Source organism: Grammomys surdaster, unplaced genomic scaffold (assembly GCF_004785775.1).
Source record: "Grammomys surdaster isolate TR1022 unplaced genomic scaffold, NIH_TR_1.0 125946, whole genome shotgun sequence".
NCBI lineage: Eukaryota > Metazoa > Chordata > Mammalia > Rodentia > Muridae > Grammomys > Grammomys surdaster.
In genome coordinates, this window is record NW_021620768.1 from 4104111 (window position 1) to 4155893 (window position 51783).

A 51783-nucleotide genomic window follows, 5' to 3' on the forward strand; every position below is an offset into this window, starting at 1 on the left:
ATCTATCTATCTATCTATCTATCTATCTATCTATCTATCTATCTATCATCTATAGATTAGATATAGATTAAATAGATATAGATATAGATATTTATATAGATATCATATAGGCTGTGGTCCAGCTACTCCAGTGATGGCTGCCTATGAACACAAGGTTCAAGAATGGAGTAGTTGCTTGGTCAATGATTCTGAATGCCTCAGATAGTCTTCAGTATATGCCAGAGACATAAAGAAGTAGGCTTTAATTCCAGTGAAGGAATCAATGAACTTGCTAGTGAAGGTGAGAGAAAGCAGACAAAAAGGGAGAGTTTGTTTCATCTATGTCTTTAATATAAGATGCCAGCAAAAGATGTAATCCAGCTAAATGTAAATCATCCCACATCAATAGATCTGGAGTAAAGGTTTACTTTCACACTGCAAAGATCTGGATTAGAAGTTGGTCTTCTCAATTACTGGAGGTCAGGCCTCTATCACGGCCTTCACAAGATTAGATTCACCACAGCCTGTCTATACTTAGAGAAGGGAGGAGATGTCAGGGGCATCCCTGCTTATACATTGAAGGCCTAAAATCAGCCATAGGCCTAAAATCAGCAATAGGCTTGTCATACATGTATACTAACACCAAGTCTTGGGTCTCTGTGGATAAACACTGAAACAGATGGCTATAGGCTATTGTAAACAGGCAGTTTTTGCAACAATTTACCAGCCTGAGTAGTCATAGACCTTGTAAATAGGTAGCCTTGGCAGATAATACCAACTTAGATAAAGACAAGTGAATCATAGGCAGAGTCATAGTGACCTATTCTCTGAATCCTCACCCAGCCCATACCCTGTTCTGAAAGGTATCTCCATTCCTCCTGAACACCCACGCTCCAGTGTCATCCCCTTCCTTACGTCCTGCCTTTTTGTGTTTATAACCCCTGTGTGAATGAGTATAAATTGCAATTTGAAAAAAAATAAATTATATATATATATATGTATGTATATATATGAAGTTGATCTTCCTACTTCAAATGCTTTAATTAAGAAAAATCTCCCTCAGTGTGCCCAGTAATTTAGGATTTAGTTACTGTAAGATGTAGTCAAGTTGGTAACCAAGAATAGCCATTACAATAATCAGTATAAATTATCAATATGAACATTGGCCATTAACTATAATAGACAATGAACTTCCCATACTGCTATTATATTGCAGGCAGCAATTTCATCATTGTAATGTGGGAGAGGTGGTCACAGTACATGTAAAGGGTTGAGTGATTTCTCTTATGCAATTTCCATCCTTATCTTTTTTTGGTAACTTTTGGTTGAAAATAGATTTTATTTGATATTAGAATGGCTACTCCAGCTTGTTTCTTGGGACCATTTGCTTGGAAAATTGTTTTCCAGTCCTTTACTCTGAGGTAATGTCTGTCTTTGTCACTGAAGCCGTTTCATGTATGCAGCAAAGTGCTGGGTCCTGTTTACATATCTAGTCTGTTAGTCTATGTCTTTATTTGGGTAGCTGAGTCCATTGATGTTAAAAGATATTAAGGAACAGTGATTGCAGCTTCCTGCTATTTTTGTTGTTACAGGTGGAATTATGTTTGTGTGGCTATTTTCTTTTAGGTTTGTTGAAAGATTACTTTCTTGCTTTTTCTAGGTTGTAGTTTCCCTCCTTGTGTTGGGTTTTTCTGTCTATTATTCTTTGTAGGGATGAATTTGTGGAAAGATATTGTGTAAATTTGTTTTTGTTATGGAATATCTTGGTTTCTCCATCTATGTTAATTGAGAGTTTTGCTGGGTATAGTAGCCTGGGCTGGCATTTGTATTTTTTTGGGTTCTGCATGACATCTTCCAGGATCTTCTTGCTTTCATAGTCTTTGGTGAGAAGTCTCGTATAATTCTCATCTGTCTGCCTTTATATGTTACTTGACCTTTTCCCCTTACTGCTTTTAATATTCTTTCTTTGTTTTGTGCGCTTGGTGTTTTCACTTTTATATGATGGGAGGAGTTTCTTTTCCAGTCTAGTCTATTTGGAATTCTGTAGGCTTCTTGTATGTTTATGGGCATCTTGTTCTTTAGATTAGGGAAGTTTTCTTCTACAATTTTGTTGAAGATATTTATTGGCCTTTTAAGTTTGGAATCTTCATTCTCTTCTATACCTCTTATCTTTAGTTTTAGTGTTCTCATTGTGCCCTGGATTTCTTGGATGTTTTGGGTTAAGAGCTTTTTGCATTTTGAATTTTCTTTGATTGTTGTGTCAATGTTTTCTATGATATCTTCTGCTCTTGAGATTCTCTCTTCCATCTCTTGTATTCTGTTGGTGATGCTTGTGTCTATGACTCCTGATCTCTTTCCTAGGTTTTCTATCTCCAGGGTTGTCCCCCTTTGTCATTTCTTTATTGATTCCATTTCCATTCTTATGTCCTGGATGGTTTTGTTTAATTCCTTAACCTGTTTGATTTTGTTTTCCTATAATTCTGTAAGGGATTTTTGTGTTTCCTCTTTAAGGGTTTCTAGCTGTTTACGTGTGCTCAACTCTTTAAGGAGTTTCCTTCTTAAAGTCCTTTGTCATCATCATGAGATGTGATTTTAAATCCAAATCTTGCTTTTCTGGTGTATTGGCGGTATCCATGGTTTGCTTTGGTTGAAGAACTGGGCCCTGATGATGCCAAGTAGCCATGGATTCTGTTGCTTATGTTCTTGCCCTTTCCTGTCAACATCTGGATAGCTCTGGTGTTAGATGGTCTTGCTTTTTTTGACTGTGGCTGTCCCTCCTGTAAGGCTGTGCATGAGTACTCTTGGGAGACCCATTCTGTATGTGATGAATTTGACTATGGAGAGTTCTGACACAGGGTCAGCTCTGGGGTGTAGATGGAGACCTGATGGATTCTGTCCCTGGTTGCTTCTTAGTTCCTGTGTCCTGAGTTCTTTATGTGGGTCCCTCGGAGCAGAAGTGGTGGTCTTTCCTGTGCTCACAGGTGTTCCAGCACTCTTGGGACACCAGCTCTCTCCTAGCAGTAGTTGTGTATGGAGCACAGTGGCACAGGATCAGCTCTAGGCACAGACAGAAACCAGAAGCCAAGAAACACACTTAAGCAACAAAGACAGACAGTACCTCAGAGTAAAGGACCAGCTAGAAAAATTTTTATGAGCGAATAGTCACAAGTGTCAAGCTGAATTTGTCATTCTAATATGTGGTAAAATAGACTTTCAACCAAAAGTAAGCAAAAGAGATGAGGAAGGACACTTCATACCTATCAAAGGAAAAATCCACCAAGATGAAGTTTCAATTCTGAATATCTATGTCCCCAAAGCAAGGGAAACCACATTTGTAAAAGGAACTTTACCAAAGTTCCATCTTCACACAGTAATAGCAGGGTGACTTCAATATCCCACTCTCACCAATGGACAGTTCATTGAAATATAAAATAAACAGAAACACAGTGAAACTAATAGATGTTAAGAACCAAAAGTATAGCTGGGCGGTGTTGGCGCATGCCTTTAATCCCAGCAGTTGTGAGGCAGAGGCAGGCGGATTTCTGAGTTTGAGGCCAGCCTGGTCTACAGAGTGAGTTCCAGGACAGCCAGGGCTACACAGAGAAACCCTGTCTCAAAAAACCAAAAAAAAAAAAAAAGTATTTAACAGATATCTACAGGACGTTTCACCCTAAGACAAAAGGATATACCTTCTTCTCAGCACATTATAAAACTTTTCCAGAACTGATCTTATAATAGGACACAAAACATGCCTCAAAAGATACAAGAATATTGAAATAATCCAATACGTTCTATGAGTTCATCACAAACTAAGGATGGGCTTCAATAACAACAAAACCAACACAAACTCAATATACTTATAGAAATTGACCAACTCCACTCAGTGATAACTTGGTGAGGCAAGGAATAATTAAAAAAAAAGACTTTCAAGAATTCAATGAAAATGAAGGCACAGCATATCTGAATATGGGACACAATGAAAGCAGTATAAAGAGAAAAATTCATAGCACTAATTTCCTTCATAAAGAAATTGGAGAGATCCCATTCAAGCAACTTAACAGCACACCTGAAAGCTCTATAACAGAAAGAAGCAAACACACCCAAGAGGAGGAGATGGCAGGAAATACCCAAACTGCAGAATTAAATCAACCAATTAAAAAGAAAAGAATGGAAAGAATTAGTAAAACCAAGAGCTGGTTCTTTGTGAAAATCAGCAAGATAGATAAACCCTTAGTGAAACTAACTTAAGGACACAGAGAGAGTATCCAAATTAACAAAATCAGAAGTGAAAAAGGAAATTTTACAAGGGGGAATGAAGCAATTCATGAGCATACATGGGGCAGTCTGAGACTTCTGCCACATAAATAGCAGAGATCTGCCTGGTCTGGCCTGAGTGGGAGAAGTTGCACTTAATCCTGAGGCTCCAGGGAATGAGGAGTTCTGATGAGGGGCACACTTTCAGAGGCAAAGGGGAAGAGAAATGGGATGAGGAATTGTGACATAGGCAACTCCTGGAATGCAAATAAATAAAATAATTAAAAAATAAAATCAGAAATAAAAAGGAAGATGTATCAGAAACTGAGGAAATTCAAAGAAATCATCAGATCTTACTACAAGAGTCTATACTCAAGAAAACTGGTAAATCTAGATGAAATGGCTAATTTTCTAGACATACATCATGTACCAAAGTTAAATCAGGATCAAGGAAACTATCTAAGCAGTCCCATAACCCCTAAGAAAATAGAAGCAGTCATTACAAACCTCCTATCTTAGTTAGGATTTTACTGCTGTGAACAGACACCATGGCCAAGTCTTATAAAGGACAACATATATTTGGGACTGGCTTACAGGTTCAGAGGTTCAGTCCAGTATCATTAAGGTGGGAGCATGGCAGCATCTAGGCAGGCATGGTGTAGGCAGAGTTTAGAGGACCTTAATCAGAAGTCAGCTAGTGGAAGACTGACTTCCAGGCAGTTAGGATGAAGGACTTAAAGCCCACATCCACAGTGACACACTTACTGTAACAAGCCCACACCTTCAAATAGTGCAACTTTCTGGGACAAGCATAATCAAACCATGATACCTGTCTACCTAAAAATGTTCAGGGCAAGATGGTTTTAGAGAAGAATTCTACTATACCTTCAACGACAAGCTAATACCAATACTCCTCAAAGTATTCCACAAAACAGAAACAGAAGGAGCACTACCTAATGCATTCTACAAAGCCATAGTCACTCTGAAACTTAAACCGCACAGAGACCCAACAAGGAGAGGCTGCCTGAAGACCATTCCACCTGAGTATCCATCCCATGTGCAGTCACCTAAGGTAGATGCTGATGTGGAAGTCAGGAAGTGCATGCTGATAAGAGCCTGATATAGATGTCTTCTCAGAGGTCTTCAAGAGTCTGACATATTCAGAGGCAGATGCTCACAACTAGCCATTGAACTGATCATGGGGTTCCCAATGGAGGAGTTAGAGTGAAGTCCATTGGAGCTGAAAGGGTTTGTGGCCCCATGAGGAAAGAAAAATACCAACAAACCACAGCTCCCAGGGTCTAAACCACCAGCCTGGGAGCACTTAGGGAGGGATCCAGGGCTTCAGCTGTATATATAAGAGTGGAGGGCCCTGCTGGGCATAGGTGGAAGAAGAGATCCTTGACCTCATGAAGGCTGGACGCCCCAGGGGGTGGGAATTTTGAGGGTGGGGAGGTGGGAGTAGGGGGGCTAGGTAGGGGTTACATCCACAGAGAAGAAGGAGGAGGGGTGAGGGGATAGGGGGTTCCTGGGTGGGTGGGGGATGGGGTAAGGGGACAACATATGAAATGTAAATAAAACATCCAATAAAAAAAAGAAAAAAAGAGAAAACTTCTGACTAGTTTTGTTTATGATTGTAAATACAAATACATTCAATAAAATTCTCAAAAACAGAATCCAAGGACACATCAAAACAAAAATTCACCATGATCAAATAGGCTTCATCCAAGGGATGCAGGGATGTTTCAATATACAAAAATCTATTCAACTTAATCCAGTATATAAACCAACAGAACCAAAAAAAAAAAAACAGGCCACATGATCGTATCATTAGTTGCTGAATGAGTCTTTTACAAAATAACACTCCTTCAGGTTAAAAGTTTTGGAGAGATCAGGAATTCATGGTACATACCTAAACATAATAGAAGCAATAGATAGCAAACAACAGCCATCATCAAATTAAATAGACAGAAACTTGAAGCAATCCCACTAAAATCCTGGATACAATATAGTTGTCCACTCTCCCAATATATTCAATACATTACTTTAAGCTCTAGCTAGAGTTATTAGACAACAAATGACATCAAGTGTTACAAATTGGAAAGGAAGAAATAAAGGTATTACTGTTTTTAGATGATAGGATGATAGTATACGTAAACGATCCCAAAATTCTACCAGAAATCTTCACCAACTGCATAACAACTTCAGCAAAGTGTCTGGATATAAAATTAGCTCAAATCAGTATCCTTCTTCTATACAAAGGATAAATGGGTTGAGAAAAAAATTAGGGAAACAGTACCCTTCACAATAGCTACAAACAATATAAAATATCTTGGTGTGACTCTACACAAGGAATTGAAATTTCTCTATGACAAGAACTTCAAGTCCTTGAAGAAAGAAATCGAAGACAACCTCAAAAATGGAAAGAAAATGTGGTTCATTTACACAATGGAATACGATTCAGATACTAAGAATGAGGACATCATGAGATTTGCAAGCAAATGGATAGAACTAGAAAATATCATCCTGAGTGAGATAACTCAGTTCCCAAACTACAGGCATGGTATGCCCTCACTAATAAGTGGATATTAGCCAAAAATATAGAGAATACCTAGGATAAATCCACAGGACTCAAGAAGGTAAACAAGCCTGATTGTATTTGATAGTGATTCTGCATGTGAGTTCTGTGAAGTTGGCTCTCTATACCTTGGTTTCTGCATTTCTACCCTAGGCCCTCAAATCTACTCTAAGTCCTTAGATGAGATTTTGTCTTTCATTGTCTTGTTAAGGGCTGTTCTCAAGTGTATCCATTACCAGGGATGAAGTCTCAACTCAAATGTCACTACCTCAAAATGGTGGCCCTCTAGTCTGCTCATCTCTGCTGCACCCAGTACAGATCATCCACAGGATTCTATCTCATCTTCCCCTACACTCCCACATATTTGGATTTATCTGTGTTCTTAGTGTTGTGTGTCCACACCAGGATAGTCAGTTGCAGATTCGCCTCTACATGTATCTGCCCAGAACATAACATTACACATTACAGATATTCAACTCCTAACTGACAGTATCTAACCTGGCATACCACCAGTGACTGTGACTTTAGTCTGACTCTATGGAAAGTTATAGAATTTCATCCCTAACTATTGTAGACAAGATTCTCCTCTCAAATTAATCAAGCCTTACCTTGAAAGAGTTTGGCATCTCCTTATTCACCAGCTCTTTGACTTCTTCCTTACTCAGGGTGTCAGGCTCTCCCTGTATCACAGAGTACCTGTGGTAGACATTGATGATGGTGTCTAAGGATTGTTCCATCTGTGACTTTTGAGGCTGTTCTTTTTTCTTTCTTGTTTTTCTTCACTCTATTTCAATCCTGGAGAAGCAAATGTGTAATAAAGGAATGTTGTATAAAGCATACCTGCTCTTGTCTCTGGACTCTATCAGACTAGAAAGGGAGGGGGATTCACAATAAAAGAAAGGACAGGGTGACACTTAGGAACTATCCTGTCACATATATATAAGATATGAAATTTAGACAATTTAGAGAATGCCAAAGTAAAATGATTTTACAGTAAGAAACTTTCAGAAATTTGAAGGAAACTACAAAGTTGCAAGGGCCAGGAAGGAGGGACCAGTCGAATGGTTTGGGAAAGTCATGAAGACAAGGGAAAGAAAGCAGTAGAAGGCAGGCTCTTAACTAGGAAAGCTGTGCTCACTTACCAAAGCTGAGGAGTCACACAGTGTTTGGCATAGTAGAGGAGGCCCAGCATTTAAAGGCAACTCATGGCTGACACATATTTCCATGATCCCAAAAATGAATGAATCAGAGATGAACAATATGGTATCCATATATGAGTGTGGAGAATTGTGGCAAAACAGGAGGTGTTCACATACCTCTGTGTTTGGAAGGCTATTAATAAGAGACTACATAATGGAGGCTGATCCCTTTCAGGAATTTTCATCAACATGGTCCATAAATTCATCTATGAGGCACAGAATATTGTAACCTGATTGACTTCACTGAGCAACTGACTGGCTTCCAGTGAATCAAGCCTTTGAACTTGACTCCATTTTGGTCAACTAGGACTAACTTCTTGTCCCTGGTTTCCTGGAACAATCTTGCAAGGTAGAGATTGCATAAATAGAATTTACATTCATAATACTAATGCTAGCCACAGAAATTGTGTATCAATCAGTATTGTCTCCTTTTCATGTGTGAATTAGATGGTGGCCAACTCAAGAGAAGACATACATCCTTCTCTTTAAAGGACTTCTCTCAATTGGACACCCCATTAACACATTGTTTTAGCTTGTGTACCATTTTCTAATTCCTTTCTACCCTGTAGCTTTCTTGTAAGAAGTCCAGTATTTTTATGTTTTATTTTCTCTAATGCGTTTATTCAATATTCATTCCATTATTAGTCTGCCTCCTCCCAATCCCTTTTCACACAACTACTGCTCCTATTCCTCCTTTCCCTTCTCCTTTGAGAAGGTAGAGCTCTCCTGGGTGTCACTCTAGTTTAGCACATCAAGTTACTTCAGGACTAGGTACAGCCTCTCTCAGTGAGGCCAGACACTAAGAGGATTCAATTCCACACACAGACCACAGATTCATGGCCAGCCTCAGCTCCAGTTATTGGGGGATCAGCATGAAGACAAAACTGCACATCTGAAACATATGTGCAGGGGGCCTAGGTCTAGCTGAAGTATGTATGCCCTTTGGTTTGTGGTTCACTCTCTGGGAGCCCAAAGTATCCAGGCCACTTGACTCTGTGGATCTTTTTGTGGAGTTCCCATTTTCTTTGGTTCTCTCAATTTTTCCACAGGACTCTAGAGCTCCATATAATATTTGGCTGTGGGTCTTTCCATCTCTTTCCATTGGCTGTTGGGTGGAGTTTCTCAGAGGACAATTGTACTAGGATCCTGTCTGAAAATATAAAATTGTTGTTAATAGTGTCGGTCATTAATAGTCTCATTTCTATATATGCCTCTGAAAATGTCCAGAAGCAGACTTCCAAATGAAGACTTTTATTTCCAATATTGGGTTGATTTCTAGACCACTCCATGATTGAGTCTGAATAACTGGTCACATTTAATAACAGCACAAGAGGCATTATAACTTTTCTTTTTGAATCTCTGTTCTAGAAGGTCTAAGAACTTGGGCCAAGACAGCTTGTCCCATCAGGGGTAAGCAATGGTGGGTTGGGAATTATGTCCAATACAGCTTCCCAGTCACCATTGTCAGGGTTCTCAGCAAGCTCACAGGTCAGCATCATTCTTTGTCCTGGCATCAGCATGTCTCACCCATTGCTCTGGTGGCCACCATGCTTCTTTAGCATCCTGAAGAAAAATCACAAACATGTCCTCTTCCATATATTTAATACCTGATTGGGATCATGCCTTATGCCAGTAAGTGGATCCTTCCCTTTCACCTATGTATAAGTATGCCTATTTGTACAGCACCATAGACAGTCAGAAGAAAGTTCCTTGGCATCCAAATTTTTTTAAAAATTAAAATAAAAAATAAAAGAACATGATTTAAATAAATTTGTGATGTAAGGGGTATATGTACCCCCTCTTTTTTTTATTTCATGAAGACATTGTTTTAATGTTTCATGGGCTCATTCCACAGTTTCTTGTCCTTTATAATTATAAGGAATCCCCATAATATGGATAATGTTAAATTTTGCTAAAAAGTCTCAAATGTTTGACTGCCATAGCCAGTTCCATTATCTGTTTTGTTTTTTTGTTTGTTTGCTTGTCTTTCTTTTCTTTTTTTTTATTATTAAGAAATTTATTTATCTACATTTCAGATGTTATTCCCTTTTCCCATTCCTCACCCCGAGAAAGCCCTTAACCCATCCTCCCTCCTCCTATTTCTATGAGGGTGTGCCCCACCCATGCACCCACTCCCACCTCCCCTCTCTTGATTTCCCCCTCACTGTGCATCCAGCCTTCAAGGGTCAAAGGCTCTCCTCTCCCACTGATGCCCAACAAGTCCGTCCTTCTCTACAACTACTGCTAGAGACATGGGTCCCTCCATGTGTGTTCCCAGGCTAGCTGTTTAAACCCTGGGAGCTCTGGGTGGTTGGTATTGTCACTCTCTCCAGGTGGTCAGAAGCCTCTTCAACTCCTTCAGTCTTCTCTCTAACTCCTTCACTGGGAACCCTGTGATCAGTCTGATGGTTAGCTGTGAGCATCTGCCTCTGTATAAGTCAGTCTCTGGTAGTGCCTCTAAGGAGAAAGGTATATAAGGCTCCTGTCAGCATGCACTTCCAGACTTCTACAACAGTGTTTTCATATGGTGATTGCATTTGGGAGGGAACCCCAAGTGGGGCAGTCTCTGGATCTCTGGATGGTCTCTCCTCACGTTTTTGCCTCACAGATTGTCTCATATTGTTCCTCTGAGTATTTTGTTATTCCTTCTAAGAAGGACTGAAGCACCAACACTTTGGTCTTTCCTTTTCTTGGGCTTCATGTGGTCTGTGAGGTATGTCTTGGGTATTGTGAGATTTTGGGCTAATATCCACTTGTCAATGAGTGGATACCATGTGTGTTCTTTTGTTTTTGGGTTACCTCACTCAGGATGATATTTTCTAGTTCCATCTATTTGCCTAAGAATTTCATGAATTCATTGTTTTTAATAGCTGAGTAGTACTCCATTGTGTAAATGTACCACATTTTCTGTATCCATTCCCCTGTTGAAGGGCATCTGGGTTCTTTCCAGCTTCTGGATATTATAAATAAGGCTCCTTATTCCTTAACTATTTGCATCTATTGTATTGCTAGACACTAAAACTATAACTGACCTTATTAATGCTTGTAATTAAAATATTATAAAAATATAAAGGAGGAGGGGGTATGGGATAGGGGGTCCTTAGGTAGGGGAAAAGAGATGACATTTTGTATTGTAAACAAATAAAATAATTGAAAAATTAATTTCTGTTTACTCTCTGCTTAAGGACTTTCCAAGTATCTTACCAAGTCTGTTGACTGCTCAGCATTTCCTATATCTTCCATGAATCTCTAGCTGGCCTCTGCCAAGTCTCTTTAACGCTCAGCTAGTAAGGTTGTGTTGGCTGTTGCCTTCCGGTCTTACCTTCTCTAGTTGGACTAACAGGCTACTTTTGCTGATTCTGGCTGAGCTAGAGCTACTGTTTCATGCTTGCTCTGGGAAGGTATGTTCACAAGGAAATGACTCTGAGTCTGAGTTATTATTAATAATTGCATAGGTCAAAAGATTTGGCTCATTTGCTGACTAGCTCATAAATCTGTTATCCTGTTTTTTCTACTCTAAGTCTCATCACAAGGTTTGTTGCTTCATGAAGTCATTGTTTTTAATAGCCAAGTAGTACTCCATTATTATTGAATTCATGGTTTTATGTAACCATCTTCCTCAGAGATTATGCCAAATCTCTTTTCCTGTGCCTGTCTCTATTTCAGAATTCAGCCCCTCTCTCTTTGTGAAGGATGCTCCACCTTCTAATCCTACCTCAGCTTATTGGCCATAGGCTGTTTATTGACAGATGATGATGAAGAGAGTCTCTCTACAGTCGTGTTTCACATTCTGCCTCTTTGCAGTCTCCAGTTCTTTTCCTCTTCTTTGGCTAGGAAACAAAGAGACAGAGTATGAATCTCATTCTTGACAAATGTAAGATATGGTAAATTCTACCTGTACTCTCTTTACTTATGTGGCAAGATGAGCAATGGCAACAGGAGAATTTCTTAAGAGTTTCCAGGCCAGGTTGGTCTGCTCCTGTCCTATGGAGATAATGATTCCTGAGTCATCCTAGAGGAGCCACTGCACTCAGAGCAGCTGGTAAGAACTTCATCTCACTCCCTAAGCCCCAGAGACACATCTGGGAGCCAGGGACATTCAGGGCACAGCAGCTACCCAAACCCCGCCCCTCCGGAATTCCACTTCCCTTTCTCCCCTGCCTGGTCCTGTGGGCTGGGGCAGACACAGAGTTGGTCGGCTCCTGTCCTGTGGAGATAATGACTCCTGAGTCATCCTAGAGGAGCCACTGCACTCAGAGCAGCCGGTAAGAATTCCATCTCACTCCCTAAGCCCCAGAGATACATCTGGGAGCCAGGGACATTCAGGACACAGCAGCTACCCAAAACCCGCCCCTCCGGAATTCCACTTCCCTTCCTCCCCTGCCTGGTCCTGTGGGCTGGGGCAGACACAGAGTTGGTCTGCTCCTGTCCTGTGGAGATACTGACTCCTGAGTCATCCTAGAGGAGCCACTGCACTCAGAGCAGCCGAGGAGCCACTGTACTCAGAGCAGCTGACACTGAGTTGATCTACTTCTGTCCTGTGGAGATACTGACTCCTGAGTCATCCTAGAGGAGCCACTGTACTCAGAGCAGCTGAGGAGCCACTGCACTCAGAGCAGCAGACACCAAGATTAGGATCATAAGACTACAGAGACATCTGGACTCTGAGGAGCTCTGCATCAAGCAAGATAACTGGAAATACAGACTCCAGTCTTACACAGTGAGGGCAGGCAACACTAGAGTTAACCAGATGGTGAAAGGCAAGAACAAGAACATAAGCAACATAAACCAAAGTTTCTTGGCATCATCAGTACCCAGTTCTCCCAATATAGCAAGCCCTGAACACCCCATCACACCTGAAAAGCAGGATTCAGAATTAAAATCACTTCTCATGATGATGATAGAGGATTATAAGAAGGAATTAAGTAACTCCCTTAAAGAAATACAGGAGAGTACAAGTAAACAGATAGAAGCCCTTAAAGAGGAATCACAGAAATCCCTTAAGGAAATGCAAGAAAACACAAAGAAGGAATTAAACAAAAACATTCAGGATCTGAAACTGGAAATAGAAACAATAAAGAAAGCTCAAAGGGAGACAACCATGGAAATAGAAAACCTAAGAAAGAGATCAGGAGTCATAGACGCAAGCATCACCAACCGAATACAAGAGATAGAAGAGAGAATCTCAAATGCAGAAGATACGGTAGAAAATATTGACACAGTTGTCAAAGAAAGTGCAAAATGCAAAAAACTTCTAACTCAAAACATCCAGGAAATCCAGGACACAATGAGAAGACCAAGCCTAAGGATAATAGGTATAGATGAGAATGAAGATTCCCAACTTAAAGGGACAGTAAATATCTTCAACAAAATTATTGAGAAGAACTTCCCTAACCTAAAGAACAAGATGCCCATAAACATACAAGAAGCCTACAGAACACCAAATAGACTAGACCAGAAAAGAAATACCTCCTGTCACATAATCAAAACATCAGATGCACAAAACAAAGAAAAAATACTAAAAGCAGTAAGGGAAAAAGGTCAAGTAACATACAAAGGCAGACCTATAAGAATTACACCAGACTTCTCACCAGAGACTATAAAAGCCAGAAGAGCCTGGATGGACATCATACAGACCCTAAGAGAACACAATTGCCAGCCCAGATTACTATACCCAGCAAAACTCTCAATCACTATAGATGGTGAAACCAAGATATTCCATGACAAAACCAAATTTGCACAATATCTTCCCACAAACCCAGCACTTCAAAGGATAATTGATGGAAAACGCCAACACAAGGAGGGAAACTACAACCTAGAAAAAGCAAGTAAGTAATCTTCCAACAACCCCAAAAGAAGATAACTATACAAACATAACTTTACCTCTAATAGCAAAAATAACAGGAAGCCACAATCATTTTTCCTTAATATCTCTTAACATCAATGGTCTCAATTCCCCAATAAAAAGATGCAGACTATCAGACTGGATACACAAACAAGACCCAGAATTTTGCTGCATACAAGAAACGCACCTCAGTGACAAAGACAGACACTACCTCAGAATAAAAGGGTGGAAAACAATTTTCCAAGCCAATAGTCCCAAGAAACAAGCTGGAGTAGCCATTCTAATATCAAATAAAATCGACTTTCATCCAAAATTAATCAAAAAAGATAAGGAAGGACACTTCATACTCAGCAAAGGAAAAATCTACCAAGGTGAACTCTCAATTCTGAACATCTACGCTCCAAATGCAAGGGCACCTACATACATAAAAGAAACTTTACTAAAGCTCAAAACACACATTACACCTCATACAATAATAGTGGGGGATTTCAACACCCCACTCTCAGCAATGGACAGACAGATCATGGAAACAGAAACTAAACCGAGACACTTTGACATTAACAGAAGTTATGAACCAAATGGACTTAACAGACATCTATAGAACATTTCATCCTAAAACAAAAGAATATACCTTTTTCTCAGCACCTCATGGTACCTTCTCCAAAATAGACCATATAACTGGTCACAAAGCAGGCCTCTACAGATACAAAAAGATTGAAATAATTCCTTGCATCTTATCAGATCACCACGGAATAAGACTGGTCTTTAATAATGACAAAACCAATGGAAAACCCACGTGCACATGGAAACTGAACAACTCTCTACTCAATGATGACTTGCTCAAGGAAGAAATAAAGAAAGAAATTAAAGACTTTTTAGAATTCAATGAAAATGAGGACACATCATACCAAAACTTGTGGGACTCCATGAAGGCAGTGCTAAGAGGAAAACTCATAGCTCTGAGTGCCTACAAAAAGAAACTGGAAAGAGCACACACTAACAAGTTGACTGCACAACTAAAAGCTCTAGAACAAAAAGAAGCAAATACACCCAAGAGGAGTAGAAGGCAGGAAATAATCAAACTCAGGGCTGAAATCAACCAAATAGAAACAGAAAGAACAATACAAAATATCAATAAAACCAGGAGTTGGTTCTTTGAGAAAATCAATAAGATAGATAAACCGTTAGCCAGATTAACCAGAGGGCACAGAGACAGTATCCAAATTAATAAAATCAGAACTGAAAAGGGAGACATAACAACAGAAACGGAAGAAATTCAAAAAATCATCAGATCTTACTACAAAGGCCTATACTCAACAAAACTGGAAAACCTGGAAGAAATGGACAATTTCCTAGACAGATACCAGGTCCCAAAGTTAAACCAGGAGCAGATAAACCATCTAAATAGTCCCATAACCCCTAGAGAAATAGCAGCAGTCATTAAAAGTCTCCCCACTAAAAAAAGCCCAGGACCAGATGGTTTTAGTGCTGAATTTTATCAGACCTTCAAGGAAGACCTAATACCAATTCTCTTCAAACTATTCCACAAAATAGAAACAGAAGGAACACTACCCATTTCGTTCTATGAAGCTACAATTACACTCATACCCAAACCCCACAAAGACCCGACAAAGAAAGAGAACTTCAGACCAATCTCCCTTATGAACATCGATGCAAAAATACTCAATAAAATTCTAGCAAACCGAATCCAAGAACACATCAAAACAATCATCCATCATGATCAAGTAGGTTTTATCCCAGGAATGCAGGGATGGTTCAATATTCGGAAATCCATCAATGTAATCCACTATATAAACAAACTCAAAGAAAAAAACCACATGATCATCTCACTAGATGCTGAGAAAGCATTTGATAAAATTCAACATCCGTTCATGATAAAAGTCTTGGAAAGATCAGGAATTCAAGGCCCCTAACTAAACATAGTAAAAGCAATTTACAGCAAACCAGTAGCCAACATCAAGCTAAATGGAGAGAAACTTGAAGCAATCCCACTAAGATCAGGGACTAGACAAGGCTGCCCACTCTCCCCCTACCTATTCAATATAGTACTGCAAGTCCTAGCCAGAGCAATTAGACAACAAAAAGAAGTCAAAGGGATACAAATAGGAAAGGAAGAAGTCAAAATATCGCTATTTGCAGATGATATGATAGTATACTTAAGTGACCCCCAAACTTCCACCAGAGAACTCCTAAACCTGATAAACAACTTCAGCAAAGTGGCTGGTTATAAAATCAACTCAAACAAATCAGTAGCCTTCCTCTACATGAAAGATAAACAGACTGAAAAAGAAATTAGGGAAATGACACCCTTCACAATAGTTGCAAATAATATGAAATACCTTGGTGTGAATTTAACCAAGCAAGTGAAAGACCTGTAGGACAAGAACTTCAAGTCCCTGAAGAAAGAAATCGAAGAAGATCTCAGAAGATGGAAAGATCTCCCATGCTCATGGATTGGCAGGATTAATATAATAAAAATGGCCATCTTGCCAAAAGCAATCTACAGATTCAGTGCAATCCTCATTAAAATCCCAACTCAATTCTTCACAGAGTTAGAAAAGGAAATTCTCAAATTCATATGGAATAACAAAAAACCCAGGATAGTGAAAACTATTCTCAACAATAAAAGAACTTCTGGAGGAATCACCATTCCTGACCTCAAGCTGTACTACAGAGCAATAGTGATAAAAACTACCTGGTATTGGTACAGAGACAGGCAGGAAGATCAATGGAATAGAATTGAAGACCCAGAAATGAACCCACACTCCTATGGTCACTTGATCTTTGACAAAGGAGCTAAAACTGTCCAGTGGAAAAAGGACAGCATTTTCAACAAATGGTGCTGGTTCAACTGGAAGACAACATGTAGAAGAATGAAAATTGATCCATTCTTATCTCCATGTACAAAGCTCAAGTCTAAGTGGATAAAGGACCTCCACATAAAACCAGATACACTGAAACTAATAGAAGAGAAGGTGGGGAAGAGCCTCGAATACTTGGGCACAAGGGAAAAGTTCCTGAACAGAACACCAATGGCATATGCTCTAAGATCGAGAATTGACAAATGGGACTTCATAAAATTGCAAAGATTCTGTAAGGCAAAGGACACTGTCAATAGGACAAAATGACAACCAACAAATTGGGAAAAGATCTTTACCAATCCTACATCTGATAGAGGGCTAATATCCAATATATACAAAGAACTCAAGAAATTAGACTCCAGACAACCAAATTACCTATTAAAAAATGGGGTATAGAGCTTAACAAAGAATTTTCAATGCAAGAAACTCGAATGGCCGAGAAGCATCTAAAGAAATGTTCAGCATCCTTAGTCATCAGGGAAATGCAAATCAAAACAACTCTGAGATTCCATCTCACACCAGTCAGAATGGCTAAGATTAAGAACTCAGGTGATAGTAGATGCTGGTGAGGGTGTGGAGAAAGAGGAACACTCCTCCATTGTTGGTGGGACTGCAAGATGGTGCAACCACTTTGGAAATCAGTCTGGCGGTTCCTCAGAAAATTGGACATAGCATTACCTGAGGATCCAGCTATACCACTCCTAGCCATATACCCAGAAGATGCTTGAACATATAACAAGGACATATGCTCAACTATGTTCATAGCAGCCTTATTTATAATAGCCAGGAGCTGGAAAGAACCCAGATGTCCTTCAATTGAGGAATGGATTCAAAAAATGTGGTATATTTACACAATGGAGTATTACTCAGCTATTAAAAACAATGAATTTGAGAGGTTCCTAGGTAAATGGATGGAACTAGAAGTTATCATCCTGAGTGAAGTAAGCCAATCACAAAAGAACACACATGGTATTCACTCACTGATTATTGGATATTAGCCCAGAACCTTGAAATGCCCAAGATGCAACTCACAGGCCACATGAAGCTCATAAAGAAGGAAGACCAAGTGGGGGTGACTCAGTTCTTCTTAGAAGGAGCAACAAAATACTCAAGGGAGCAAATATGGAGACAAAGTGAGGGACAGAAACTGAAGGAGGGGCCATTTGAAGACCTTTCCAGCTGAGTATCCATCCCATGTGCAGTCACCAAAGGTAGATGCTGATGTGGAATTCAGGAAGTGCATGCCGATAAGGGCCTGATATGGATGTCTCCTCAGAGGCCTTTGAGAGTCTGACATATTCAGAGGCAGATGCTCACAACTAGCCATTGAACTGATCATGAGGTTCTCAATGGAGGAGTTAGAGTGAGGACTGAAGGAGCTGAAAGGGTTTGTGGCACCATGAGGAGAGCAACAATACCAACCAACCACAGCTCCCAGGGTCCTAACCACCAGCCTGGGTGCACTTATGGAGGGATCCAGGGCTTCAGCTGAATATGTAAGAGTGGAGGGCCCTGCCGGGCACAGGTGGAAGAAGAGATCCTTGACCTCATGAAGGCTGGACGCCCCAGGGGGTGGGAATTTTGAGGGTGGGGAAGTGGGAGTGTGGGGGGGTAGGTGGGGGTTACATCCACGGAGAAGAAGGAGGAGGGGTAAGGGGATGGGGGGTTCCCAGGTGGGTGGGGGATGGGGTAAGGGGATAACATATGAAATATAAATAAAATATCTAATAAAAAAATGTTTAAAAAAAAACAAAACAAAAAAAACAAAAGAGGGGGAATGGTACCCCCTCAGAAGGAGTCCCCCTGAAGTACTCTCCATCATGCCTTGTTCACTTTTATCTCTCTAAAGCTGAAAGCTCATGGCAAATCTGTTGCTGACTGCCTCTGGCACCACCAAGACCAACAAAACTTTGCCACAGATATGGGGAAGGACCCCCTTACCCTTAAAGGGAAGAGCCCATACCCAGCTCTCTTATGGAGCCGAGGACTGATATGCCTGTCCGATACCACAGAAGGCACAGCTAACCGGCTACCAAAAAGATTAATGAAAAAAATAGATACCCCCACAAAGCCAGGCCCAATCATAAATACGAGGAATAACAATTTACATCCAGGGAAGAGAAATCTCCCTGAGAAGCCCCTTCCTTTTCCTTTCCAGGTAAAAATGAATCACCCGTGATGTCTGCTGTTAGAAGTTCTAATCCAGATGCTGGCCTCCGAACTTATACTACTCAGACTTTTGAAGGGCCACTGACCAGAAAATCAAACAGCTAGAGATTGACATCACTAATCTGAAGAAATCCCTCGTTTTGCCGTCTGAAGAGACCTCCTAAAATTGCAAAGATCCTTATTAGACTTGATTTACTCTAGTACAATAGAAAAGGCTGTATACAACTCTTGACTGTGTACAACCCTGAAAGAAGAAGGTTGCCTTTACATAGACAAGACAAGGAGGGTTAAAGAGAGCATGAAATAGGTAGTGAAGGCCGTAAGAAAAACAAGTGAGGGAAAGAGACAGATGAATGGTGGTACAAGAATTGGTTTGCAGCCTCTCTAAGGTTGTCAACCCTATTTCCTTCCATCTTGGGACCATTATTTGGGTTCTTTTTGCTTTTTTCTGCTGGTCCCTGGGCCTCAAATAGGCTGACTAACTCTGTGAAACAACAGATAAATAATTTGGTAGCAAAACCTATTCAGTAACACTATCATAAGTTAGCTATGGAGGACCACGAGACTCAAGATGAGGTTGTTACTTTATACAGGGTGCTTCCAAAAGCCATCTCTACCCAACTCAAAAGGAGGGACTTCTGCCCCTAGACCAAGCAGAGAGGGGCCACCCAGAACCCCCTCTGACAGGTGATCTGAATTCTTGCTTAGGTTGCCAGGCTAAGCACTGCAAGGGAATCTAAATAAAAGATAAAAATATCTATCTGGGTTCCCTGAGGGACAAGCCTGACTGCATAGGGGTTGATGTCAAAAGTATTCCCTCTCTAGGAAAAAGACATCGAGACGGGTATGACCCTCATGCCTCACTGGACAACGACAGGGGGACTGGAACCATTACAAGGTGCCCTTCAAATACTGGAGGTCAGGCCTCTATCTCCACCTTCGCAAGTTTAGAATTGCCACAGCCCTTCTATACTTTGAGAAGGGAGGAGATGTCAGGGGCAGCCATGCTTACACATTGTAGGCCTAAAATCAGCCATAGGCCTAAAATCAGCAATAGGCTTGTCATGCATGTATACTAACACCAAGTCTTGGGTCTCAGTGGAAAAACATTGAAACAGATGGCTATAAGCTAATGTCAACAGGCAGCTTTTGTGGAAATTTATAAGCCTGAGTAGTCATAGACCTTGTAAATAGGTAGCCTTGGCAGACAATACCAACTTAGATAAGGACAAGTGAGTCATAGGCAGAGTCATAGTGAATTGTCCCCTGAACGTTCACCTAGCCGATACCTGGTTCTGAAGATATCTTCCCCCTGAACACCCACACTCTAGTGTCATTCCCTTCCCCACATCCTGCCTTTATGTGTTTATAACCCCTGTGTGAATTAATTACGATTTGGGAAAAAAAAAAAGAAAACTTCATGCCTTTTCAAAAAAAAAAAATAAAGACTGAACTCAAAAAAGAGAATAAATTAAAAAAAATTAAAAAAAAAACAAAAATTGAGGACAAATAAAAAAAATAAAGAAAACATGTTCCATCTTTAGGCTGAGGAAAGAATTCCATAGCTGCTTGCACTGCTTTTTTAAATTCTATCATTATGATATATTGCTGGACTGGTGACATTAGCTGTATTAAGATTCAGATCAGGCATAATACTTTAATTGCTAACTTTAATTGCTGACTCTATGGTTCATATAAGGGGACAGCAGTTCTGGAGTTAAATATCAGGGCTAACATATGTGTCATTACACTCAAACACTGAGGTACTAATTAGGTAAAAGTGAAAGAATACTTTTACGTCTCAGTTATAGGGACTGCTTCTCAAATAAGGCAGAGGATAACTGGGACTGGAAAAATTAACATGTAAGAGGGGGACAAGAGGCCTATTGAAAAAGCACAGAGCTCACAAACCCAGGTGCACTGTGGGCATATACTACATTTCCTGTAAAGGCAACCCACCAACTGGCAGAGGCATCAAAGGTAACATGTGAAGCAAAGTTTCTAGCAAAGAAGTCACTGGGGTCATGTCTCTCATTAAATTCAAGAGCAGTTGTCAATCAACAAAAGCATTCCTGACAAGAGTTAAGGAAACTTACTCCCCATGTCTGAAGGCCCAGAGCAGTTAATGCAAGGAACCTGGTCAGTATTTTCATGAGTCACCAGGGCATCAACAGGAAAGAAAATCAGCATCCCTTCTAGGCACTGAAAACATGATTTTGCTAACTCTGTACAAGCGATACCTAGAACTTCATTGTACCCAATCTACATCCCAAGGGACAGTCATGGCTCATAAATCTCAAGAAAAACTACACATTCCAAGTCATATATATTTGTGTATAGCCAGTCAACTCCACAGCTACCTTCTACAATCCAGAGGAATTTCTGGTCCCTTTTAAAAGCTCTGGATTTGTTGTTGGCCTTCAACAGTGGCCAAATGGAACAATTTCTGAAATTCATGTGAAACAATTTTGAAAAAATCTCTTTAGTCATTCTCATTCTAGTACTATAGTTTCATGGGTAGTATTTATATAACATTGGAAGAAAACTATCCTGTACCTCATTTTTATAGCTGAGAGTACAGAGTCTTCGACAGACTTTGTGACAAGTTGATTCAGGTTGGTCATCATCCCCTTCACTGTAGTGCAGTTGGAAGTAGGTGACACATCTAAATCAGTTTCTTATACTCCAACGATCCTCAAAGAATGCTGTGACTACATATTCTCAAACAAAAATGTGTAAACCTACCATCTTTTCCACTAATTGATCACATCTTCTTTCCAAGTCTTTTGTGAGGACTCCTGAGACCTTTTTAAAGGCTCATAGAGGATTTTTCTAAAAATATGGCCAAAATCTTAAGCCATATCCATGCAATTCCTTAAAGAATAGAGACTGAAATTATTCATCATACATACTGAACCTGTCAGATCAAAGATACTCCACCTTGAATCCTATTTCTAACTTAGTTTCTACTGAGTGGTGGAGACTCTTCACATGGAGCCAAGGCATAAATAAAGTACAGAATCATCCAAGATCCCCATATCCATATTTTTCTCTGCTTGCATAGGCTAGGTAGAAATGAATTGCTCATTAGTAGTATGAAATATGAACTCCCAGTGGTGACAAGCAAGTCATTAGTATTATCCAATTAAGAAAATCTGCAGGGCTGGAGAGATGGCTCAGCAGTTAAGAGCACTAGAGCACTGACTGATTTTTCAGAGGTCCTGAGTTCAATTTCCGGCAACTACATGGTGGCTCACAACTATCTGTAATAGGATCCAATGCCTTCTTCTTGTGTGTGTGAAGAGACCTACAGTGTACTCATTGCATGAAATAAATGAATAAATGTTATCTTTAAAAGTAAGAAAGAAAATCTACAAGGGTTATTGATGTATTGTCACGTCGTAGATGCTACCTCTTGGTTTTAATATATAGTCATTGCCAGATGGAGTATTTTGGTCCCACAGCTTAAAATTTAATTCTATGGAAATGTCCTGGATCAGTATAAGACACTAATTAACAAATAACATTGTAGATCACGTAAATTCAAGAAAACTGTGCCATCCACACCCAACAAAGTAAGGACTTCATAATGAGGCAGTCACCTAGTAAAACAAGTGTGCATATTCAATTGCTTAATAAAAGAAATAAAATTATGGACATTTACCCAAGACAGAAGCCTTGCCAAGTGACCTCCTTTAGTCAAAGCCAACAAATAAATTAAACTTAATAAGTCAAGCTGCCTGCTGAAGACTACTGCAATCCATTTAGGTCCTGGATAACAAGGTGTTTGCATCTTGATCAACTAATGATGATGCTTCCTGACCAGTGTATGTTTGTAATGCAAGACATGCCCCAGTCCTTATAAACCATCTATCTAAGCTTTGAAAGATGAAAACAGTTCTGCCTTTGCAGACTGCTGAGATGATGGCATCTGCCTTTCTCCTCAACTTCAAACAGTGGACTTCCTGGACAGCCTAAGGCCTAGATTATAATAGATTTTCATTTTGTACAAAGGCAGCTAGAAAATGTCTTCTTTCATTACAGAAAGAAAATGTGTAACATGTACCTTAGCATACCCTTTTGCCCAATCTTGAGAATTCAGAGCATATTATCAAATAGGCATTAGCAATGACATCAGGTTCTTTGAGTTATGAGATTAGCAATTCTATTTTGAAAAAAGGTCATTACTTTGTAACAATTCAAAATTTTGTGTGGATAATCCCCTTGTTTATCACAGTGACCATTATTGTTTTAGTAAAGAGAGTGTCATGCTGTCCTCTACAATGAGTTTTCCTGTAGAGTTACATAGCATTCCAGGTTTATGTGCAACATGAAAGCACTTAAAAAATGTTGGACCTGGATCATGTCCACTGCCATATGGTGCAGGTAGACATAAAACACTATGACAATCAAGAATGTGGTAGACAAATGGAAAAGAGAGAGAGAGAGAGAGAGAGAGAGAGAGAGAGAGAGAGAGAGAGAGAGAACTAGAAATATTTCTTACATGATGAAGAGAGGCAAAACTGGATACAAAGGCTGGTGAGAAGGCCTGATGCATGTAGTCTGTGTTGCTCCCTTAAGACCATGGTTATGTCTTGGCCTATGGTCCATTGCCATGAAACATCAAAGGTCTGTGTAAATGTGCATCACTAATGTTATCATTAAAGTCCATCTGGATGTCCCTGGTCTGGGTCACCAACCTGTGGCCAAGCTAATTTCAGAAGGATACATAGAGCAATCCCCACTCTTCACAGGCTGAGGCACTATAAAGATCTGATCTTGCCTCTCCCCTTTGCACCTTGGGGATCTGGCCTTGGGGACATGAAAGAGGGAATTTTGAAAATTGACTTTATATAGGGTTCTTAAATGCTTCAACCTCACTCTGAGCCTAATGACCAGAGATAGAGACGATTCAAAGTTAATATAAAAAGTAGGTTGTGGACACACTTAGAAGTAGTTTTTTGGGGAAATTCTGTACTTCATTGTCAGGATACCAGCAGTCAAATTCAATAGCAAACACTACACAGGAATCAGTGGTGGCAGCAGGATATAGCAGAAACAGCAATGCTCTGCCCATTGGGCACAAGACTTCCAAAGTGGCCTGAAACAGCCAGAATACCACAAAAAGTGCATTGTTGCATTTCTCTCTATGAAATGAAGATGCAGCTTTGGAACTATACCAATACACAGCCTTGTTTTCCATTTTTGAATTTGACTCAAGAAATATTTTAAGTACCTGGAATTTTTTATATTGACTTTCCATTCAAAATGCACTGATGGTATGTTAGTGTAAACATGTCACATCTCTGAGCTCAGAACTTTTTCCATGAATTAAATATAACATGCTAAAAAACCAGCTAATTCTCCATCCAAGGCATCTGTGGTAATTTTAATATGCTTGGCCCAGGGAGTGGCACCATTTGGAGATATGGCCTTGTTGGAGTAGATGTTGCCTTGTTGGAGGAAGTGTGTCACTGTGAGCATAGGCTTTAGAGACCCTCATTCTAATTGGCTGGAAGCCAGTCTTCTCCTAGCTGCCTTCACAAGACATGAAACTCTGAGCTACTCCAGCCCATCTTCTTCGATGATGCCATGTTCCCACCTTGCTGATAATGGACTGATTCTCTGAACCTGTAAGCTAGTCCTAATTAAATGTTGTAATTTATAAGACTTGCCTTGGTCATGGTGTCTGTTCAGAGCAGTAAAACCCAAAGACAGAAGTTGGTACCAGGGACTATGATATTGCTGTGATATGCTTAACCATATTTTTGTTTGGAAGAATGTGTGTGGATTTGGGGACTTTTGATTTGGAAATCAGTAGAATGTTTAAGTGGTGAGTAATGGACTATCAGAGTAGGAATATGAAAGACTGTTGCTGAGGGTGATTTGAATTATGGAACCCTGGCTCTGGTGGTTTAAAAGAAGAATTTTAATGTGTGGCCAAGTGATTGTTCTTGTAATATTTTATTGAATAATGTGGCTCATTTTTCCCCTTGTCTGAAGAGTTTACCTGAGGCTAAGGTAAAGAGATTTGTATTATTTGTGTTGACAAAGGAAGTCTCAAAAAAGGCCAAAAGTGACTTTGTTCTCTGGTTAAGTCTCATAAAGGACATTTTATACAAGCATAGCAAGCATAGAAAGGAAAATATATAAACTGTATGGTTCAAGTAATAAAGGGCCTCCAGAAAGTGAAATGGAGCTGAGTGTTGTGTTTAAGGAGATAAGCACATTAAAGCAGTGGTGACTTCGTTCCAGGAACCAACCAAGCTAAGCTTATTCTTTATGCATTTGTAATTAAACAAGGAAGAGTTATAACATATTAGGCCTTAATACTTGTTTATTGTTTTCATTTGGATTTTTAATCTGGAATGAACTGCAATCTAGAAATGAAATATGCAAGCTTTTGATCTGGATCTTGAGGAACAATGGCCATGGAAAACTTAGGCCCAGGCAAGGTAGTGTAGAACTTTAATCTCAGGAAACTGTGATAAGAAGATCTCAAAGTTCAAGACCATGCTGAGACAGAGCAAGTTCTGGATAGATTAAAGCTTAAGTCTAGGCATGGTGGTACACACCTTGAATCCCAGCATTCAGGAGACAGCCATGCAGTTCTCTGAGTTCAAGGTCAATCTACAGAGAAAGTTTCAGGAGAGTCATGCTTAGGTATTAAAGGAGTTGGAAAACAGAAATCAGGTAATAGAATAAGAAGAGGCATTGTTCTAGCCCCAGTAAGCAGCAGAACTTTGCAGCTTCAGATGTGTGCCTCTGGCTTTAGAGTCAAGAATAGAAGGGACTACACAGACAATTAATGCTAGTTAGCTAGAGATATTAATAGTAAAAAGGAGAGACCAGCATCACTGAGGTATAATCATCTGGGAAGTGTTTTCTGAGAGCACAAAGAAGTTGTTTTTCAGATTTAGACAAGCTTGTACCTTCTGATGTAGCTGTATTTAGTAACATATTAAAATCATCCAGGTAGTACTGGTTTTCAAGGCATGAAGGTGACATGGAAGGAAGCTGAGCCTTGGCACAGTGAGAGGCTAGGGATGGTCATTAGTGGAAGTGAAACATCAGTTGCAGTTGATGGCCCAGGATTGAATGTGTCATGCAAGGAAGTTGAGGCTTGGCACCATGAAGAGAGCCTTTAGAAAGATATTGATGAAGCCTAGTTGCAGTGTAAGTCCCCAGTGTATGGGAGATGCTAGTACCATAGCTTGATCACCAAGAACAGCAGCAGCATTAGAATAGAGTCAAAGAGGGGATTCTAGAGTTCTAGAGAAGATAGAGCTGGAGATGTGACCCAAGCTCTTTGGAGGAGCACAGAAGACTGTGTGTGGGTCTGAGATGTTGGAAAAAGAAGCTGCAATGTTGAAGTTGTCTTGGAAGCCTGAAGATATTCAAGATGCCAGAGTCTTGGCCTATCTGCTGAGGCAATCTGCTAACAGAGAGTGGAACCTGCCTAGGAGAAAGAAGCTTGTTGCAGTCAACAAATATTAAAAGGGAGTTGGAGACCTGAAGACTGCTTTGACATCAGACATGGAGATGTGGAGTTCAGAGTTTGCAGAACTGGTTTCCTGTCTTGCTTTGGGAATTACAGTTAAGTGATTGGAGGAATCCAAGAAGAGATTTTGAACTTTGTTCTTTTAACATTGTTAAGACTGCTATGGACTATGGAGACTTTTGAAGTTGGACTAAATGCACTTTACATTATGTTATGGCTAGATATGGTCGCCATAGACTCTTACAAGCTTATGGTAGTCATGGTGTGGAATATGTTGGTTTGAGTATGCTTTGCTCTGGGAGTGGCACTTTTTGGAGGTGTGGCCTTGTTGGAGTTGATATGGCCTGGTTAGAGAAAACGTGTCACTGTGGGCCTTGGTTTTAAGACCCTTGTCCTATCTGCCTGTAAGCCAGACTTCTCCTATCTGCCTTCAGAAGAAGAGGTAGAATGCTCAGCAGTTCCAGCCCTACATCTGCCAGGATGCTGCCTTGCTGCTTCCTTGATGGTAATGGACCTGTAAGCCAGCCCCAGTTAAATGTACTTTATAAGATGTGCTTGAGTCATGGAGTCTGTTCACAGCAATAAAAACCCTAACTAAGACAGCATCTAAGAGTTTCTGTCATCTGCAGTATTGGAGAAGCAGTCCCTTAATCAGGAAACTGATTGGCAGACTTGACTTTGACTCAATTAGTAGCCCAGTGTTTCAAGGCAATGACAAACATGTCAGCACCAGTATTCAGTAAATACCAGAACTGACACACTCTATCTACAACATACTGTCCAACTTCTCTTAAGCAATCAAACTATCATACCTGTCCTGTGGGTTAGTACTGCCAAAGTCCAGAAGTATCAATAGTGTACAGAAGGCAATGGAAACAGTGGTGAAATTCTCCAGGCTGAAGATAGAACATGTTTCCTACTGATCCCATGACGAATAGTGGATCTATCTGTATAATTTACATAATCAGCATTTCACCCTTTAAGAGTCCATCTGCTTCTTCCCAATAGGTGCCACATGAATCTTGCTGAGAAAGACCAAAACATCCCAGTCTGTAATATTTGGGAATTTTTATTCCCAAATACTATTGGGATGGTTTTTTTTTTTGAGTTTTAAAATGACCTTGTTTCACCTTTATATCAGCAGCCACATTGCCCAGAGTAGCACCAATGTATCCTCATTTGGATTTTTTTGATTTCCAAGCAAGGCCTAGGGGAGAAGATATTGATATAATGTTCAAAGAAAATTCAGATTATAAAAAAAGTCCAAACTAAAAACATCAAGGAAATCCAGGATACAATGAAAAGATCAAATCTAAGAATAATAGGAATAGAAGAGGGCAAAGATTACCAACACAAAGGACCCAAAAACATCTTCAACAAAATCATAAAAGAAAACTTTCCCAACCTAAAAACAAAGATAGCCATAATTGTACAATAAGCCTATAGAACAACAAACAGATTGGACTAGAAAAAGAATCATCTTGTCACATAATAATCAAATCACTAAATACACAGAACAAAAAAAGAGTATTAAAAGCTATAAGGGGAAAAGGCCAAGTAATATATTAAGATAGACCTATCAGAAATACATCAGACTTCACAACAGAGAACCTAAAAGTCAGGAGAGCGTGGAAAGAGGTCATTCAGACCCAAAGAGAACACAGATGCCAGCCCAGGCTAATATACCCTGCAAAACTCTCAATCATCACAGATGTAGAAACCAAAATATTCCAGGAAAGATTAACATTTAAATAATATCTATATACCAATCCAGTAATATAAAAGATTCTAGATGGAAAATTCAAACATGAGGAGGATAGCTACACCAAGTAATGAACAAGATATTAATAATCTCACAACAAAACCAAAAGGAGAGAATAGCATGCACCCAATGCCAAGTAAAACAACAAACATCATAGGAACTAACAATCATCTGTCTTTAATATCTCCCAACATCAATGGACTCAATTCCCCAATATAAACACATAAGCAAAGAGATTGAAGAAGCAAACACGATCAGCATGTTGATGCATATAAGAAACACACCTAAATAACAAAGACAGACACTACCTCAGAGTAAAAGGCTGGAAAAAAGTCTTCTAAGGAAATGGTCTCAGAAATCAAGCAGGAATTGACATACTAATATCCAATAAAATAGACTTTCAATCAAAAGTTATCAAGCTAGATGGGGAAAGACATTTCATATTAATCAAAAGAAAAATCCACCAAGAGAAAGTTTTAATTCTGAACATCTATGTCCCAAATGCAAAGGCAACCAAGTTCATAAAAGTTTACTAAAAAGTTTACTAAAGCTTAAAACACACATTTAATTCCACACAATAATAGTGGGAGACTTCAAGACTCAACTCCCACCAATGGGCAGGTCATTGAAACAGAAACTAAACAGAGACACAGTGAAACTAATAGAGGTTATGAACCAAATGAATATAACTGATATATAAAGAACATTTCGCCCTAAAACAAAAGAATATATCTTCTTATCAGCACCCTATGGAACCTTCTTCAAAATTGGATATATAATTGGTCACACCCAAGCTTCAACAGATACATAAGATTGAAATAATCACATGCATCCTATCAGATCACCATGGACTAAGACTAGACTTCAATAGTAACAAAACCAACAGAAAACCCACATACCATGAAAACAGAACAACTCGCTACTTAGTAACTTGGTCAGATAGATATAAAGGAAGAAAGAAAGACAGACAGGAAGGAAGGAAGGGAGGAAGGAAGGAAGGAAGGAAGAAAGGAAGAAAGAATGAAAGAAAGAAAGAAAGAAAGAAAGAAAGAAAGAAAGAAAGAAAAGAAAGACTTTCTGGAATTCAATCAAAATGATCTCACAGCATACCCAAACTTCTGTGATACAATGAAAGCAGTGCTAAGAGAAAAAAATCATAGCAATAAGTTCTCTTGTAAAGAAATTGGAGAGATCCTACACTAGCAACTTAGCAGCACACCTAAAAGTCCTACAACAAACAGAAACAAAACATCCATGAGGAGTAGGAGGCCGAAAATAGTTAAACTCGAGGCTGAAATCAACCAAATGGAAACAAAGAGAAAGAAAGAAAATCAAAAGCTGGTTCTCTGAGAAAATCAACAAGATAGATAAACCCTTAGCCAAACTAACTAAAGGGCACAGAGACGGTATCCAAATTAATGAAATTAGAAATGAAAAGGGAGAGATATGGCTCTCTGTTCCTCCCTGTTGCAGAGACAGCTAGATCTCCTCCTACAGTGCCAGCCTCATCCTGTAGATAAGGTGGTGAAAGTTGGTGTGAATGGATTTGTGCACCTGACTACCAGGGTTGCCTTCTGCTCTGCACTTGGCAAAGTGGAGATTATTGCCATCAATGACTCCTTCCTTGACCTCAACTTCATGGTCTACATATTCCAGTATGACTCTACCCATGGCAAATTCTATGGCACAGTCAAGGCTGAGAATGGGAAGCTTGTCATCAACGGGAGGCCCATCACCATCTTCTAGGAGTGAGATCCAACTAACATAAAATGGTGTGATGCTGGTGCTGAGTATGCTGTGGAGTCTACCAACATCTTCACCACCATGGGGAAGGCCAAAGCCCATTGAAGAGTGGGGTCAAAAGGTTGTCATTTCTGCCCTTTCTGCCGATGTCCCCATGTTTGTGATGTGTTTGAACCATGAGAAATGTAACAACTCACTCAAAATTGTCATGACTGCATCCTGCACCTCCAACTGCTTAGCCCTCCTGGCCAAGGTCATTCATAACAACTTTGGCATCTTGGAAAGGCTCATGACCACAGTCCATGCCATCACTGCCACTCAGGAGACCCTGACACCTAAACCACACAAGGACCCAACAAAGAAAGAGAACTTCAGACCAATTTCACTTATGAATATTGATGCAAAAATACTCAACAAAATTGTAGCAAACTGAATTCAAGGACACATCAAAACCATCACTCACCATGAACAAGTAGGATTCATCCAAGGGACATAAGGTTGGTTCAATATATGAAATTCCGTTAATGTAATCCACTATATAAGCAATCTCAAAGGAAAAAAATCATCTAATTAGATGCTGGAAAAGCATTTGACAAAATATAATACCCATTCATGTTTAAAAGTATTAGAGAGATCAGGAATTCAATGCATCTGCCTAAACATAACAAAAGCAATATACAGCAAACCAACAACCAATATCAAATTAAATGGTGAGATACTTAAAGAACTACAACTAAAATCAGGGACAAGGCGAGGCTCCTCACTATTCAATATAGTACTCAAAGTTCTGGCTAGAGCAATAAGACAAAAGATAAATAAATAAATAAATAAATAAATAAGTGATCAAGGGGATACCAACTGACAAAAAAGAAATCAAGTTATCACTATTTGAAGATGATTTGATAGTATGCATAAGTGACTCCAAAAATTCTACAAGAAAACCTCTACGGCTGATAAACAACTTTAGCAAAGTGGCCAGAAATAAAATTAACTCAAACAAATCAGTAGCCTTTGTTTATATAAATGATAAATGAGCTGAGAAAGAAAATAGAAAAAAGACACCCTTCAGAAAAGCCACAAGTAATATGAAATATATTGGGTATCTCTAACCAAACAATTGACAAGAAGTTCAAGTCTCTCAAGAAATAAAAATCGAGGAAGACCTCAGAAAATGGAAAGATCTCTCAAGCTCATGGATTTGTAGGGTTAACATAATAAAAATGGCCATTCTACCAAAAGCAATCTACAGATGCAATGCAATCCCCATCAAAATTCCAACACAATTCTTGAAAGATATGGAAAGAGCAATTCTCAATTTCATCTGGAAAAAAAATCTAGGATAGTGAAAGCAATTCTTAACAATAGACAAAATTCTAGGAGAATCACCATCCCTGACCTCAAGCTATACTACAAAGCAATGGTGATTAAAACTGCATGGTATTGATACAGAGACAGCCAGATTGATCAATGGGATAGAATTGAAGACTCAGAAATAAAACCATATACTTATGGAGACTTGATTTTTGACAAAGAAGCTACACATAGGCAATGGGGAAAAAAAAGCATCTTCAATAAATGATGCTGGTCTAACTTGAAGTCTGTAGGTATAAAAATGAAAATAGATCCATATTTGTCACCTTGCACAAAGCTCAAGTACAAATGGATCAAGGACCTCAATGTAAAACCAGATACACTGAATCTAATAGAAGAGAAAGTGGGAAAGAGCCTTGAACTCATTGGCACAGGGAGAATTTCCTAAATAGAACTCCAATGGCTCAGGCACTAGTATCATGAATTGGTAAATGGGAACTCATGAAACTGAAAAGCTTCTGGACATAGTCAACAGGACAAAATGCCAACTTACAGATTGAGAAAAGATCTTCAGTAACCCCACATCCCATAGTGGGTGAATATTCAAAATATATAAAGAACTCAAGAAGCTAACAACCTCCAAAAACCAAACAATCCAATAAAAAATGGGGTACAGAACTAAACATAATTCATATCTAGGAACCTTGAATGGCTAAGAATCAGTTAAAGAAATGTTCACTGTCCTTAGCCATCAGGGAAATTCAAACTTACATTAATTAGAATGGCTAAGGTCAAAACCTCAGGTGACAGCATATGTTAACAAGAATGTGGAGAAAGAGGAACACTCTTCCATTGTTGGTAGGATTAAAAACTGATACAACCACTCTGGAAATGAATCTGGGGATTCCTCAGAAAACTAGAAATAGATCTATACGAAGACCCATCTATATCATTCCTGGAAATATACCCAAAAGATGTCTCAACATGCCACAGGGGGCACATGCTGCACCACAATCATAGCAGCCTTATTTTTGATAGCCAGAAGTTGGAAATAATCCAGATATCTCACAAGTGATGAATAGATACAGAAAATGTGGTTCATTTACACAATGGAATACCATTCAGCTTTTAAGAATGAGGCAATCATGAGTATTGCAGGAAAATGGATGGAATTAGAAAATGTCATCCTGAGTGAGGTAGCTCAGACCCAAAAAGAAATGCATGGTATGTCCTCACTGATAAGTGTATATTAGCCAAAAATATATAGAATACCCTGGATACAACCCACAGAACTCAAGAAGGTTAACAACCCCACTTGGGAGGGAAAAAAAGCAAGCACAGGAAGCAAAGAGATGAAGGGTCCTGGGTTGGGTAGGGGACAGGGAGAGGAAAAGTGGAACATGGTCAGTGAACAAGAATGAAGCCCTGAAAGCCAGTAGAATGAATGGAAACAGGCAACCTTCAGAGGTAGGAGGTGGCAGGTTGGGATCCTCTAGAATATACCAGAAACCTGGGAGGTGAAAGCACCTCAGGACTCAACGCATGAGATCTTAAATGAGATGTCCAACCGTGGGGAGAGAGAACTTGTAATGTTCACCTCCAGTAAAAAGAAAGGGCATCAAGTGGAAGGATGGGGTTGCCATCCCGCAGTCAAAAACTTACCCAGAATTGTTCCTGTCTAAAAGAACTTCAGGGATAAGAAACAGAGAAGACACTGAGGGAAAGGTCATCCAGTGATAGGCCTGGATTGGGATCCATCTCAGGGAGAGCCTATAAGGCCTGACACTGTTACTGATTCTATTATATGCTTACAGACAGGAGCCTAGCATGGCTTCCCTCTAAGAGGCCCAACAAGCAGGACTGTGACAGATGTAGATCCATACACACAACCAAAGAACAGAAGCTGCTGACCCCTGTGGTTGAATTAGGGAAAGGCTGGAATAAGTTGTGGAGGACAACACCATAAAACCACCAGTCTCAGTTAACCTGGACCCCTGAGATCTCTTAGACACTGAGCCACCAACCAGGCAGCATACACTAGCAGGTACAAGGCGACCCCACCCCTAACACATATATGAAGGAAAACACTCGCACGGGAGGTGGCTCGGGCCACACGCAGACCAGGGTGGCAGCAGAGTCCCAGGAGCAGTGCGGAAGTGGTCTGTGGGGGTGCGGTAGTGCAGGAGGCCCCCAGACCAGGGCAGCAGGGGAGCAGCCCCCAGGGACTTTTCCTGCCAGTGGAGTCCCACGTACGCAAGAAAGTCCCAGGTTCCAGGAGATACATGGAATCCAAGATGAAAGTTTTATTATCCATGACGGCCTCAGTGAAAGAACATGCACTTAACTGGCTAGAGACTTGAGGCCCCAGGGAGTGAGGCTGAGGGGTGGGAACATCCTCTTGGAGATGGGGGTGAAGAGTGGGATGATGAAGTGTCAGAGGGCATACCTGGAGCGGGATAAGGACTGGACTATAAAAATTTAAAAATTTAAAGATAATTAAAAAAAATTCTCCCTAGGTACCCCAATTTTTATTGGATTATTTGCCTTCTTGATATATCTCTTCTTGAGTTATTTCAATATTTTGCAGATTAGTACTTTATCAGGTGTTTTGTTCCTAAGAAAAATTCCCTGTTCTATATGGTTCAACTTTATTGGAATGACACTGTCTTTGTACTTACAGAAGCTATTCAGTTTAGGTCCCTTATGAAATTATGAATCTCTGTGCTGTCAGTGCTCTGGTCCAAAAAACCTTTTGTGTCAATGAGTTCAAGGGTATCCTTCCATTTTTCTTCTGTGATCTTCAGGTATCTGGTTTTATGCTGAAGTTTTGACCCACTTGGGCTTTAGTTTTGTTTTTAACACAATTTCAAATGTTTGATTCAACAACTAAAGATGGGAGCCAGATGCTTGGTTGAAACACAAACTTAGAGAGGCAGAGAATGAACCTAGCTTACCTTTCTCCTCTTCCAACAGCCCCAATAGAAATGAAATCTCTCCTTCTCTGTTCCATCTGTAAAACCCTTCAAACAGAATGTTCCTCTCTTCTTTCTGTGTGACTCTTAATCTGTCCTCCTGACTTTATCTTACTGTCTATGTTTCTATTTCCTCTATGTGTACTCCCTGACAATACTTTTTCTTCTCTTGATGTATGGTTCACTTCATTTTTTCCTGTTTACAAAAATAGAAACTCTTGTATTAAAGGTATGTGCTATGGCTGAGCCACACAACAACAAGAAACAGTTTTTTTTCCAATAAATATAAAGTGTGAGGAACATTTCTGTCTAAATAAAAATGAAAGATTTTAAATCTCACACAGTAAAACTATTTACAATAATGGATCTATTTCTTCCAAGCTTTCCACAATGTGCAGCTTCCTTGAATTTGAGAGTCTTAGGATTAAGGTTTTGAAATTCAATTTATGTAAAATATTCATTTCAGTCCTATAAGAACTCAGCAATTTGAATGTCTTGAGTAGTTTTTAGTGTGAAACTGGTCTTTGGGTGATATTTGCAAACAAAGGGGCAGTCCATGCTAGATAGAACACGGCAGTCAATCCAAAGATATCCACTGCTCATGCAGAACCTGGCAGCAGAAGGGGCTTGGGTCAGTTTTCACAGTGGTTAGCATTACCACAATCCAGGTGGGATTGTCATTTCAGGGCCCCATCATCTTCTCAGTGACCTAAAATGTTACTGATAGGAATGGTAGAAATCTTAAACATTTTATATAAGGTATTCAACAGATCTCAGAAAAATTTGTGGACACAATTTTTAAGTCAATCCAGATGTGAAACTTTGTTCCTATTTACATGTTTCAGCCTCAAACCTGAAAACAAGTATCGGAACCTAGATGAAGCTCATTTCTAGAATTAGTTACCTCTCAGTATGAACACTAGTATCTGAACACAAAGTTTGTGTGTTTGTGTGTGTGTGTGTATGTGTGTAAACAATCTTATAGATTTTTGAGTTAATATCGATACTTTAAGAAAAGACTTAGAGAGTCAAATGAAAAACCAAAATATTATGAGATTAATGTCAATGGAAGAGTCCCTTATTTTTGGTTTTCCTCTATCAATGATAGGTGTCTCTTCTGATATGAGATAGGGATTTTGGGTTTTCATTAACAAGTCTGCATGAGTTTAGAGAAAGAGAAAGCCACACTCTAAACCCCATGCCAACTTTAATTTTGAATTGACTTGGGATTACATAAAGACTGTTTGCCACTTACGTTTGCATAGGGAAGCAGAGAAAAACATGGATGTGGGCAATACTGTTGGGACCTAGGAATTGCCACAGAGACCCTGGGTACACCAATCTCAGTTAAGTAAGAATACTTTATTGAATACACACAGAAGGCAGCAGAGACAAAATGGGCAATACCACTTAGCCAATTTATTCTTTTTCTTAGGACATTTTCCCCTATTAACCCATGCCTTCCCTTCAGAGGTTTCACTTCTCCAGAGGTCTCCAGATTTTTTAGTTGCATATTAATATTCTTCCGGAAAGATAAAAATGAAACCCTGAGACAACCCTAACTCCTTATCTGACAGGTTATATATTTCCTAAGGCAAAACATTTTTTGGATTAGAAAAACTCTTATCATTCAACTGAGAAACAATTCATTTGAAATTTGAAGCTAAAATATAGCATATTGGATAAATGCACCTAAAATATATATTCATCTCTTTCTGTGCATATATATATATATATATATATATATATATATATATATATATATATGAATCTATTTCAAAGTTTAACTCTCAATTTTTAGATCACAAAGGAAATTCAGTTTGAATTTCTGCCTGCCTTTTGAAAACAGCATATGATTTTAAAACACTGTAATTCTTATGTGCCAGCCTCTGCTTCCTAAATATTGACATTAAAGCGTTATGCCTCTGAAGTACTGAGATTGAAGGCATGAACACCCACCTGGTTATGGATTCCTAAAATAATTATTCTCATAGTGTTGTCCTTATTTGTTTTGTTCTCCATCTGTCCTTAGTTTTTACTGCTGGTGTAAACTTACAAGATTTTGAATGTCCAATATGTAATTTCTACTAATTTATTTTGAATGTCTTCCCTGGCAAAGATTATTATTTTAATCTTAATTAAGCACAGTGCCAATTTGTTCAGTATTTCATAATTTTCAGACTTTTTCTCTGTGTTCCCTGTATGAGCTATATAAAGTTTGATGTGTTTGATTAGCTTTGCTATTTCTACCCATGCATTCATAGACAGATATCTTTTCCATGTCTCTGCCAATTAGTGGTTTTTCATTTTTACAACCATATAACTATATAGCTATACTATTGAATACCCACTTTCAATTGGAGAAAGTAAGAGGTTTTCTTTTTGCTTTTCTAGCTCTTTGTATCATGGCCAATAGTGCTGCACTGATTTTGTAGTTTATTCCTCAGTACTCACAATTCTTTTGTCTGATCAAAGGCTGGTGGTTTCACTTAGTTTTGGTTTAATCAGTTGTTAATGAATCACCAGTAAACCATGCATTAGCTAAATATTGGGACTAATCTGTTGATTTCCACAGCTCAATAGGTTCCTCTTTTGAGGCAGCTAGAGATGAGTGAAAATCGCAGGTAAGTAAATATAGGAAGGCAGAAATTCCTCTGCTGTAAGGAGCCACCATTACAAGATGGCACCTGTTTCCTGTGTCTGAGGTGGAAAACAACTGTATTCAGGGTTGTAAACACCTGCTGTGAGCATGTGTATCTTTCAGACATATCTCCTCACCCTCCTAAGCAGTATGCAAATGAAGTTCTGTAAGAAACACCAATTAAATGCGTATACACAGTTGTGATAGCTATTTAAGCAGCACCCATTTTGAGCTTCGGGATCTTTTGCTTTGCAATCAAGAGTATTTCCCCAATAAAGTGCGTGAAGAAGAATCCTGTTGTGGCATCTTCCTTGCTGGTGAGGTGGGCATGATAAGTGGTGCCGAAACCCGGGAATTTACATCACAAGGCACCAGCTAGGACCCCCAATTTAGCTACGAGAGAATTCAGAACTGAGCGCATGGGAATGGCGGTACCAGTAAGCCCCTAGAAGACATGCTGGTTCTGGGAGTTCATCTGGTGGCTGCTGCAGTCATACTACTGCTTGTTTTCATTTTCGTTTTGGTGATTTGTTACTGCTTGAATTGTCATCGCCCAGGGCATGAGTGCATCTGTTGGGAGTAGCATTCTGACAGAGGTTGTAAGACGGGGGTAGATAACCTTGCAAGCTGACCTGTGTATCAGTCTCTTGTAGATAAAAGAGCAACATGGGAGTTGGACACTCTGCGCCTGTCATTAAAGCCTTGTAGGAGCTTATGAAAGAACGAGGACTGAAAGTATCAGAGACTACATTAAAAGGCTTCTTTGATGAAATAGATTGGATTGATCCGTGGTTTGTCCCAACTGGGTCGCTAACCATTGGTAGCTGGGAGAAATTAGGAAGAGATATTCAGAGAGAATCAGAGAAAGGAAAATTAAAAGCAGGAACGAGGCCACTGTGGAAACTAGTTAAGGCATGCATTCAGGATCAGCGTTGTGAAAAGGCAGTACGTGAAGGACAGTGAGCACTGGCTAAACATCAAGATAGTATGTCTGAAACAGAAAAGGAAATAAGAGTAGGGGCAAGTAGAAAAAAGAAATCAGAAAAGGTACAGGAAAAGAAAAAGGAGAACGAGGCGAAAACGGTGCCAAAATCCATCTATCCACCTCTGAAAGAGTTTGAACTTTTAGAAATAGACAGTTCCGAGGATTCAGAGTTAGATCCAGAGGAGGAACTAGATGTAGAAGAGGCAGCGGCCGCATATAAGCAAGACCGTTATGGGCCTGGCCTCAATCAACTGCCTTCTGCACCACCACTATCATATGATGTAATAAATAAGGTGAGTGGCTGTGATGGAGGCGATACAGGAATATCATTTTGTACGCCAGCTATAAGAAGAAAACTGGCGGCAGCATTTCCAGTATTTCAAGACCCCAATACTAATGCTAGATATCATGAGCCGTTGGGACATAAACAATTAAAGGACCTTGCAGAGTCAGTGAAAGCATATGGGGTAAATGCATCTTTTACTCAGGCACAGGTAGAAAGGCTCGCCTATACAGCAATGACTCCTGCAGATTGGAGAAGCACAGTTAAGGCATGTCTCACTATGGGACAATACTTGGATTGGAAATCTATTTATCATGATCAATACCTAGCTCAGGCTAGGACTAACGCAGCCAATGATCAGCCACAGTGGAACTTTGATATGCTTTCAGGCCAGGGTCAATGGCAGGTAAATCAGACAGCATATCCACTTCAAGTCTATGAACAGATTAATCAGTTGGCCATAAAAGCCTGGAAAAGTCTGCCTAATAAAGGTGAGGTATCAGGAAATTTAACCAAGATCATACAGGGAATGAATGAGCCTTTTTCAGATTTTGTGGCTCGCATGATGGAGGCTGCTGGGAGAATTTTTGGGGATGCTGAGACTGCTATGCCATTAATAGAACAACTGATATTTGAGCAGTGTACTAAGAAATGTAGGAATGCTATAACACCTTGGAAGAGCAAGGGCCTTCAGGCATGGATGAAAGCTTGTAGAGAGATAGGAGGGCCGTTATCTAATGCAGGACTAGCAGCAGCAGTGTTGGCAGCTTCCTGCTCTCAAAAGCATACGGCATGTTTTCAATGTGGCCAGCCAGGTCATTTGTGTAGGGACTGCCCAAAAAGAAAATCAGCTAAGAATGATAATCAAAGACAGCCTGGCGTGTGTCCTAAATGTAGGAAAGTTTGCCATTGGGCAAATGAATGCAGGTCAGTTAAGGATTGGAAAGGAAGATTTCTTAGGGACCATGCACCCAAGCACAATTCAAAAAACTGACAGGGGGGCCCACATCCCCAGGGCCCGCAAATGTATGGGGCACTCAAAACTCAGACTCAAGTGTCACTGAGGCCTCCGGAGAACCGCTGCGAGCCACTCCGGGTTCGGCAGGACTGGACCTCCGCGCCACTATCAGAATAGTGCTGACTCCACAAATGGGGTTTCAGCCTATTCCATCCGACTTCAGTGGCCCCCTTCCACATGATACTGTGGGCCTTCTATTGGGAAGGTCCTCTTCCATACTTAAAGGTTTATTAGTCTCACCCGGAGTAATAGATTCTGACTATGAGGGAGAAGTGAAAATTTTGTGTGCCGCGCACAGAGGGATAGTGGCAATCTCCCTGGGAGATCACATAGCTCAGCTTCTTATACTACCTAGTCTACATAACCAATTTTCTTGTAAAAATAGTCTTAGGGGAAAAAAGGGTTTAGGATCCACTGGGAACGCTATCTCTTGACTTTCCGTGGAGATGAATGATAGGCCGATGCTTGATATTATTATAGAAGAAAAAACCTTTTCTGTACTATTAGATACAGGAGCTGATAGGAGCATAGTCGCCAGTCAAGCCTGGCCTACAGGATGGCCTCTTAATGAAGCTTCTCATTCATTGCAAGGATTGGGGTATGAAGTCACTCCTAGCATAAGTGCAAAAGAGTTAGTGTAGAGAGATCATGAGGGAAGAAAAGGTAGATTTCAGCCTTATGTTTTACCATTACCAGTGAACCTCTGGGGAAGAGACATCCTAAAGGGCATGGAATTAAGACTAACCAATGAATACTCTGCTCAGAGTCAGAAAATTATGAAAGACATGGGATATATTCCTGGGCTTGGCCTGGGAAAGTTTCATCAAGGTATTTCCCAGCCTATTGAGACCAAAGGTCAAACCCACACAAAAGGGTTGGGTTTTTCCTAGGGGCCATTGAGGATGCAATACCCATACCATGGAAATCAGAGGATGCCGTGTGGGTTCCTCAATGGCCTCTAATCTCTGAAAAATTAACTGCTGCTAAAGCTCTAGTTGATGTACAGCTAGCCTTTGGACATTTAGAACCCACTCAATCTCCTTGGAATACTCCAATTTTTGTGATTAAAAAGAAGTCTGGAAAATGGAGACTTCTACATGATTTAAGGGCCATTAATAGTCAAATGCAGGTTATGGGAACCATTCAGCATGGTTTACCACTTTTATCAACATTACCTAAAGAATGGAAATTGATAATTGTAGATATTAAAGATTGTTTCTTTTCAATACCTTTAGTAGTTGAAGATAGACAAAGATTTGCCTTTATGTTGCCATCCATTAACCGTGAGGAACCGGATTATAGATATCATTGAAAAGTCTTACCTCAAGGTATGGCTAATAGTCCCACTATATGTCAGTTATATGTGGGAAAAGCCTTAAGAATTATTATAGATAAGTATCCTAAATTTAGAATATGACATTATATGAATGATGTATTGCTTTGTGGATTTAAGGATGAAGACTTGTGCCTTGCCTACGTTGATTTAATAAAAGTATTTGAGAGTAAAGGTTTATTTATCACACCAGAAAAGGTGCAGAAAGGCAACATAGGAACATTCTTGGGAACTAAGATACATCCTCAGTTTGTATCCCCACAGAAAATTACCATTCGTAGGGACCACCTTAAAACATTAAATGACTTTCAAAAGCTTTTGGGAGATAGTAATTGGATACGCCCCTATCTCAAAATTCCTTCAGCTGAATTAAAGCCTTTATTTGCTATATTAGAAGGAGACAGGCATATTTCTTCACCTAGAAAACTAACCTCTGCTGCCATAGTAGCTCTGAAGAAAGTAGAGGAAGCCATACAGCAAGCTCAATTAGTGAGGGTTCAGCCTAATGAACTTATTTTCCTATGTGTTTTAGACACAGTCACATTGCTTACAGCAGTGTTGTGGCAGCGTGGACCTTTGCTATGGATACATCCTCATGCCTCCCCAAACAGAACCTTGGATCATTATCCTACAGCTATAGCAGAGTTATCTTTAAAAGGACTGCAGGCTTCTATAACACATTTTTGACAGTACCCTGATACTCTTATAATTCCTTATATGACTCAACAAGTACAAGTGCTTTGTGCTACTGTATATATGTGGGCTGTATTAAGATGTTCTTTCACAGGTATTATTGATAATCATTATCCAAAACACCCATTGTTGCAATTTGTGTCTAAACACCCAGTAATTTTTCCTAAAGTGACTGCTAGTGCTCCTATTCCAGAAGCAATAGATGTCTACACAGATGGATCGAAGTCAGGCATCGGATGCTATGTGGTTGGTTTAGCTAACCCTGTGAAGTTTAAATTTGCTCCCAACACTCCACAATTGATAGAATGTCAAGTGGTATTGGAGGTCTTTAAGGCTTTCTCGGGTCCCATAAATATTATTTCTGATTCCCATTATGTGGTAAATGCAGTTTGAAATCTAGAGGCAAATGGTACAATAAGATCCACCAGCCCGGTAGCTTCCATTTTAGCACAGATACAAAAATATATTTTATTTAGGGAATCAAAATTTTTTATTCAACATATTAGGGCCCATACCTTCCTCCCAAGCCCCATGGTATTAGGCAATGCCACAGCTGATGCAGCTACTCGATGTGTGTTTCCTGCCATGCAGACGAATATCACAGCTGCTCAGGAATTTCATAAACTGTTTCATGTCCCAGCCTCTACTCTTAGACTTAAATTTGGTATTCCGAGAACCGCAGCTCGGGATATTACATTAAACTGCCAGAAATGTGTGGAATTTTATCATCCTCCATGCATTGGTGTAAACCCTAGAGGTCTTAGTTAGACCTTTGGATGTCTGGCAGATGGATGTGACACATATTAAACATTTTGGGAAATTACAATATATTTATGCATCTATAGATACTTGCTCTGGCATTATCCATGCTACGCCTATGGCTGGAGAAAAGGTTTCTCATGTTATTGCCCACTGTTTAGAAGCTTGGGCAGCGTGGGGTAAACCGCATCTGTTAAAAACTGATAATGGGCCTGCTTATACAGCTAAAACTTTTGTAAAATTTTGTGTGTGTATGCAAGTGCAGTATCGTACTGGATTGCCATACAATCCTCAGGGTCAAGGCATCATTGAAAGAGCCAATCTGACTTTGAAAATGTATCTGCAAAAACAAAAAGGGGGAATTATGGAATCATCACTGGCTCCTAAAGCAGCCCTGTCTCTAACTCTATTTACACTTAATTTTTTAAAACTGGATGAGAAGGGGCTGACTGCTGCTGACAGGCATATTAATCCTGTGGAAGAGACACGGGAAACAGTGAAATGGAAAGATGTATTGACAGACTCATGGAAAGGCCTGGATCCAGTGCTTACAAGATCCAGGGGAGCTGTTTGTGTTTTTCCACAGAATGAAGAAAATCCTATCTGGGTGCCAGTGAGATTAACCAGAATTGTTGCAGAGCCAAGGACATTTTCTAAGAAGAATGAAGATGCTGTGGTGGACACTTTTAGTCATGATGACTTATGAAGAAGTGCTAAGTATTCAGTTATGGGCAATAGTTAGATCTTGGCCTCTACCTATGCCCATTCATGCCAATTCTACTGTGCTGCCATTGTTTACTTTTACTCAATGTTTTATGGAAGTCCCATGTGCGATGCCTATGGGACAGGAGCCTGTTTTATACAATGCCACTGCATTTCCATTGAATTTTACTCTCTGCTTTACTACTAAGGCTAAAGCTCATACTCCGTGTATCATACTCAGGAATGCCACGTTAACAAATTGGGTGGATCCTGTCACATTTAACGAGGTTGGTACCGGAGTCTTGGCTGAGGCACTAAAGCAGGTGTCAGCTGGTACGATGGTAGGTTCAGGAAATATTTCAAATAATGACGGGGCCTTATTAAATATAACTACCATGTTGCTCCAGAGTAATGTTACCGCACCTTGGAAATCACAATGGCCCACCTGTAATGCAACATACAAGAAAGTTTTGCCTTGGTGTCCCACTGATCTATCTTTTCCTCCAGTTTTTATGCCATGTCAATCTAGAGAATCTCCTGACATGGAGATTGCTTCAGGGTTTGCCCTTTCACCTCCTATAAAATGGGCTACTATCAACAGGACTGGTATTCGAACAGGAAGGCAAACTATATGGCCCTTTTATCAATGGATATTAACAAATATAGCTGGAGCCAGTACTAGCCTTTCTGCATTTGTCTCTATGCAAGGTCTATATCATGTGATACAAAATATCTCAGCCACCCGCTCTAATAATAGCTATCCTTATTTGGATGGGGTTAAGGTGAATGGCGAGCTGGTGAATGCATCTGCCCCAGCTGCCCCCGTATGTGTTTCACCTCCTTTTTTCTTTATATTGACTGAGTTTGAAAATAATATAAATTTTCTGAGCTGTAGCGCCAGTAATACTACCTGCTACTTAGCTGAATGCTGGAATGGTTCTTTATCTTTGGCCTTAATAGTACATATAGCTACTTTTGTGCCAATTCCCATGGAAGCAGATCCAGAAGATTTTCCTATAGCCACTTTATTTAGACAAAAAAGAGATTTTGGTATTACAGCTGCAATTGTGACTGCTATAGCAGTATCAGCAGCAGCTGCTGTGACTGCAGGCATAGCAATGGCCAATCAAGTAAATGCAGCTCAAACTTTTGAGGCTTTAGTAGAAAGAGCTGCAGATGCTTTGGTTACACAGCATCAAATGAATGCTCATCTCACTTCTGGTATTCTTCTGGTTAATCAGAGAGTGGACCTTCTTCAACGCAAATTGGAAGAGATTATAGATATTGTACAGCTAAGTTATGTTAGTCATACTAAACACATGTGCATTACCCCATTGAAGTATGATAATTCTACTTTTAAAGATGGTAACCTGTTGTCTAATTTTTTAAGAGGCAATTGGTCTCAGCAAGCAGAGTGGTTGCAGAATCGTCTGTTGATGGAGATTATCATACTGAATGGAACCCGCATCAATCCTATCACTGTGGGAGATTTTACTTCTTGGCTAACTTCAGCATTTTCATACTTTAAGGAATGGATGGGGTAGTTCTCTTTGGGGCTGCAGTTTGCTGTGGATTGGTATTGTGTCTGTGGTTGCTTTGCAAGCTTAAATTTTGTCAAAGAAGAGACAAAGTACTAATTACTCAAGCATTGCTAGCCCTTGAACAAGGTACATCCCCCCAAGTGTGGCTAGCAGCTCTTCATAAAGATCTGTAATTCTCTTCTCAAGGCCAGTTGCCATTGATCCCAATGACAGGAGTAGGTTGACGCCACAAGCCAGAGGGACACCATCCAGGATTAAAGGCTGTGAGTCAACCCCATGACGGGAATAGCAAGTGGCCGCGACCTGGGTGCACATTCTCTTTCATATAGAATGCCAGGCGTGGGTGCAACCCTCGTAGCCTAAGACAGGGAACTCACCCTTCCTTATTGGAGTTTTGTCCTGTTGGTGCTGGCTATGGGGGCACATCAACTAGCCTAAGACAGGGACATTGGCCAGTGCCTGCTCTTAAAAAATAAAATATGGGGAGATGTAAGGAGCTGCCATTACAAGATGGTGCCTGTTTCCTGTGTCTGAGGTGGAAAACAACTGTATTCAGGGTTGTAAACACCTGCTGTGAGCATGCGTATCTTTCAGACATGTCTCCTCACCCTCCTGAGCAGTATGCAAATGAAGTTTTGTAAGAAACGCCAATTAAACGCTTATACACAGTTGTGATAGCTATTTAAGCAGCACCTATTTCGAGCTTCGGGGTCTTTCGCTTTGCAATCAAGAGTATTTCCCCAATAAAGTGCGTGAAGAAGAATCCTGTTGTGGCGTCTTCCTTGCTGGTGAGGTGGGCATGACACTCTGCTACCACATCCTTATCATAAAGGAATGAATTCAGACAGGCACCAGTTCCACTGTAATTCCTTTTCTTCCATGAGGAAGTTTGCGAAGGTCTCTGCTTTTGAACATTGTGAGTAGCATCCTGATGACCATAGAGTGTTCAGAAATGACTGAGTATAAGGTTCTCCATGCTTTATAAAATGTCTATATTTGTTTTTTAAAAAGAGAATAGGCAGTGGTGGGACATGCCTCCCAGCACTTGGGAAGCAGAGGCAAGTGGATTTCTGAGTTCGAGGCCAGCCTGGTCTACAGAGTGTGTTCAAGGACAGCCAGGGCCACACAGAGAAACCCTGTCCAGTCTCGAAAAACCTAAAAAAAAAAAAGTATAGTCAGTCTCCATTTATGTTAAGTGCTTGCAATAGTAGCCAAGAGGCAAATGTTGGTGGAATTATTTTTGCTTAAAAAGAGTCCCCAGTTGCAGATTCATAAATAAATATGATATCCATAATTAGCTTATAAATTGGTTCAATATTGGTCAGGACTACATGAATGGAAATGAGCATAATAGCAGAGGTGAAAGATGCTCTTCATTCCTGTCCCTCCTAGACATTAGTTACTTTCTACTGACTATATAGAGTGTTTCTATCATGATCTGTAACTTGCTTCATGATTTTTCTAGTGACCAACATAACCAATTAGGAACTGTAACTGAGCTTTGTCCCTGAGTTGTGGGAATAAAGCATATATCACCACCACCTTGTTCACTCTAACTCTAGAATTTAGAAAATAACTAACTTGCAGCTATCTGCCTGTTCCTGCTAGGCCATAAAGCATAAACTCTCAACCCCCTGCTCAAATACTTTATCTTAGCAACCAGTCTCTGAAGACTAATTTTAACTGTAATAACATTTTGAATTTGCTTAAAACATTTTGACATTCTTATAAGTGTGTTTAATACCAGACAAGAGAAATATTATTTTATTAAGAAAACAAAAAGAACTTAAAAGATGATGTCCAAGATGGTGTGGGCCACATGACAATCTATAGTCTAACATTCTGACATGAAATTAAAACAAATGGTTTAAGAAAATCCATTTTCCATGATCTGTCCATTAATGAGATTGGGGTGTTGAAGTCTCCCACTATTATTGTGTGAAGTGCAATGTGTTTTTTGTGTTTTAATAAAGTTTCTTTTATGAATGTGGGTGCATTTGCATTTATAGAATAGATGTTCAGAATTGATAGTTCATCTTGGCAGATTTTTCCTTTGATGAGTATGAAGTATCATTCCTTATCTTTTTTGATAACTTTTAATTGGATGTTGATTTTATCTGACGTTAGAATGGCTACTCCAGCTTGTTTCTTCGAACTATTTGGTTGGAAATTTTTTTCCAGCCTTTTACTCTGATGTAGTGTCTGTCTTTGTCATTGTGGTGCATTTCCTGTATGCACCAAACTGTTGGTTCCTGTTTACATATTCGGTCCATTGATCTATGTCTTTTTACTGGGGAATTGAGTCCACTGATATTAAGAGATATTAAGGAAAAATGATAGTTGCTTCTTGTTATTTTTGTTCTGAGAGGTGGAGTTATGTTTGTGTGGCTATCTTCTTTTGGGTTTGTTGAAAGATTACTTTCTTGCTTTTTCTAGGGTGTAGTTTCCCTCCTTGTATTGGAATTTTCCATCTATCATCCTTTGTATGACTGGATTTGTGAAAAAATATTGTGCAAATTTGATTTTGTAATGAATATCTTGGTTTTCCCATCTAAGTTAATTGAGAATTTTGCTGAGTATAATAGCCAGGACTGGGATTATGACCTATGCCTAGGATCTTTTGGTGTTTACAATCTCTGATGAGAAGTCTGGTGTAATTCTGATAGGTCTGCCTTTATTTTACTTGACCCTTTCCCCTTACTGCTTTTAATATTCTTGCTTCATTTTGTGCATTTGGTGTTTTGACTATTAGATAATAGGAGGAATATCTTTTCTTGTCCAGTCTATTTGGAGTTCTGTAGGCTTCTTGTATACAAGTACATGGGCATCTCTTTCTTTAGGTTAGGGAAATTTTCTTCTATAATTTTGTTGAAGGTATTTACTGTCCCTTTAATTTAGGAATCTTCACTTTCTTCTGTACCTATTATCCATAGGTTTAGGGTTCTCATTGTGTTCTGGATTTCCTTGATGTTTTGGGTTAGGAGCTTTTTGCATTTTCCATTTTCTTTGACTGTAGTGTCAATGTTTTGTATGGAATCTTCTGCACCTGACATTCTCTCTTCTATCTCTTGTATTCTGTTGGTGATACTTTCATCTATGACTCCTGATCTCTTTCCTAGGTTTTCTATCTTCAGGGTTGTCTCCCTTTGTGATTTCTTTATTGATTTGATTTCAATTTTTAGATCCTGAATGGTTTTATTTGATAAGTTCACCTTTTAGTTGTGTTTTCCTGTCATTCTTTAAGGGATTTTTATGTTTCCTCTTTAAGGAAACTTAAAATATATATGATTTGAAATTTCTTAAAATGTATAAGATACATTAAAAAAACTTCAAATGTATAAGATCTGAAATTTTTGAATTATATTCTACCAGTTTACTTGTGTTCTTCTCTATTTCTTTAAGGAAGTTATTTATGTTCTTCTTAAAGCCAACTCCTATAGTTAGGAGGGAGGTCTCAAATCCCACTCTTACATTGCCTCACTTTTCCCCCCAGCCTGCTTCTTGGTCATGATGTTTGTGCAGGAATAGAAACTTTGACTCAGATACCTGCCAACTGACCTTCTTAAATCAAGGGCAACATATAAACCAAGGTTAATAAATTAAGCTATGTCCTAAAAATTTCTTAGAAATCAGTCTTCTCCTAGCTACCTTCAGCACAAGAGGTAGAACTCTCAGCTCCTCCAGTGCCATACCTACAGTGTCATGATTCCCATCAAAATGACAATGGACTGAACCTCTGAACCAGCAAGCAAGCCCCAGTTAAATGTTTATAAGACAGCAATGAAATCCTAAGACATTATCGATAAGTCCCCTGCACCCCAAGCTCAGTAAATAACTCATTCCAGGTATTGCAATTCCTCATTATTTTCATGCTTTCCCATATGTGATTGCCACTCCTCTTTGCACAATAAATGCATAGGCAGATATTTAGACTACCTCTGTTTTTTCTTACACATCTCCTAAAGCCCACCGACTAGCACACACTTAATTACAATTAGGCTTGACTTCTGCAAGAAAAATTTCACATACACATGGGTCTGGCAAAAAACTTAAATGTATAGGATCTGAAATTTCTGAATTATATTTTAGAGCATTTTCCTCAGGGATTTATCTCTGATGGACAGAATGAAATGATCTCTAATAAATCAATATTAGTATAGTTTGGAATTTGGCAACAAAATCATGCCCATGTCTCTGTACATACTTTCTCACATATGACATTGACAATGACTTAACTTAGAAAGAATGACATTCACATTATATCTAAATCAGGATTGTCTTGACTCTATAAGTATTTCTAAGAAAATCTATACTGAAAAAACCCTGTCTCATAAGATCTAACATTTTTAAAAGCGTTTTATTTCTTCTATGTGAATTTCCCTTTATGCACAGAATCTTACTTATCTCAATGCCACTCCAAATCTGTGCTCTACCCTTGCAAACTCCTCTGAAATAACAATATAAATTAAAAAAACCCAAATAATAAAGAAAAATTAGAAAAAGCTATTGTGTGTCACATAGTCTACTTTAATTGTTGTTGTTCCAAAAAGCTTTATTTGCAAATGTTTTTTGCAATAAGTCATTGGTCTGGATCTAGACCTCTGGCTTCTGCTACACTGTAAATACAAAGCCATCACCAGAACTCCCATCACATATTTAGTTGTTGCCCTGTGTCATAAAATACTGCAGCTTTGGTTTGGCAGGACAATTCCATTGACATGCTCCAGCAGTTCATAGATAAGGTAGATGTTGGGGTGGGCCAACTCAAATCTCTTCATCTGGGCCTAGATGATAATGAGTTAGTCAGCTCTCCAGCAGCTATCCTGAATCTGTGCCACCTAGGCCTCTCCTGCTTTGCCAAGGTGAGGGGTAGGAACATCTATACCACCTGCAGCTGCTGGTTTCATGGAACTGGCTGTTTCAGGCTCAAACAATTAAGGCCAGGTATCTTGATCTAATTCCCTCAGGACAACTGTCTCAAGCCTGTGCCAGGAAAGGTGCAGGACCACTCCCCTGGATGCTGAAGCCAGCAATGGGTGTGACCAAATCACCTGTACCACCTTACTGAGGGGTGGAACCAGCTCTCCAGAATGCTATAGCTAGTTAAGAGATACAGCAGTTCTTCCTCTCACATGCCTTCAGGGACCAGCTCTCAAAAACTGCCCAGGAAAGAAGCAGGGCCAACTCTTCATAGTACCTCATCCTATGAGGAGTGTGGAGTGTGTGACCTCTGGTTTTGGTGGTCATCTGATGGTATTGGCATCTCTAAAACACTGCTGTCTTCTGCTGTAACTAGGCTTCACCAATAGCCTCTCATAGGCTTTCTTCATGGTGCCAAGCCTCAACTCCTTTGCATGACCCCTTCAGTCCTGGGCCATCAGTTGCAACTGAGGCTTCAACTTGTTCTTGAATGGCCTTCCCCAGCCTCTCACAATTCTGAGCCTCAGCTGCAATTCATGACCCCTTGATGCCTTCAAAACTAGTACCACCTGGTTGACCCTTAGACATTACCAAGTCCAGCTATCTCTAGAAAACACTTCCCAGAAGATTTCATCTCAGTGATGCTGGTCTCTTCTTAATCACTGCTAATTTCATAGCTCCAGCTGACCAGCATCTATAGTCCCTGTAACACAAAGGTTTCGATTTAGTAGTTCTGGTATCTTGTAAATCACAGCTGATTCTTCAGCCCCAGCTAACCAAAACCATAGAATTCTTCACGATCAGAACAGTAGTGGCCTGATAAGAGTCTTTAATCTTCCCTCTGAAATTACACAAGCCAGGCCTCAGTCTTTTGCACTGTTGTTATCTTCCAAGCTCCTACAGAACATCCCACAGAGCTCTTAACAACCCAATGGCTCTTCTAGTTCAAAGTTCCAAAGCCCTCCCACAGTCCTCCCCAAAACACAGCCAGGTTGTCACAGCAATACCCTACTATGCTAGCACCAGTTTGTCTTAGTCAGGGTTTCTATTCCTGCATAAACATCATGAACAAGAAACAATTTGGGAAGGAAAGGGTTTATTCAGTTTACACTTTCCACATCGCTGTTAAGCACCAAAGGGAGTCAGGACTGGAACTCAAGCAGGTCAGGAAGCAAGAGCTGATGCAGAAGCCATAGAGGGATGTTACCAGCTTGTTTCCCTTGGCTTGCTTAATTTGCTTCATTTAGAACCCAAGACAACCAGCCCAGGGATGAAACCACCCACAATGGGCTACCCCCTCCCCATGATCAGTAATTGAGAAAATGCCTTTCAGCTGGATCTCATGGAAGCATTTCCTCAACTGAAGCTCCTTTATCTGTGATAACTCCAGCTGTGTCAAGATGGCACACAAAACCAGCCAGTACAGCAGGGCTTCTGTTTTGTTCAAGTTGATACTTGTCTCTGTTTTCTTTGATGAAGAAATTGAACACTTTATCACATACTTATTTTACTAGGTGCCTACCCCATTGAGAAGACCATACATTGTTGATTGTGGAGGAGTTATTTTTTCTAAATGAATGATATCTACAATGTTATTTGATACTCAACCTCTTATGTTGATGCAGAAAGTTTGCATAGCCTCATATTTAAGCTGTGATGCTAACATATTCCATCTGGAATTGTCCAGTGTCAACAACTAAGGAGTGTGATGAGCATTCCATAATACCTCAATAATCCCTATAGAGTTTTTTAACTTGGGAAAACTGATGATTTGTTTGGGAGGAAAGAGAGTTTATACTTCATCTTGACCATTTGTGAGTGATTTGTTTCTATCTATATAAGCAAAAAAAAATCTGTTTTATAACCCTTGGGTCTATGTGAAGAATCTATCCCACAAATCAGAAACTAAGGCACAATTTGGGTTCCTGGTGGAAGATCTAACATCATACAGGTCTACTAGGTACAAAAGATAGGTTCTATTCCTACTCTGTGGAGAATTTCATGGATGTTACCTAAATTTGTGATATGTTTCCATAGGTCATTTTGAGGTGTATAGTCCTCACAAACGACTTAGAAATGGAATGTGATGATTTAGTGTAAGCATTTGGTGGGTTTCTATATTTTTGTTTAAGAACAACTGGCCTCAGAATTCTTCATAGATCTTTAAAGAAAAAGGAACCGAGTTAGATGTCTCACAAACTTCTGACTTCGCTACAGTGAAACAGAAGATGCCAAATGTGCTTCAACTTGTCACACAGACTATCTAATCCCTGGTACTCTCAGCTTTAAAAATGAATCACAAGATATTTTTCTTCAAATATTATATGAATGCTAATCACAAAATGATTCAACTGGAAATGAGAATGTCAATAGAGGTTTTATATAACTATTTTATATTGATTTTAGAAATTGTTATATTTGTCTACTGAGAAAGGTCTACCACCAACTTAGAGCTCTTACAAGGGACCAGGAATTCCTGGGTATTGTATATTTTACCTATAAAGTAGACTGACTAGACATGGGCATCATCTCCTTCACATATAAATAGCTAGCACTTGACATGTGCAGGTTTCCTTATATTTCTGAACCAGGTCAGTCCTGGAAGTCCCTTTAGTAGAGTGAACAGTGAACAGAATAGTGTTTTCAGTGACTTGCAGGGCTGTTGATCTCTCTCTCTCTCTCTCTCTCTCTCTCTCTCTCTCTCTCTCTCTCT

General features: G+C 39.7%; 1 protein-coding gene and 1 pseudogene across 1 annotated transcript in view; one reads left to right on the forward strand and one right to left on the reverse strand.

The window, feature by feature from the left end:
* The window catches only part of LOC114609113 (protein S100-A9-like), a 12397-nt gene extending 4849 nt beyond the window's left edge, over positions 1 to 7548 (reverse strand). Inside the window, exon 1 of the mRNA XM_028753380.1 lies at positions 7420 to 7548. Within this exon, the coding sequence (XP_028609213.1) occupies positions 7420 to 7548 (129 nt within the window). The remainder of the gene's footprint in view (positions 1 to 7419) is intronic.
* A 22067-nt stretch (positions 7549 to 29615) lies between these two features.
* LOC114609114 lies at positions 29616 to 30237 on the forward strand (annotated as a pseudogene).
* The last annotated feature ends 21546 nt before the right edge of the window (positions 30238 to 51783 follow it).